Consider the following 60,948-nt stretch of genomic DNA (forward strand, 5'->3'; position numbering starts at 1 on the left):
TTTTTTTCTCCCACAGAGAAGCATGACGGTTTAATTATTTACATGCGTGCAGATTGTGTTAAAAGTACCTCAGCTCTGTTCACAGTAAACGCTGCTCCACACATACTCAGTCTCTGCATGTGCTGTTTGTTTAAGTTTCCAATAATGTGCATTTGGGAACGCAAAACCCCGGACGCGTGTTTCATAGTAACTGTCATCATCATTTATGCGTGGAGCGTCTCGGGTTTCTCAAACTCCATCTTTGCCTGCTGTGAGTTTGTGTGGCTTTAACGTTCATCTGCACGCAGTCTGCGCCGTTTCACAAGATTCGTAACGCAGCTCATTTATAAATCTTCGCCAACACAGGAGAATACATGTATGTTTCTGAATATATTCAGAAATATATTCGCAATCGCATATATTCTCATGTGCGAATTGTTGTTCATTGCGATTACAAAATAAAAGTTTAACCCGTCCCTTGCACTGCTTGCATGTTTTGACGTGCACATGTTCTTTTCAAGAAATGACGGCAGCTGTTGCATTTCTATCGTACAGAAGTGACCAAATATGAAAGATTAAGTTGACATTTGAATTAAATGTTATGTTTATTAGTTATCATATATTTTACATGGTGTATTTTAACAGCGTTGTTCAATAAAACCCATATGATTACTTTTTTCATACTTTATTTGAACCAATAATTATTGCTGGTTATTATTTGGGTAACACTACAATAAGGCTCATTAGTTAACATTAATGTATTAATCAACATGAACTAACAATGAACAATAGCTACATTTGTAACTAACATTTGTTCATACAAATACAGCTGTTCATTGTTTGTTCATGTTAGTTCACTACATTAATGTTAACAAATACAACCTTTAATTTTAATAATGTATTAGTAAATGTTGAAATTAACATGAACTAAGATTAATAAATGCTGTAGAAATAAATATTGTTCATTCTTAGTAACTAATGAACCATATTGTAAAGTGTTACCTATTTGTCTTTAAGTAATTTTAAAGGCTGTTGTTCACTTGGATCTATTTTTATTACCACAATTCTTTATCCGATTACTCGATTAATCGATGGAATAATCAGTAGAATACTCGATTACTAAAATAATCGATAGCTACAGCCCTAATATAGTTATCATATTTAGCAAAATACTACTCTCTACAGCAATTATTTTAAAGTCCAACTAACGTGCTATGGTCATTAATGGGCTTTCCAGAGGTAAAAGTAACTTTACGTGACGTATTGTCCTCTAGCTGTTATTATAGACCTCTTTCCGCAGTTGAAAAACACAGATCGATCGATTTTATTTCATTTCGGTAAGTTGAACTGTATCTTTTAAATTACCTATTGATCATTCGTGTTTATTTAGCCTCCTATTAACTAGTAGGCTAGTAAAGAGTAACAGATGATCGGTTCACGTGCCGCTTGAACTCTGTCAGCGATCTGTCAAGCGCCAAAACGGTATTTATTGTTTGAATTTCGTAATTAAATCGACAGAATCTGAGAGCTGAGAATTTGTTTCATAGCAATAGTAACCTTCTCTGTCTTGTCTGTCGGTGTCAGTGTCCTCTTTGCTTCGCGACTTTTCTCTGCGTGAGAAAATGGATGTGTGGCGTGAGAGCGTTTAAAAAGTGACGATTGCGTGAGTCTCACGGTGAATTCGTTAGAGTTGGCAGCACTGCGGATTCAGTTTGTAAGACTGTAGGTTGTTTTTTTGGCGGGTGTGTTTGTGCTGTCGCGGTCTTGCCGTGTTGTTTGTGTATCTCTATGCCAAACGCGCGGGGGAAGAGCTGAGCCCGTTCGGAGCTACGGGAGCCCAGAGGGGAGCGTCTGCGAATGTTAAAGAGAAAACCGATTTTCATTCAAAAAAATCGACGTAAACTGCACATTCGAATTAATCGATAAAATCGATTTATCGCCCAGCCCTACATTGTAGGCGTTGACGAGGACAATTGGGGACGTGTTTAGGGGGTCAATGGATTTTGCAATGGTGGTTGTCAATATGGAGGAGAAAGATGTGGTCTCGATGAATTTGAGGTTCCTGAATGTTATTGTGCGTTTTTGCTTGGTGGGTGGAGATGGGATGTCGATGTCAATGGTAATAGCCAGGTGGTCGGAAATGGTGAGGTTCGTTTGGGTTACACTGTTGATGGTGGTACCAGATGAACAAACCAGGTCAAGTGTGTGTCCTTTTTTTGTGGGTGGGGAAATCAATATGTTGGCTGATATTGAAAAAGTGTAGGATGTCCAGGAAATCGGTGGTTGTTTTGGAGTCTGTGGAGTCAATGTGGATGTTGAAGTCACCTAACAGAAGAATGGATGGTGATATGGCACAGAGTTGGGATAGAAATTCGGATAGATCAGAGAGGAATGCAGGGTTTGTTTTGGGGGGGCGGTAGATAGTTGCAATGACCAGGGGTTTGACGTGTAATAGGCACCAGATTAGTTGGGTTTGCTGTACGGCTATTGAAGGCCTTAGACTTTCTATCACATAATAACCCATAATAGACTGGGTTCCCGCTTGTTTTGTAAACATTTGAGAAAGTTACTGTTATCATAACGGGGACCTGACACATATCACTGAGAGCTGGTATCAGTTGCTTTTGGTTCAACTCGAGCAGATGGGGGAGGGTGTGGGCCCTGGCGTTGTGGCAGAGGCCGAATAGCTCTCACAGGAGGAGGGCGAGGGCTAGGGCGAGGGCGAGCTGGGCCCGCAGGCTTTGGTGTTTGCGGGGCTGATGTTTTTTGGTTGATATCTGAGGGCTCGCAGCAAAAGAGTGGGATAGTTTGGTTCCAAGGGCTCGCAGCAAAAGAGTGGGATAGTTTGGTTCCAGCATACACCAGTTCTTCCGTTTTCTCTGAGAAGCACAGAAGTGGAGATGCTGGAGAGAGGGATAATGTGTCTGGTGTTATCGGAGGCTGTGATATGTTGTCCTGGTTTTCCTGGCTGTTTTCCAGGAAGTCGTCCATGGGTGCTGAATAGCAAACAGACAAGCCAACAATTCTTTCACAGGAACTTCTGGGAGGAATTCTGACATGACATGCAGCTCTGACATTCCTCTTCATGTCTTATTCTGTGACCTGAAACAAACAAACAAAAAAGGTTACAGTCATAGATTACAATTAGAAGAAAACATTGAACAAATGAAAAGTGAATATAATCTTCAAAATCATTTGTAGCTGATCTTAGGCTCATTACCTTAAACCATTCATGTCGAAGGATTTTCCTCAAATAAATCCGTTGTCTTGGGCTTTCCTTCAGGAGGGATCGAATCAGGAGGCAGCATTCTGTGCAGAACGATAGAAGTGAGTCAGATCATTACCTTAAACTTTACAAACCTACTGTCTTTGTATTAAGCTGTAAGATTCGACTATCCCATAAAGTACGGTCAGAAAAAAATGCTTGTATTATCCAATACAGTATCTATCTTTTATACAGCCACTTGGCTCAGGTGTTACTTTTTCGTAATTTCTTTGTTTTGTATGATTTAAATTACAGTTGGTCTTCTTTGTTGTGATGAATGCCATCTTACCGTTTGACAAGCCAGGATCAGACCAGGTGTCTTCATCAATCATTTGCCTGTCTCTTGGTTCTGGAAAGCGTCCACACACCAACAGGAATAAGAGCACTCCCAGAGACCACACAGTAGCTGGTCTCCCGTGGTACTTGCCCTCTGTGAAGTACTCAGGTGGGCAGTAGAGTCGAGTGCCTGCAGAAAAAAGATTTGTCTGATGGGTAAGTACCATAGCATGAAATACCATAACGTGGTAAAAACACCTGGTGTTTTTAATTTAAAAAAATGCTCCCTCAAATGTGAGATATGGTTTAATATGATACCAATTCAACTAGTCACTAGAACTTAAGTCCCAAACTACACGTTTGATTCATAATTCATACCACTGAATCTTTCATAGCCAGATTCCTGCAGGAGATCCCCGCACCCGAAGTCAATCAGTTTGACCTCAAGCGTTTCTGTGTTGATCAGCAGGTTCTCCAGCTTAACATCACGGTGAAACACTCCACGGCGACAGCACATGTGAGCAGCCATCGTTGCCTGCTCCATAATAAAGCGCGCTGTGTCCTCATTTAGGATGCCTCTGTGACGTTTCCAAAAATGCCGCAGATCTTCGCAGGGTGAGGGACGCTCCAAGACCATGATATATTGGTCAGGCTGGTCCTGCCAGTCCAGCAACTCAACGATCTCTAGAATTTTGGGGGCCCTATTAGCAAGGATTAATAGGCCGACCTCTAATGGCAATCGTCCGGGATGACCAGGCTGGAAGAAAGATCATTGTTATATGAAGGGGTTGTCATTATGTTTACATATTTTAATTTGAAAACAACATAGTGAGTGTAGCCTACTTACAATGTAGATGTACTTCATGTTCTGCGGCTTTCTGGCAATTTTCACTGCCACCTGATCAACCAAAAAAAAACGTTGTTACATTTCTAACACGTCAAATGCAGTAAATAGTGGGAAAAATACACACTCAAAAAAACTCGAAATGGATATAGTGAGACAACATAATTTGTTGGCTAAATATTGTAAGAAAATGACGATACCTCAAGGCCATCCTCCAAGCGTTTCCCTTCATAAACAGAGCCGAATGATCCCCGACCGAGCATTCTGCCCATTTCATACCGGCTCAAAATGTTGTCTGCAAAAAGATGATTCATTTTAGTTGCATGGAAAGCAGTGAGTTTAATGCTTGAGGTCATGGCCGTAAACTCACCCTCAGTTGTCTCGTCCACTCTGTTGTTGTGACCTGGTGCTGGACTGACTGGACTGAGATGGACTGGAGCTGGAGGGGTTTGAACCTGATGATCTTCAAGACCACCGGATAGAGCTTCCTGAAGACCATGATCCTCTGCAGCACGGGCACTGGACTGTAGACAATTTTGATCTAAAAGCAAGGAATATCAAACAAAATCATGTTTAAAAGCAATCCAAAAATAATTAGTCAAGTCACCTTAATTTATATAGCGCTTTTAACAATGTAGATTGTTTGAAAGCAGCTTTACAGTGATAATAGGAAATTAAAGTAGCAGAGATTGTTTTGGCTTTATAGCAGCTCTAGAATAAATCTATTGTCCAGCTAAAGTTAGTTTTGATTGATTCACTTCCGTCGCAACGATCATTAGTTATTAACTTAGGGGCCGCTAACACGACACCATTTTAACACAAAACTCTTAAGCTCTCTCTGCGCAAACTTTAAAAACGCGAACCTGTGAGAACGCTGATGGCGTGCACATGCGAGTATTACGAGTTTAGTCTGTAGGTATGCGCGTTTGAATATATATGTGCGCAGGCGTGCAGTCCTTCTTTACAAACCAACCCTCAACAAACTACTTGTCTGGCCTTAAAATGTATGATACAAAATAAATGAATAAAGTTAATTAAATAAATAAATGATTAAATTCAATAAATTAATAAATTATTCATTACATTAAATTGTATTAAATTAAATTCATAAATTAAACACTGCATAGCCATATTATGGCGATTCTTCAGATACCACATGAATTCTTAAAAGAAAAAAGTTCTGTTTAAATATTTAAGACATAACTTTCTTAAAAATCATAACTTTGATCGAACTTTGGGATTTTGATATAGGTGTGAATTTGTAACGTATGGTAATTAACGGCACTTCATCCAAGGGAACAGAAAAATTCCCTTAATTAATTAAGTTCCCGTGAATGACACGTTTCCATTAATGTATACTCATATCTAGCTGAAAATGATGTAGACTTTATGATGTACAGAGCACTAATAAACAGAGCATTTACACATTGTCAACTGGCCATTGGATTTACCCTCAGCGTGTCTCTCACTATTGGTTGTGGTGGTCTGATCCTCCTCTTTCTGACCCTGACCTGAGCCACTGCTGTGAAGAGAGAGATGCTCTCCAGAACTCCAGTGAAGAGTGAGCAGATCTACAGAACTACTCTCCTTCCTCTGACTCTCCTGACTATCACTTTCCTCACTAATAGGCTGATGATACACATAGAGCACATAGAAGAGATTTGAACCTGGTTTCTTCCCATATCACAATAAACAAAGAACATTTAAAACAAATGCACAAAGAGGTGTCAAAATCTTCCAAGTATTAATATATATTCAAAATCATTTGTAGCTTATTAGGGCCAGTACCTCAAACCAATTCCGGAAAAGTGCTGGACTGTGGTGGACTGGAGCTGGAGGGGTTTGCACCTGCTGGTCTGCAGGGGGAAGAACTTCAAAAATTATATTTTGATATAATATGGTGTGGTCAAATATGGTAATTATTGACACTCCAGTGATATTCTCCAATGGTCATTTGTTTTACCTTCAGACGTATCCATCCTCCTCCTCTTTCTCATTGGCATCTCATTTTCAGCGCTCTGATGGGAGTCGTACACCTGAGCGCTAGAACTAAGCTGTCTCTTCAGTGGACGTCCATCATCTGGGCTCTGCTCCCTGTGAGCCGGACCTGTGGGCAGAGAAACATGTGAGCCCGGCATCCTCCTTCAAACTGAAGGACAATAAAAAACAATGCAAATACAATACAATGCTCCTCAGAAGTAGGCTATGGCTACCCCTCCCCCCAAAATTAATTAATTAAATAAATAAAACTCCAAACTCCCTCTAAAACAAGTAAAAAAGATACAACGATGTAACGTTAGGGGATAACGTTATATTATCCGATCTCCTTGTAGAATAAAAGTCTCCTCAGTCTGAAATCCTGCGAACAGCTTCAAAATCTCAAGATCAGCAGAAGAAAATATCAGCAAAAGCCTCTGAATTCGCTTCGTCCAGTCTCAGCAAACAGATAGCGATCAAAGTGTTGATATTTTCAGTCAGAATTCATAACACGCGTCCCCGTCGCCATAACAAATAAAATTCGAATCACTCATATGCACGCACGCACGCGCACCCGAAGTCGCCGGCGTGAGCAGAGCGCGTGAGCGCACATCAAATCTGCAAACAAACCGAATCTGTTCATGCAGGACTTAATGTAATTATTAAATAACCATTTAACAAGTGATATTATGATGTATAATTACTGCTTAGCTACAAAATGAAAAATCATTAAAAAATGTAAAAAGTATCAGACATTTATGTCAATTCGATTCAGAGTTGAGTAGCCTACTAATGTTGTCCACCCGAGGGAGCCACAGAATAGCAAATCCTTTAAGATCAAAGTTAATAATAATTAAGTTATAAGGCTAACTTTGTTTTAAATGGTTGATATAAAAACTTTTAGATTGTTAGATTTATTCAGATATACAGAAAAAGAAATGTACATGAATATGTAATATAGTGTCTAATGTAATTGTCTAATGAGTTTATTGAATGACTTTTATGAGGTAAATGTAACATTGCTCTCAAGCTTTCTTAGTTTGAGTGATTACATGAGACATGATTAGTTTATTCATGATAGTTTATTTAGAAATTAGTAAAAAGGAAAAAAAGGTATTCAGTCAATAACCGCTTGAACTGAGGAGCTACAACACGCGACATTAAAAAACGTCAAAATGGTATTTGTTTAAATTTGATAATAATATGGACACAATTTGAAATCTGAAACTTTATAACAAAGCACAAAAGCAAATTGCGATTTATTGGATAGAAGGTGCACTAGGGGAGAGCAGGGCACAAAGTAACGCTTTTTGACTTTCTCATTTTGTGTAAATGTACTTAGGGTTCAGAGTATTTATTTTTCCCCCACATTAATTTCACACATGTCTAGTACAATTATGTTGCTTTATTTTTTTAATACAGTATAGCCTACACTTTTTTCTGGAAGTGACATGTGACAACATGCCCCATAGTAATGCATGTGTATACATTGTAACATGTGATGGGTTCATAGTAACATGACCATATGCCAGCTTAAAATGCTATTTGATCTAATCAAACAAACATACAAGACAAACTAAAATATTTTCTCAATAAAATACAATTATTAACTTTTTCATTTAAAATAATGCAATTTTTTTATTAATTAAATATAAACTCATTTTTGAGTTTTGACTACGAATACAGGAAAACACAGCTATACAACATACTTCAAAACAAATGAATAATTAGTCATTTCTGAGCATTGACTCTCAGTCTTTATTCACCTTTTTCTCATGTTTTCTCAAAAGAAAAGTATTAATGGTTAGAATAGTTCTATTCTAAAAGTATAGAATAGAATAGCATATTTCTAATAGGGGCACATTGAAACGCAGTGTGACAACATGCCCCACCTGCACAACTGGGATTTAAACCCTGCTAGTGTCTTCTGCTAGTTAGCGAAGCATTAAATAACTATATCAACCGTTAAATATCATATTGGAGATTAAAATAATATAAGATTTGTCTCATTTTAAATAAACACTAAAAATAGAGATTAAAAATTAACTTAAGAAAGAAATTTACTTTTGCTATGGTTTAATAAATGTCTATGGATAACTATGACGCAATTTTTTCTCTATAAAGTGTTGATATGGCAACTAGTGTAGATCATTCTGGTGAATGATCGTGTTTGCGTACTGTATGGACACTACAAGACACCGTACCTGAGGAAGTGCGCATGCGCATTAGTTAATTGCCGTCCTGTCTGTGTGCACATCTCCTGCCAAGTTGTGAGTGTAAGTTCATTATACTCAGAGGTTTATTTAATAAACTCGTTTGGCTTGGATTAAAATCACGGACTCCTCACTCATTTCTACAACTAGTAAATACACCAAGTTTCGTCATGCTAGCATGTGTGGAAGTATTTTAAACCAGTGTGTTACAACTAGCCTCGTGTTACGTTGTGCCCCGCTCTCCACTACAATGTTCTGCTCGTTCATCAACTAAAAATGACTGACTTTAAGAATTGATATTCCTTCATAAAAATAAGAAGCGAATTGAAACCTCTGCTATAGTGAAAATACTTTATTAGAAGTTAATAACTCAATTATAGAACTTAAAAACAATAAATCACCCGGAACTGACGGGCTTATCGCAGAGTTCTACTAACAGTTTTCTAAAGAATGATCACCTTTTTTTACTTAAAGTCTCACTGAAGGTTTAATTACTTTAATCCCGCAACCCAAGAAAGATTTACTTTTAATTGACAACTGGCATTTGTAATTTTATTATCATTGCTCAACAATGATTATAAAATTGTAGTGCTTATATTTGCTAAAAGACTAAAGTCGGCAGTGACTTCTGTAATAGATGAGACACAATCTGGTTTTATGAATAAAATCCATTTTGTTAATAATATAAGATTGGTTCTTGATTTATTAGATTATTAGAATACTAGATTTATTTTTTTCTATAAGGTGTTTGATTCTTTAGAACATCAATTTATTATTAAGTCATTGCATAGATTTGGTTTTGGAGATATGTTTTGCAAAGTAATTAAAACCCTTTACAATAATGGAAGCTTTTGGATTAAATTAAAGAATGGCACTTCCCCAAGGTTTAGTTTATCTAGAGGAGTCAGACAAGGGTGTCCCATTCCTCCCTATTTATTTCTGCTTTGTGTGCAGCTACTCTCAACGTTTATCTGTGAAAGCGGTATTTAGGGTATCCGTATATAGCAGATAATCTGAGTTTGATGTGAACTGGAGCTGGAGGGGTTTGAAGACAATTTTGATCTAAAGCAGAGAATATCAAACAAAAGCATGTTTCAAACAAATAATCAAATCAAATCAAAATTTATTTATATAGCACAATTCATACATCAAAGCAATTCAATGTGCTTTCCAAAGAAAAATAATAAGAAACAAATAAAAACATCATAATAGTACAAGATACACAGACACAAGAAAGAATAAAAAATGTAAAAGATGGAATAAAAACTTGAGAAAAAAATAATTATAATTATTAAACATTGGATACTCATATTATGGCTATTCTTCTGTTAAAATGTTTTATTTTTTAAACAATCCTTGTTTAAATATTCACGACATGTCTTGGAATAAAAAAAATGTATCTGATTATTGGCTTGATCAAACTTCAGTTGTATTTTGATATAATATGGTGTGGTCATATCTGGTAATTAATGACACTCCAGTGATATTCTCCAATGGTCATTTGACTTACTCTCAGCTCTTCTCTCATTTATCGGTGCAGTATTCTGGTCTGAGATGATGTCGCTCCAACGAAGCTTCACAAAACTATCCATCCTCCTCCTCTTTCTCATTGGCATCTCATTTTCGGTGCTGGATATTCTGGACACAGAAACAAACTCACAAGACAGAGGTGTTAAATGTCCAGGAATAAGCTCGGGGTGTGTCCGGGTCGGGCCTTGCATCCTCCTTCAAACTGCAATAAAAACAATACAAATACAATACAAAATACAATACAATACAATACAATGCTCCTCAGAAATACCCCTCCCCCCAAAAAACGAAATAACTAAAATAAAACTCCAACTAAAATTCGAATCACTCATATGCACGCACGCACGCGCACCCGAAGTCGCCGGCGTGAGCAGAGCGCGTGAGCGCACATCGAATCTGCCAACAAACCGAATCTGTTCATGCAGGACTTAATGGCCCTCATTTATCAAAAGTGCGTACACCAAATTTCCAGCGTACACCTGGCGTACACCCAAAACCACGGTGACTTTGAGATTTATCAATATGGACGTTGGCGTACGGCACGCTCAAATCCTACGCCAGCTCAGGAGGTGGTGTACGCACGTTTTGAGTGCGGGAATGCGCAGAAAAACAATTCCTAACACCACAAAACGCACTGACAAACTAAAAGATATGATATATTATGACCCACTGTAAAAAAAAAACAACATAGCCTAATTATAAACTTAAGTGTTTATTTTTGTGCAACATGGACTTCAATGTTTAATTTGTGTGATTTTACCAAAGCATTTGATTTGTAGGCATATGTATTCCTTAAGTTGCGAGCCTGTGCGCTTTACCTGACGTTTCAAGCCTTGTTTATACTTTCGCCTGGCTCCGCAGCGCGAGTCTCCGCAGACTGCGCGCGCACCTCCCCAAACGGACGAGGCGTTTATACTCGACGCGCTCGCCGTTGTACTATTGAAACGATGGTTAGGCCAGGGTTAGGCCCGGCAGGTGTGCACGGACTGGGTTTAGTAATGAAAGGCTTTCAATGACCAAAAAAATAATTCAGACTGACAAAATAATAAAAATGACACTCTTCTTCTTTTAAATAATAATAATAATAACAATAATACAAATAATAATAATAACGACATTCTTCTCCTAAATAACAATAAGCGTCATTAATAATAAAAATCTAGAAATCAATTTTGTTTCTTTCCACTTCCCTGGTTTCGCTTTCTCTTTCTCAAAGAAGTTTCTCTTCTTTGCCGTCTTCCGTGTGTCCATGGCGTAAAATGAGGGCGTGGGGGGAGCGGAGACTTGAATATATAGGGGCGTGTTATTCTAATGACGATCGTTTTCAACCGCGGCATTTATCAAGGGCAGGTATTGCGTACACCTGGATTTCAAAGGTACGCACAGCTTCATAAATCAGGCGATGAGAGGAGTGTAAGCATAATCTTACGCCAACATATACGCCCGTTTCTACGCAATAATGATAAATGAGGGCCAATGTAATTATTAAATAACCATTTAACAGGTTATATCATAATGTATCATTACTGCTTAAGTTTAAAATTCAACTGTTAAAGCATGAAATAAGGTAGCCTATGAATCATTGAATTTGAGTTTGATGAGACTATACTATCAGTAGCCTAATAAAATAATCATTAAAAAATGTAATCGTTAAAAAAAAGTATCAGACATTTATGTCAATTCGATTCAGAGATGAATACTAATGTTGTCCACCAGAGGGAGCCACAGGATAGCAAATACTTTAAGATCAAAGTTAATAATAATTAAGTTATAAGGCTAACTTTGTTTTTAATGGTTGATATAAAATGGTTGATTTTTGTTTTTCAAGAAACCCATTCCACGCAGGATGATGCTGAATTTTGGAGGTCCCAGTGGGGCAAAGATATCTGGATGTCTCACGGTACAGAGCGATCGGTGTCGCCATTTTAAAAAATAAGTTTGCTGGTGAAATAGGCTACTACACCTTGTCGTGACCCCAAGGGTCGTTTCTTTTGTTAGTGGTTTTACTTGGCCTGACTACCACAGTTCTTTTAAATGTGTATGGGTATAATTCTTCTAAGGAAAATACCACCTTAATTGATATGATTAGCGATAATATGGGCCATTCCACCGAATGGTTGACATTTGCTTGTTGTAACTCTTCAAAATTAAACTTTTTTTTTTTTTTTTTTTTTTTAACACTGAATCTAATACTCAAATATTTAACTATTCAAAATGTGTAGGCTATTGGTCAATCTCAGGCAACTCTATTTAATTTTTTACAAGGTTTCTAAGCAGAAGATGGACCATGTTTTCTCAGTCCTGTTACTGAAACTCATGTGACATTTAAAAAGCATGTTTAAAAGCATGTCAATTAATTCCTTTGTTTTCCCCACAAGAAAGTGTTTATTTTAAAGATATTGTTGGTTATATGTTCAAATAACTGATATTTGTGACAAAAAAAATCACTATATATTAAGGCAAAGTGTATTTTAATAAAAAACACAAAGCCATTTTTTCATTTTAAAGAAGACCGAAGCCTCAAGTTTATATTTTTTTTTATAATTTAATTTATTAAACAATTGTATAAATGATGGACCAAACAAAACTGATAAAAACAGTGGTTTAACTTTATTTTTTTAGAAAATAAATAAATAAATAGTAACAGGAATGAACACTTGGTAACAGGAATGAACTATTTCATAACAGGAATGAGGAACAGGAAACAGGAATGAGTGTCCATATGTGTGTGCATGAGAGAGAATGTACATGACTGTGTGTGCATAAGATTTCTATGTTGAAGTGATGTACTATATGCTAGTAGTACTTCACAGCAAAGGAGGTGGAAAAAGAAAGAAGGAGAGAGAGAGAAGAAGAGAGAGGGAGGGAGTAAGAGGGAAGGTAAGACAAAAAAGGGAGAAAAGAGAGGGTTGCGGGTGTGTTTTGCTCCTTCCATTGCAATATGCCATAGGTGGGTGTTTCTGGCACCTGCATAGTATGGGTTTTCTCCGTCTTCTACAAAATATAAGGAAGACAAAGACAAAACGTTCGAGTCACTTTGTGGTGGACTGGCTTCCTGGAAGTACAGTGTTCACATTGTAAAACTAATGCTAATGTCTACAATATAAGTAATTGCAACCTTAAAAAACTCATAATTCAGGTGAATAGTATTATATCAACTAATATTTACAGTATTAAATCAACAAAACAGAGGACTCTATTCACTCCTGTTACTTTAACTCACTCCTGTTATTTATCATATAAGTAACAGGACTGAAAGTAACAGGATTGAGTTTTTAAGCAAAAAGTTATCAAATACATGACATATGGCCACATAGCATACATGCTGATAGCATGAGGACACTAAGCAAATTCTAGTAACTTAACAAAAGTTAATATCTTTAAAATAAACAAATACATTCTAAGAAATGATTTAGGTATGTTGAGATTGACCTTCTCAGTCATAGTTACAATTTCATCAAATATACAGAAATTAAAATGAGAGGACTTACTTATGGTCTTCCCATTGCCTTTAGAAGATCAAGATGATGCAACTTCCCATTGAAACTGTGTCTTGTGGAATATTCCAAGTTTTTCAGAGGGGGGAATGTGTTAGGGTAACAGGACTGAGTGAAAACCCGGACACATGACTAAAATGTGTATTTTATCTAAAATATTAGATAAAATATTTTTTTCTCATAAAAACAAACAAACATTTTAAATAGATTGGATATAAAGTCACACAACAATCCCCAAAACTTAAGATTTCTGAAGGATTTTAATCATTATATTTCATGGCAAAGTTTAGAGACAGAGAGTGGGGACATGCAGAAAATGCTATTTTTTGTGTTCTATGTAGTTTTTATTAATATTTTTAATTATAAATTTTATAATTTGTAGTTAGCTTAATATGCAGGACATTTTGCTTAATAATAAAATGTATTTTAGAGTTAATTTTCATGCAATTTTATTCGTTTGATGTTCTGGGGATATAAATGTCACCCATTCGGGGGAATGGCTCACATACAGTACTGGATAAATAAATACCCCAATGCTGGTATTATTTTGGGAGGGGATTTTAATATGGTATTAAATAGTGATAGTAGTAGACATTTTAAACTATATTATAGGGCACTCATTGAAATATTTGGAAATTCAAAATTTTAACCTCAGAAAGCTAATGGGGGATGTTAAAGGACATTTAAACAAAAAAAATGTTCTCAATTTTTTTCATCTTTGCATTGCAAATCAAGGTCAATGAAGTTACCATATATGAGCACTTGCCTGTCTAGAGTAAAATAAATTACCAAGAGTGAATAAAAAAAAAAAAATGACACAAACACACACAAACTACAAGGAACATTTATTTATTATAGGCACAAACTGCAAGGAACATTTATTTAGAGACATCTCTGTCTTGAGGTACTGATACTGGCATCTTGTGGAGGGTGCTCTGGGAGTACGGGGTCCGGGGCCCTTTCCTAAGGGCTATCCGGTCCCTGTAGGAGCAGGAGCTTGGTTCGCATTGCCGGCAGTAAGTCAGACTTGTTCCCGGTGCATGTTGGACTCCGGCAGGGCTGCCCTTTGTCGCCGGTTCTGTTCATAATTTTTATGGACAGAATTTCTAGGCGCAGCCAGGGGCCGGAGGGTTTCAGGTTTGGGGACCACACGATTTCATCTCTGCTCTTTGCGGATGATGTTGTCGTGCTGGCCCCATCAGACCAGGACCTTCAGCATGCACTGGGACGGTTTGCAGCTGAGTGTGAAGCGGCTGGGATGGGAATCAGCACCTCCAAATCCGAGGCCATGGTTCTCAGTCGGAAAAGGGTGGTTTGCCCGCTTCAGGTTGGTGGAGAGTTCCTGCCTCAAGTGGAGGAGTTCAAGTATCTTGGGGTCTTGTTCACGAGTGAGGGAAGGCTAGAACGGGAGATTGAAGATGGATTGGTGCAGCTTCTGCAGTAATGCGGTTGATGTATCGGTCTGTCGTGGTGAAGAAGGAGCTGCCAGGCGAAGCTCTCGATTTTCCGGTCGATTTTCCGTTCCTACTCTCACCTATGGTCATGAGCTTATATTTGTTCATAATTGTGTTTTATCACAAACCAATATTCAGTAATTAAAATCAATTCACACAGTACTAGGCCTCACACGAACAATAAGCACCTGTGTATGCCATTTAACTATAATTTAAAAAGAACATACATTCATAAGGCATATGTCTAAAAATGGACACTTGCTAGTCTTAGGTAAACGGGGCATATGATCAAATATGCTGCATTTAGTTTTCAGCCAATCATTAAGCAAATTTTTACAAATGCTATGCAAATAACAACAATCTTAATCTTTAACACAACTATTCAACCAAATAATTTGTGAGTTAAATCAACTTACCATGTTTAGTTATGATGTTATTACTATAGCTGTGGGAGAAGCCAGGTTCAAAAAAGCAATATTTTTGGCTGTGTTTGAGGTGCTCCAGGCCACTGCTGGTCAGATGCCTTGATGTCAATATCTGTCAGATAGCTTGATCTCCCCTGATTGGCTGAGAGCAAACCACATGACTCTAGCACTCCAAATGGAGGCAGGGGGAGGGCATTTTGAATGAGTGCGGAAGTGACTAAATATGGTTACTTGCCCTAACCATGTTTCTAACATCTAACCTTAATCTAACATTTGAACAGGATGTACTGTCCAAAACGTGTGCGTGTGTATAAATAACATAGTTTGGGAAATGAAACTAGACAGTCTGTTAGAATCTTGTGATTAGCAAATGAAGTCATCATTAAAACAAAGTTTGCTTTACCTAGTAACAGAGAGGTTTGCATATGAAGAACCAATCAAATAGTGGGGAAAGTATGTAATGCAGCCTGACATTTATGCCATACCTCTATACTTTAAAAACTGTTGTATTCTTGTGCACTGTGGGAGTCTCAATGGAATTTGTCTGAGATCCTCCGGCCTTGCTTCTTGGGAGAGATTCCCTGAGAACTGCTCGGGAAGATCTCCTGGCCGTGATTAAAGCATTTAAAGGACATTTGCAGGTCTGTTTGTCGATTTATTCCTGCGCACAGTGCGCAGAATGCTAGTTTAGGAAGTGAGCTAGTTTAGGGAAGCAAGTTAGAGTAAGAAACTCGGCCAGTTGTCGACTGAAGACGCAAGAGCTAGAGTATAAAGGTTATTAAAGCAACACAAAGGAACTTTTCCTCTTCGGTCGCCCTACAGGTTGGAAGCGGAATTGTCCATTACCGCTGTCGTAAATAATTTCGTCGCCCGCAGCCTACTGTCGCACGCTGTTTATCTAGCACCGGCTTTGGAATGAACGATGTCCACTGTGTTGCATGATTTCATGAAAGTATGATGCATTGCGACATCAGAAACGAAGGAAAACTAAATAATGACTATTGTAACGCTTGACGTAAAGCAATTCAAATTTGTAGTTTTCTTATGTCTCATTCGAACTACATCCTGTCACTTAAACTGCCCTGTCAATCATCTTGTCACAGTTAAAATCCTCTATTAAATCTAATTTAATTTCCTACCGTTTCGGAGAGAAATGTAGTTGCACGTGACGTTCATCTGCCAGTAGGTCTTTCATGGAGACTGTCCTCATGTGTTTTCAATTTGAATATAATAATGCATTTAACGTTTAACATTTAATTGTGTAACGTTAGTTGTATTGTGTTTAACATTTCACAGTCTATGGGGTCTATTTTGATGCTTTCAAATGTAGCTTACGCTATGCATTACGATGTGTTTACGTGGTTGCCAATCCAAAATAATAAAGTAGTTGTGAGTTGTTACATGAACATACATGATCAGTTTCCTCCATCTACCTTCTGCCAATACGAGTATGCCTGATAATTGCATGAGTGCCAAAGTATGATGTCGCTATGGATATACGCGTCCTATCATATAACTGCCGTGGCCTGCGCTTGGGTCAAAGTGCTGAGGAAAGCTCGCCGTTTTATTGTTGATCAGTTGCTGGAGCACAGTGATATTCTGTGCCTACAGGAAACATTTCTTGCAATGCAGGAGTTAACGGGTTTGAACTCAATCAGTGACAGCTTTCATGGTGCTGGCGAGTCTACCACTGACCTCAGTCTGGGAATACAAAGAGGCAGAATTCCAGGAGGTGTGGCAATTCTGTGGAATAAAAAGCTGGACTCAGCGATTAATGTAGTTAGGCTTGGTGTGGACTGGTGTATTGCTATACGTCTGACACAGTGTGATAAGGAATTTATTATTTTAAATATTTACACTCCATATGAATGCCAGCAAAATGAAGAAGATTATGTAAATAACGTTGCTTTTATTAGTTCCTATTTACAAAATGAGTGTTTCTCAAATATCTTTATCGTTGGGGATATGAATGCAGACATTTCAGACAACAGGTCAGTGTTTGCTAAACATTTAAATAACTTAGGTGCCGATAATAATTTAATACTGTCCAGCAGAGAGCTCCTGCCTGTTGATAGCTACACACATATAAGCGAGGCCTGGCACACCACGTCCTGGCTGGACCGTTGCCTCACTACAGCCGATGCTCACGCATCTTTGGCACATATGGAAATTTTATACGATGTGTCCACTTCTGATCACATTCCTGTAAAAATGGTGATCAGGTCTGAGTACATACCGTCAACTATAAAGTGTGAAAATAACTCAAATCATGTTTTTTTGGACTGGTCCTCTCTTACATGTGAAGAAATGTCTTTGTACTATGAACATACTGAACAATTATTGAATAATATATATCTCCCTAGAGAGGCACTTATGTGCAAAAATGGTAATTGCACAAACAGAGAACATATCATAGATATCTCTGCTATGTATACTGCAATGGTCTCTGCTTTACTTGAAGCTAGTAAGTCTCTTCTTAAGCATAAAAAGGGAGGAAAAACTCGGCCTGGCTGGAATGCATATGTGGCTGAATTCTATGCTGAGGCTCGTGAAGCTACTAGATCCTGGGCAATGGCTGGTAAACCAAGGCAGGGACCTATTTTTGAATATAAGAGCACAAATGCAAAATGTAAATATGCAATACGTTTCATTAGTAAAAATGAGCAGCATCTGAGGGCAGAAGCTATGGCCAAGAAACTTTTAGATAACACAAATAATGATTTCTGGAAAGAGGTGAAACGTACAAATAACTGCAAACCCTCACTACCATGTTCAGTTGATGGAGTCCCTGGTGCAAATGCTATTGCTGAGCTCTGGCGAATGCATTATAGAAAATTGTTTAATTGTGTACAGAATAAATGTTTTAAAGTAGATAATGTTGACAATGTAGATGCAATCAAATGTCATGAGGTCTCTAAAGCTATTAGGAACTTAGCAGCTAATAAATCAACTGGCCTGGATTCTATCTCGGCTGAACATCTAAAAAATGCAAGCATAAGGCTGTATACACTTCTTGCACTAGGCTTTACTGCCTTCATGATCCATGGCTTTCTTCCAGACTCAATGATGTCTGTGATGCTGACTCCTGTGATTAAGGATAAAGCAGGAAAAGTGGGTTCCTCAGACAACTATAGACCCATCGCCCTAGCTAACATATTATCAAAAGTTGTGGAATTAATTCTCCTTGAGAGGATCAATGAATTAATTATCTCTGCAGATAATCAATTTGGTTTTAAACCAAAGCATGGTACGGATATGTGCATATATGTCCTGAAGGAACTACTAAGCAACTATAAGAGAAAAAACTCAACTGTTTTTATATGTTTTTTAGATGCATCTAAGGCATTCGACCGGGTGAATCATTGGAAATTATTTAAAAAATTGGATGCAGCAGGATTCCCTAAATACATTGTCAGAATCCTATCATATTGGTATGCCCAACAGACCATGCAAGTGAAATGGGACAGCTGTATTTCGGCTCCTTTTCATATCAGTAATGGAGTAAGACAAGGGAGCATCTTATCCCCCATTTTATTCAATTTTTACATGAATGATTTATCATATAATCTAAACCGAGGTAAAACTGGCTGTATGGTCGGCAGTACAGTGATGAACCATCTTATGTATGCAGATGATTGTGTGATTTTTAGCCCGAGCTCAGCTGGACTGCAGCATCTTCCATGTTCTGCGTTTGGGGAAGAACATGATGTAAAGTACAATGACTCCAAAAGTGTTATCATGATTTGCAGAACCGCAGAAGACAGACATTTAACCTTTTCCTGTTTTTAGGCTCGCAGGTAATGTTCTTAATATCTGCAGTAAAGTGAAATATCTTGGTCATCTGATTACAGATCAGCTTACGGATGACGATGACATTAATCGTCAGTGCCGTATGCTGTATGTGCGGGCAAATGTTCTGGTACGCAAATTTGGTTGCTGCACTAATAGAGTCAAGTTGACCCTATTTAAAGCATACTGTTCGCCTTTGTACACTGCACATCAAACTATAAAAAAGCTAGTCTTCAGAAATTGCAAGTAGCATTCAATGACGCTCTGAGGATGTTACTAAAAAAGCCCAGATCAACTTGTGCGAGTGAGTTGTTTGTGAGCACCAGAGTGGACACACTGCAGTCTGTCCTGCGAAAAGCGATGTTCAGGTTCATTTGTCGGCTGAATGATTCTGTAAATCAAGATGTTGTGGTGCTGGCGAATCACAGGCGTAACTATCGGTAAGCAGGGTAAGCGGTTGCTTACGGGCCCGGACCAATCAGGGGCCCGCCCGCGTTACTGGAAGATTTTAGGCTTGTTCGACTTGAACCGGCGCTGCACAGACCGATCGGTGAATGACATTAAAGTACCGCGAGAGCGAATAGAAAGTAGACGGCTCCTATATGCTTTTGAATTGCTCTCGCGGTACTTTGATGACGTCATAAACCGATCGGTCTGTGCAGCGCCGGTTCAAGTCGAACAAGCCTATTGATTGACAGCCGGGTCCCCCTATCGCATTTTACTACTTTTAGTCTGATCGCATTTAAAAAAAAATTGCGAATTGATTTGAATAAATAATGACAACAACATATTCGACTGATCATTAAATAAATGTTTGAAACGAACAATGATGAATTTGGTGTAATTTGTTTCGAATTGGGACTGGGGAATCCCCGGGTGAACATGCGCATTGCATGCAAAACAGTAAAAAACGTTGAACTTAAGACATATTATGGAGTCGTCAAATTTTAAACACAAAAGTGGCTTTCAAAAGCGCAAACGAAAAGAGGAATTTGATAAATGAATTAATAAATTACCAAAAATAGGAAGCTTAAAAAGATGACACAGGGGGAGATCGAGATTGAGATGGAGCAAGAGAGTGAAGCGAGTAAAGCACTTGAAGCGATTGAGAATGCCCGTGCGCGAGAGTGAAGCGTTTCGTTCGTTGGAAAGAAACTAGGAGATGTTCGGTCCATTAAAATAACAAGGAGTGGGATGGTTATTATTGACTGCGTGTCAAGACATCAGAGAGAACAAGCTCTAAAGATTAAGTTGTATACAGAGTACAGAGCTGTGAAATGCTTCCCACTCGGGACAGAATACAAAAAGAAAGGAGTAGTAAGTGGCGTACCGCTGTCAGTGGAAGACGAGGAGTTTCGGGCCGTTGAAGGAGTTTGTGAGGCCAGAAGACTGACAAGATTCCGTCAAGGAGAAAGGGAAGAAAGTACTTCTGTGTGTCTGACTTTTGTGGGAGATTTGCCAGAGAGGATATATTTAGACTATATATGCTACAGGGTGAGGTCTTATGAAAGAGCTCCGTTAAGGTGTTTTTGCTGTCAGGAGTATGGACATGTGGCTGCAGTGTGTAGAGGAGTCAGGAGATGTGGGAGATGTGGAAAAAAATACTTGTGTAAGAGGGGAGTGTGAAGAGAAACAAGTAAAATGCATTCACTGTTTGGGAAATCACCATGCGGGGTCAATGCAATGTCCTGAAAAAATCAAACAGGTAAAAGTGAGTAAAATCAGAGCAGAAGAAGGGCTAACATATGCAGAAGCTACTAAGAGAATGGAACGAGCAGTAGTGCAAACAGAACAGGAGACGGGAAAGAAGGGAGATGATCAGAATAACGTTATTGGCATGGACAAGAAGCGATTTCTAGTATTCATTGCTATGGTGGTCAATTGTGCTGTGGAAATTAAAGGGAAATCCGAGAGGATCAAGATGGTGTTGGATGCGGCGAGAAGATTTTTGGACATTGTGGACATATCAGGAGAAGAACTAGATAATACGCTGAGGAAAGAATTTATACTATCTCAGACAATTGAGTATGACATACAGAACGGGCAGTGAACTTTGGGGTGGTCACTGCAAATATACTGCACTGGGAAAACTATTTAATTCAGTAGGTGGCGGTAATGCAACAATTTGGATGCCAACTGCCATAAAACCTAAAAAGAAGAAGAAGAAGAAGAAGACGATCTGCATGCGTGAAACGGATCGTGCAGGTGGAACGGATCGTGTACCGACAGGCTCTTTGCCAGACTACTTGCAGAGCAAATCTAAATTTGCCAGAAGTTTTTCTGGGTTTTCCCAGGCTATATGAGAATTTTGGGGTATAATATGTCAGTTTACTGTGATGAACGCTGGGGATTTGTCTTTTTGGTTTGGTTCGGCCCATCTGAAACTTTCTGTAGCACATTTCATTGATGGCCTGAAGGAAGAGATAATTGATCTCACCTGGAGTGAGGAGATTTAAGGAGAGTGAGAAAAGCGGAGAGAGAGGCAGCACGAGACTGGGTTGTCGCGCTCGGGAAAGAAATGGGGACGTTTTGTGTTGCTCGAGACCGTTAGGGTTTGTCCGGCAACGAAGATAGCTAGCTAGACCGACCAGTGTAGTTAGATAATAGTGGGGCTGGGGTGTAGGAGCGCTGGCCACATGTTCCAGGAACGGTTAAGAGCCGTGCTGCCCAAAGAGACCTCCTAAAGCCCAAAGACACTTTATAAGTTCTAAAGAGAGCTGTGACGGCCAAAGAGGACTAATTCCGGCCCGAACCAGTGATTAATTGCCGTGACTGTGGGGACGGAAACAACGCTCACGAGAGCGTGGGGAACAACGCTCAGGAGAGCGCGTGCTGTTGTGGACTGCCTGGCACGGCTGATAACTTTCCCTAGACCCCGGGTCGGGGTCTTGTGTCATGGAAACGGGGAAGTGTTCTATATTTTAATTACTATTGTGAGCATGTATGAGTGAGTGTATGTTGTATTTTAACAATTTGAGGTTTATGGCCATTATAATTTGTGTATGCTGGACTAGGGACGTGCTGATTTTCCACTTAAAAACCTGATTGCTGTGTGATCACGAATTATATTGTGCTGTGCTGGTCTGAGGTTAACCACTAGAGTGCAGTGGAGTGACGTGTTTGGAGTTTCACTTGTGTATCGCCGTTTGTCCTAGTGAGCGTAGTTGATGTTTGATGAACTAAATGCTGTTTCACATAATGACTACTTTTCTAAACTGAACATTGTCAATAAAGTAATAATTTTCATTAAACCTTGCGGTGTGGTGTACCCTCTGTCCTCCATTAAAATCTTATTAAACCTCTTAAAAGAAACCCCAGCTAAGAGGTTTATTACACTGGTGGTTAATTTAGCGTCTGAATTATAGCTTATTCGTAATTTAGAACATACACAATGTTCAGATTCTAAAGTTCATGGTCTGAGTGTTCAGAATTCATCTGATAATAAGGTTGAAGTTTTATTGGGCATTGTGGAGGAGTTGCGTCAGGAGGTTAAGGCTTTACAAGTTACTGTAAAGGAAATACAGGTCAAGTCTGCACGTACCACTCCTCTGAAAAATTCAGCCGAGCCACAGGACCGTTTTCGGGCCGAGGCATGTCGGGAATGTGGTTGTACTAGACACCTACGTAGAAATTGCCCTTATTTGCAGGGAAACTAGAGGGGGTGGGCACAATAGGCCAAATGCCTGCCCCCACAGTTGTGCCTGATAAATTGGCCTCAATTTCTGCAACCGGTGCTGGAGTTTTTCTGACTGGTAAAATAGGTGGGTGTGAAACGCGTTTATTGATTGATACGGGAGCACAGGTTTCTATTGTACCCAAGCAGTTTTGGCTAAATGTAACCAATGGGGGGTCCTGTTTAGATGGATATCAGGGTAGAGTAGCCGTGGCGAATGGTGGGGAAATGACAATTTTGGGTCGTTGGCAGACTGTATGTCAGTTTGATTCCTTGGCTGTTATCGCTGAGTTTTTGGTGGCTGATGTTACTCCCCAAGAATTACTGTTGGGTACAGACTTTCTCGTTAAATTTGGGGCAGTTATTGATCTGGGTGAAAAATGTTGTCGGTTAATGGGTAAGAAGCTCCCCTTGTTTAGATTGTAGTGGACATCCTAAGGTAGTTAGGGTGCAGGCAGATATTATGATCCCTCCTCATACTGAGGTTATTTTTCCTGGTAAAGTAGAAGGACTCCTTCCACAACATTATGAGGGTATGTTGGAGCCTTTCTCCATGATGCTTCCAACATGTGACGTTATGGTAGCTCGAGTGGTTTGTAAGGTTGATGAAGGGGTTGTGCCAGTGAGAGTTATTAATGTGTCAGAAGATAATTGTGTTTTAAAGCAGAATATGAAGATTGGTACTTTTATTTTCTGATATAGAGGTAGGGGATAGTGCATTTGCTACCAAAGATACTGAGCCAAATTCCTCCCCTCCTTTGAGTGTGGACTATTTAGTGTCACAATTATGGGTTGAAGGATCGGGGGTTTAATTCTAGTCAGATTCGGGAAATTGAGGAGTTACTACATCGTAATGCGTCTGTATTCAGTAAGGGGGATAATGATTTGGGGAGAACTCATCTTGATAGATACTGATAAAATAGATACTGGCTCTGCACAGCCTGTTAAACTACCTCCTGGGCGAGTACCTTTGCACCTCCAGCAGGAGGTTGTTGAGCAGATTAAACAGATGCAAGATAATGACATTATTCGTCCATCATGTAGTCCGTGGGCAGCACCTGTTGTTTTGGTAAAAAAAAAAGATGGCAGTCTTCGTTTTTGCGTAGACTATCGTAAACTAAATGATGTAACAAGGAAGGATGCATATCCTCTACCTAGAATTGACGATGCTCTCGATAGTTTAACAAATGCCTGTTGGTTTTCTACTTTAGACTTGGCGAGTGGCTACTGGCAGGTGGAGGTTGACCCTCAGGACAGACCTAAGACTGCATTTATTTCTCGTCAGGGTTTATTTGAATTTAACGTTTTAAGTTTTGGGTTATGTAACTCTCCGAGTACCTTTCAACGCCTAATGGATGTTGTTTTGACTGACCTGCAGTGGACCACTTGTTTAGTGTACCTAGATGACATTATTGTGTTTGGGCGAACTTTTCAGGAGCATCTTCAGAGATTAAATGAGGTTCTTTTGAAACTTCGTCAGGCTAATCTTAAGGTTAAACCTTCCAAGTGTAACCTTTTTTCTTCCCAAGTGCAATACTTGGGTCATGTTATATCTTCTGAGGGAGTAATGGCTGATCCATCAAAGGTAGAAGCAGTACGGGCTTGGCCTACGCCAAAAACCCAGACGGAGGTGAGAAGTTTTGTAGGATTAGCCTCCTATTATAGAAGATTTATTAAAGGTTTTGCTGAGATTGCTCGCCCTTTACATCAGCTCACCGAAAAGGGAAAAAGATTTGTTTGGGGGGAGGAGTGTCAAGAGTCCTTTCAGCGATTAAAAGTAAGTCTTATTAGTGCGCCCGTTTTGGCTGTGTGATGTGGGAATCGGGGCTGTATTGTCCCAAGAGGATGGGGGTTTGGAGCGGGTGGTGGCATATGCTAGTAGGGCCTTGACTAAACCAGAACGGAAGTATGCCACAACAAAGAAGGAGCTACTTAGTGTGGTGATGTTTACAAAGCATTTTAAACATTACTTGCTTGGGAGGGAGTTTTTGTTGAGAACTGATCATAGTTCATTGCGGTGGTTGCATAACTTCAGTGGGTTGGAGGGACAGTTGGCCCGCTGGTTAGAGCAACTGGCTAACTTCCAATATAAGATCATTCATAGACCAGGGAAGCAGCATGCAAATGTGGATGCTCTCTCAAGGCTTCCTGGATCTGGGAGTGGAGGCAACAGGGAGGGGGATGGAAATTGTCAGTCTGAGGTACAAGTTCGAGTAGTGAGTGAGGCTGATGGAATGGGAGGTATCATACAAGAGAGGCAAGAAATAGAAGATGATTTGGTTAAGGCTCAGCAAGAAGATCCAAATATTCATCTGCTTATTTTGTTGAAAAATAGGTCAGGAAATGATTATAGGGAAGCGGAGCTAAACCCTGCCCTTGTTAAATATTTGCCAGTGTGGGACCAATTGCAGATCCAGAATCAGCGGTTGGTGAGAATACCTCCAGTAAATTCTGACGCTGCTTCTGCAGTGCAGGTGGTTTTACCAAGAAGTCTGGTTCCAGGAGTCTTGTCCATGCTGCATAATACATCCACTGGGGGGCATTTGGGGATACACAAGTTACAAGCTAAGGTGAAGGATCGTTTTTATTGGCCTGGTTGGTTTGGGGATGTTAAAAAATGGTGTAGAGAGTGTTATGATTGTGCATCTAGAAAGGCTCATGGAAAGGCCCCTTGTGCCCCGCTTCAGATGTCTGTGGTATCCCGCCCATATGAACGTGTGGCTGTAGATATACTGGGTCCATTACCAGAGACTTTAAATAAGAATAAGTACATTTTAATCATTGGTGACTATTTTTCTAAATGGACCGAAGCATTCCCCCTTCATAATCAAGAGGCCCAGTCCATTGCTAGAGTGTTGGTAGAGGAGTGGGTGTGTCGGTATGGAGTGCCTCGGAGTTTACATTCTGACCAAGGGAGAAACTTTGAGTCTGGCCTGTTTAAGGAGTTATGTAGATTGCTGCAAATAAACAAGTCTTGTACGTATCCGTATCGCCCTCAGTCTGACGGGCTAATAGAAAGGTTCAATCACACTTTATTATCAATGCTGTCATTGTTCGTGGATGAAAACCAGATGAACTGGGATAGATTGCTGCCATATGTGATGATGGCTTATCGTAGTAGTGTGCAGGCAAGCACTGGGTTTACACCGTATAAGGTGTTATTCGGTCAGGAGATGGTCCTTCCAGTGGATATTATGTTGGGAGTGGATAATATGCAGAAATTTCAGTCAGTAAATTAGTATGTGACTGGAATAGCAGAAAGTTTATCTACCGTAGTAGCAGCAGTGAAAAGGCATCAGAGTCAAGCTTCTCAGCGACAGAAGACATGTGCTGATTTTCGAGCAAATTTCCACTACTATGTAGTTGGTGAATTAGTTTGGATTCAAAACAAAGCTTGTAAACGGGGTGTGTGCCCCAAGTTGCAGAGACGATTTAAGGGGCCATTTAAAATCTTGGAAAGGGTGTCTGATGTGCTTTATAGAGTACAGCTATCAGAGGGGGGTTCTGAGAGTGTTGTGCATTTCAACCGGCTGAAACCTTATGTTGCCTGTTCTGTTTCAGAATCTATGGGGCAGGATAACCAAAGTACTCCTGTGGACCGGACTGTGGAACGACACCCGGAGGTCGAAAGCCATGCAGGAGAACATGATTTTGTATGGGGGTATCATCAACCTGCTGCTCCAGAGGCTGTCCAGACAAGGGAGAAGACCGCGGTATCTAGCATTGAAGGAAATCCCCTATTAAAGTCTTCAGTGGAAGATGGTCTTTACAGTGGAAATTTACATCCTGCTCCCGTGGACACTGGTCTAGGTGAGATGCAGCAGGAGAGTGGTTGCCAGAGGAGAGAAGGTGGAGGTTCCCTTCCAGAGCTATGTCTACAAAGGATTCAGCCAGTGCGTTCTCGGAGACCACCAGCTTGGTCAAAGGATTATAATTTGATGTGACTCGAGGACGAGTCCTGCCTACCCGAGGGGAGGGGATAGTGTGATGAACGCTGGGGATTTGTCTTTTTGGTTTGGTTCGGCCCATCTGAAACTTTCTGTAGCACATTTCATTGATGGCCTGAAGGAAGAGATAATTGATCTCACCTGGAGTGAGGAGATTTAAGGAGAGTGAGAAAAGCGGAGAGAGAGGCAGCACGAGACTGGCTTGTCGCGCTCGGGAAAGAAATGGGGACGTTTTGTGTTGCTCGAGACCGTTAGGGTTTGTCCGGCAACGAAGATAGCTAGCTAGACCGACCTGTGTAGTTAGATAATAGTGGGGCTGGGGTGTAGGAACGCTGGCCACATGTTCCAGGAACGGTTAAGAGCCGTGCTGCCCAAAGAGACCTCGTAAAGCCCAAAGACACTTTATAAGTTCTAAAGAGAGCTGTGACGGCCAAAGAGGACTAATTCCGGCCAGAACCAGTGATTAATTGCCGTGACTGTGGGGACGGGAACAACGCTCAGGAGAGCGCGTGCTGTTGTGGACTGCCTGGCACGGCTGATTCCTTTCCCTAGACCCCGGGTCGGGGTCTTGTGTCATGGAAACGGGGAAGTGTTCTATATTTTAATTACTATTGTGAGCATGTACGAGTGAGTGTGTATGAGTGAGTGTATGTTGTATTTTAACAATTTGAGGTTTACGGCCATTATAATTCGTGTATGCTGGACTAGGGACGTGCTGATTTTCCACTTAAAAACCTGATTGCTGTGTGATCGCGAATTATATTGTGCTGTGCTGGTCTGAGGTTAACCACTCAGAAACCCCAGTTAAGAGGTTTATTACATTACTTTATTTTGCTATCCTCACATATACATAAATTAACTATAGTGTCCAGGGGCCTCATTTATAAACGTTGCGTACGCACAAAAGAAGGCGTACGCCGCTCTCTACGCAATAATAGGTATTTATGAAAAGCAAACTTGACGGGAAAATGTGCGTTCCTTCACGCAAACTCTGACCCAGGCGTACGCACAAAAACGGGTGAAATGAGAAATGGCGACACCGTCGGCAGATGGAAGAAACACGTGAAAGTGTGTGGAACTGTAGACCATTGTGTAAAAGAAATGGCAATACTGCCTCTCATAAATAACATGAAGACTTCACAAAGCAAGATTTACAATTAACAGCCTACAGTACACGAACACCCGTTTGATCGATCTAAACAAACAAAATCAAACGAAGATTACAACAGAAATGCAAATTAACACATATTTGCAAAAAGAAAAGTGAAATAGGCTATGTTCTGCAATAATATTGGCATGTTATGCAATTCATCCTCACAACACATCTGCAGCTTGTCAGATGCAATCAAATGGATGGTAATAAAATGCCATGATGCCATCACAATGCGTAATGACGCACAATGGCTGATCTTGCGCTCTTAGTTGAGTGAAGTTACAGTAGCAGTTTTAACATGATTTCGCAATCGATGAATATTAACTTGTGGGCGTTTCACGGACTATTTATGGGCAACTATGGGCGTGACATGAAGCCGCAAAAGCTGCGCTACATTTAGAATTGATTGTGATTTATTAAGGGGAAACTGCGTAGGATGTGCGTGCGCGGTTTTATAAATCCGTACGCCACTTCTGACGCAAATCCTACGCAAAGTTTTATAAATTAGGCCCCTGCACCCAGTATTTTTTGGATTGACTGTATGTGGCGACAACCATCAGTGAGAACCTGATATTCTGCTTTTCTGGCGCTGGAATAATAACAACTGCTTTAACCCTCTGGGGTCCTTCGTTTAACAGTCACACTTGGGACCTTCGGGTCCAAATGGACCCGGAGGGCGGGATTAATATATATAAAAAAATCTAAATTTTTTTTTTTTTACTTGTTTTTTATAATATTTTTTCTTTTCTTTTTTGGTGTTTTGAGATAATTTTATGATTTATAATTAATATTTATGCAATAATTATGACCCATTTTTTCCCATTGAATATAATAGAAATTTTTTATATATATATATAATTTTTATTTTATTTTTATTAAATCTGTATTTCATTTTAGAGTCAAGCCTAGGCCTCATGAAAGCAATTTTTGAAATGAGATGGGCGCCAACTGGTGGACACACTGAGCATTTTTATCACGCAATAGCACATTTTTACCACTAGTGGATTTACAGCTCTCTGTAGAAAGGCTTGCAAATTCTAGTGATTTTTGCCTGAACAGATTTAGTCTGTTTTGCACTCTTGATGTTTTAGAGATTCACCCCTTCACTGTTGAGTCCTTTTTTCTGCATCCTGGCTGATTTGTAGATTGTATGCACAAAAAAACTCTGTGTTTTCATATTTTTAACAATTTCCCATTCATTTCCTATGGGAGTCATTTTTGACCAAAGAGCAGAAGTGTGATGACCACTTAGCATGCTTGGATCATGACCTCAATATTTTTTGTGTGTTCACATACCTAATACCATAAAAGTCACCTAGTTTCGTAACATTCCGATGAAGCTGTGATTTTTAAAAATTCAAAACAGATTTTTGTAATCTGAATTTATTAGTGTGTATGTGTATAAAAGTGTGTTTGTGTGTGTGTGTGTGTGTGTGTGTGTGTGTGTGTGTGTGTGTGTGGATGTGTCTGTTTTGCACTCTTTATGTTTTATAGATTCACCCCTTCACTGTTGTGTGCTTTTTTTTCTGGATCGTGGCTGATTTGTAGATTGTACGCACAAAAAAACTCTGTATTGTCACATTTTTGCCAATTTCCCATTCATTTCCTATGGCGGGTCCATTTGGACCCGAAGGTCCTGAGTGTGACTATTTTTTTTACAACCACTTAGACTATTCAAATCCTGTCCCCAATTTTTTTGGGTGTTCATATACCAAGTACCAACAAAGTCACCAAATTTCGGATCATTCCGATGAAGCTATGATTTTTTACATTTTTTTATTTAAACGCTTCGGGTCCATTTGGACCCGAAGGACCCCAGAGGCTTAAAGCATGGGACTCTCTTATCGACCAGTTGAAATTTGTTCAAGTGTAAAAATGTTTTACTATTACTATTTCTGCAATGCCTTAAGCATATAATGCTAGTATGCTATTCTGAATTCAGCCATTCAAAAGATAAATCTGAACTTTGGCATGTCACACATTACTTCTTCAGGCAGCATTTTTTTGAACGCATACGCATGAGTGGGAATTTTAGTTTAAGCTTACACAGTCAAACTGAAAATCTTACGCCAAAATATGTCATATGATAAAATGATCTTCCCTTGGTTTCTGGCACAAATTTCCATGTCCTTTGCGTCAGTCTATTGATGGCAAAGGTTTCTCTTTGAAAGTAATATGTCACAGTATGGGGCATTTGTATAAGGCATATTTGTATATATGCACTTTGGGCATTTGTATAAGGATGCACATTTTTCTTATTGGACATGTGACAATATCAGATGCCTTGAAGTTGCGAGTGAGAAGAGCTTGGATAAAACACAAATCTCCTTTTGACCAGCAAGAAAAGAAAACTAATAAAGTGATATTATTCTTTAAAAATATTTGTATAACTGTTAAACAGTCGCGTTACCTGTGTTACATTCCTTTGTGGTTTCATCGTTTAATGGTCATTTTCACAACAACCTAAATTACATCCACCAAGCAAATGCTAGTTTTTTTTAATGCTTTATTATCAGCAAATAGCATGAGTAACTTCCATATTACATAAGAAGAACATACAAAATTACAAAAAAAAGAGAAAAGGAAAGAAAAGGAAAAGAAAAGAAAGAAAGCAAGAAAGCAAGAAAACAACTTAATTGATATTAAGATAAAGACCTGAGGCTTTGGAAAAGGGCTTAAGAGTTTCTAATGCAATATCTACTCGAGAGACATCCTTCAGAAACAAGGCAGTGTCATCGGCTAACTGACTTATCACTTTGGTATTGATTCCTTTTAATTCCCTTTAAAGGGCTTTCCTAAAGACTCGAAATCTTTATAATAGTCCAAAACAATCATTAGAGATCTATGTAAAATATCCAAAACCAAACGTATATTATTGAAGATGCGCCTTTTTCTTTTTTAAACAAATCAGATTGTTTAAAACATTTCAGTCTTTTCGATAAAACCAAAGCAATTATTTTATAATCATTATTTAGCAACATATTTGGCTGCCAACTATCAATTAAAATGGGGTCTTTATTTGGTTTTGAGGGTGATAAGTCCTTGACACATCAGGGTTGGAGGAAGCAAAGCTCTTTCAAGGCTCTCCATAAAAACTTTGAACAAAAAAGGAGCAACGGTCTTTCTAAATGCTTTATAAAATTCAGCAGTTATACCATCCATTCCTGGAGACTTATTTTTCAAATAATTTATGGCATCAATAATTTCTTCTAATCTGAGAGGGGCTTCGCATATAGAATCCTCTAAACTGCTTTATGTTGGACAAGGACTCGGAAAACTCAGTAGTAGATTGTTTGAGGTGTAAAGATAACTATAAAACTCAACAAAAATGTGCAATGATTTTGGGGTCCTCAGCAATATCACCATTAATATTCAATTGCTCAATATAATTATTTTTGGCTTGCATGCCTCTTAAGTCTAAAAAATAGGCAGAGCTCTTCTCGCCCTCTTCAAGCCATTTTGTTTGAGATCTTATAAAGATCTTCAGCCATTCTTTTGTAAATTTCCTTTAATTTAAGTTTCTGCTCAGTCAGTTCTGTTTTGTCCATTTCAGAAATTTCTTCTACTTTTTTACAAGATGGAAATTTTACCTAAAATTTTATCCTCACCAATTTTCCTAATTTTTGCCAGTTCACTACAATACTTTAAACAACAAAAAAAATCCAATTTCAAATTAAATTTTTATAATTTTTTATCACAGAAAAGTTCTGAGATCTGTGCGGGGATGACCGTTGTGTGTCTGTCTACAGTGCTATGTTGTTTGGGGATGGAGACTTGCATGGAGTTTCAGGGAGAGATGGAAATTCTTCCTCCACCAGTATAAATTCATCCAGATCAGTGTTTTGTCAAAGATAATCATGCAAGTTGTCAGTAATCAGATCACTGAAGGGATCTTCATAAAAGTTTCGGCCACTGCGTGCTGCTGCTAGTTTTGCTAGCAGTGTTAGCATTTACGCTTTGGTTGGACTTTCCAGTCTTCTTTCTAGCACTTTTCCTTTTTTCAGATCCACCCATTGTTGTGTCCGAAGAATCACTGTGTTATTAGAGTTAGCTATCTTTCAAAGTCTTCTTTGCAACAGTGTTACAAGTCAATTTAAGTACTTGGGAATGCAGAGCTGATCAAAACACGTGCAATCAAGTAATCATCTTGGAAACTCCCCGAAATGCTCATTTTCCCATGTGTTGTCTTGACTTTTTAATTTAATGCATTACATAGACTCAATTTTCATCATATGAGGAGGCTGAAATCAATAAAACATTCATTTGGTTCAATTTCTAGACATTTTCCAAAATTAAACTTAAAATGAACATATTGCTGACTTCATTTAAAACACAGTATACTCACATGGAGTAGGGGAGTATTTATTCAGTGACGTCTCAGAGCCTTGTCCTGGATAAGATGAAATAAACAAGAATAAAAAGTCACAATCACAAAACTGTAAACGGTAAACATTGAAAGAGTCTCTTCTAAAGAAACATGATGTTTAAGTTTCATTTTCTAATTGAGCATCAAACGTAATGAACTGGACTGTAAAACATTTACCAGCAGCACGTCTCTTCCTCCATATGATGAGTGCAGTTACGATGAGAACAGCCACACACATTAACACCAGCACACTGATAACTACAGACAGACTGACGGATCCTCCTGGGTTATATTTATCTGTATCTGAAATTGTGGTAAAAAAATAAATAATAAATAAATACAAAAGCTAAAGAAATGTACTGAAATAGTTTTTATTATTTTTAAATCTATGTTGTTGATATCAAAAAGGGCATTGTGTTTGTTTGCTTGCTGGTTTGGGAATTTTTATTTACCAAATATAATGTTCAGTTTGTTGTCCAGATTGAGGTGCTTCATTGTACAGTTGTATTTATGTCCTTCACGTAGTTCTTCATCGCTGATCACTAAACTCTTCCTCATCTGGTAAGTTCTGTCTCCGTTGGGCAGAATCTGTCCTCCTGTGATCTGATCATCATCCACAGGCTGATCGTCTCTGAACAGGGTCAGGTTAATGTGACGGGGGTAAAAGCCAGTGGCCAGACAGCTGATCTGAAGCCCTTGAGCGTCTGGGAGTTTCTTCCTCCTGAGTCTGACTCTGGGTTTCACTACAGAGAATAATGAGAAGTGTTACTGTTGTTTAACTGTTGCATTAGCTATTTATTTATGGTTCTCATGTTTCATAACGCATTCAGAGGCACACATTTTCTGTCAGTACTGCTGTCTGGGTCATATTTGTTGATTATATAAAATATATAATCATATATAATATGATATATCATATAAAATATAAACTTTTTTTTCCTATCTTAATTATACTGAAGATAATCAGGTTGATTCTCTCACCTTTTCTCTTCACATTGTTCTTTTCCAAATACAGGTACCTTCGCAAAACTTTAATGCAAATAGGATGATAAATATTTCCAAATAAATCGTGTATATAACGCCAGTACTTGGTCCCATGGTATAATCCATGTCTTTTTCATATGGATAATATCGTTTTGTTCCAGGTCATAGGTGAACTCCTCCCAACTTTGCCCATCAAAAGCATCCCAGAAATGAAGTGGACCTGGTTTATCATCATTCAACAGTTCACATCCAACAACTCTCTGATGAACACGTACACCTTAAAATAAAAGAAAAATGTTTTTTTTTTTTAATTAGTCCTCACTCTGACACAATATAAAACATAGTAAACTGAAAATGAATATTTTGCACATTATGATTTCCCTTTTATGGTCTTACATCAAAAGTTTTAATAAAATAATTAAAACACATAGAAGCTACAGTCAGTCCAAGTTCAGAAAGTAAAAGTCCTCCTCTGTATTTTGTTCCAATCACCTGGATTTGCTAATTAGCAGTTTTTCAGCCATGGAGATAGAACTAATTAGTGAAATCAGTTCATGGGTGGAATAAACATATGGCAGGACTTTTACTTTCTGACCCCTGGACTTTACACCTCTGGCTACAGTACATCTGTTATTAAATTAAGTATGTGTTAATGCTGATAATGTAGGCTTTAGTTCTCACCATCTGTGAGATTGAGGTGTTTCTTAACATTAAAATCCGTATTTTTCATGTCATCATACATGTCTTGAAATACAACACCAGCATCCTTTTGCTCTTCATCATAGTATTTTGAATCACTGTGAGAGCGATAGATGGGTTTCCATGTGGTTGAGTCATAATATACTATTTGCAGATCATCCAACATCACCACAGCACTGAACTCAGGAAATGGTGTTTGTCCAACTATATATGTTGCCAAAGCCATCAGTGAGTGAGAACCTGTGGATCCACAAGGACGAGAAATATTAGTACAGATTAGTCAAATTAGACCATAACATATGAGTATAAGTCCAGACTTATCTTCCTCTGGGCTCTGGCATTATAAATTAATATTGTGGAACAAATTTTATCTTTAAGATGTGTGTGACCATCATATGAAAAGAAGAGTGTTGTAGGGCATCCTGTCACATTATGGTTGAAAATAACATCATTGGCTTAGACTAGAGAGACAAAATTCTGAGAGTTGAGGCTATAAAAGAGGAAGGATGCCCTCCCCTCACTGTCACTCGTGACTGTATGACTGCTGACCTTTTCTTGCAAGAAAATAAACCTTAAAGTAAATTAGTATTGTCTCTTATTCAGGATTGTTTGTTTATTTGTTACCCACAACAATATACTTGTGATAAATATTACATTATAAATTGCTAAGTTAATTAGAAAAGTTGTCATCCACAATAAAATAATCAAGAAGTAAGGTTCCTCTGTTAAGAATCACTGAACCATGTACTTGATGCAGAACAGTGAAACAGAGAAGCAAAAATAGACAGGATGAATCAAGAGATTGAGAGAAAAGATTTGGATGGTTATTGCAGCATTTTCAACCATGCTGATAACGGATGAAAGAATCATCAGCTAATAAAAGTCCAAGCCAAGACCAGAGTTGAGTTTATGCAAGACCATGATACGTCAACACTGTTAATAATATATATCACTCACACACACACACACACACACACACACACACAACACACACACACACACACACACACATACATACATACATACGTGCAGGGTGCGATTTGTGAAAAAAAACAGAGGGGGGGGATGTTTTGAAACATTTTTATTCATAAAAATAAATCATGAGAACATGAACTTCATTCACTGCATTTGCTGCTCTGGACCCTTTTCATTGTTTCCAGCTAGCTAGCTAGAGTTTTCGCGCTGAAAAATTACATAAATATTTGTACTTGGTGACATTCTGAAAAGCCGTAGGCCTACATGGATCAAAGTTAATGGACAGGATCAGATAAATCAGAGCTTAGATTCTCTGCCCGAGCCCAAACTTGACCCGACCCGGGCCGGCCCTTGATTGAGCACTTGTGTTACAAAATGCAACACGTCATGAACATGTCATGCTCAGCGTATCCTCCACTCTCACGCATCACGGATAATAAACTTTAAAAATATTTATTTTGTTTAAAAAATATTCTATATTCTAAAACCTTGTTGAATTAAATTAGAGTTGTGGCCTACTAGGCATACTCCTCCTAGGCCATCCAAAGTTCATTCTTGTTCATTTTCTGTGTTCGTCATTGTTCACTTTTTTTTTTTTTTTACGTTTCTTCATTTGGATCCATTTGCAATCCATTTCATTCTGAATAAACAAACAAGGCAGTTTACATGATTTGTCCTTGTTGCATTATTCATTAAGATAATACCCAGCAAGCAATTTTGCGTCTAATAGACGTCTAAACATAGCCTAGACGTCTAGGCTAAAATCAGGCTAAAATCAGGCTAATTTTGGGCTGTCAGTGAAAATCTAATAGACGTCTAACCATAGCCCAAGAATAGACGTCAAACCATAGCCCAAGAATAGACGTCTAACCATAGCCCAAGAATAGACGTCTAACCATAGCCCAAGAATAGACGTCTAACCATAGCCCAAGAACTAATCATTAATTAGACGGCTATTAAACGACTACATATATACGTCTAATAGACAGTCAATATGGGTCTAGGCTAAAACAAGGCTGAATTTGGGCTGTCAGTGAAAATCTAATAGACGTCTAACCATAGCCCAAGAATAGACGTCTAACCATAGCCCAAGAACTAGTCATTAATTATACGGCTATTAAACGACTACATATATACGTCTAATAGACAGGCAATATGGGTCTAGGCTAAACCAAGGCTGAATTTGGGCTGTCAGTGAAAATCTAATAGACGTCTAACCATAGCCCAAGAATAGACATCAATTACACTACATATCCCAGCAAGCAATTTTGCGTCTAATAGACGTCTAAACATAGCCTAGACGTCTAGGCTAAAATCAGGCTAATTTTGGGCTGTCAGTGAAAATCTAATAGACGTCTAACCACAGCCCAAGAATAGACGTCAAACCATAGCCCAAGAATAGACGTCTAACCATAGCCCAAGAAAAGACGTCTAACCATAGCCCAAGAAAAGACGTCTAACCATAGCCCAAGAATAGACGTCTAACCATAGCCCAAGAAAAGACGTCTAACCATAGCCCAAGAATAGACGTCTAACCATAGCCCAAGAACTAATCATTAATTAGACGGCTATTAAACGACTACATATATACGTCTAATAGACAGTCAATATGGGTCTAGGCTAAAACAAGGCTGAATTTGGGCTGTCAGTGAAAATCTAATAGACGTCTAACCATTGCCCAAGAATAGACGTCTAACCATAGCCCAAGAATAGACGTCTAACCATAGCCCAAGAACTAGTCATTAATTATACGGCTATTAAACGACTACATATATACGTCTAATAGACAGGCAATATGGGTCTAGGCTAAACCAAGGCTGAATTTGGGCTGTCAGTGAAAATCTAATAGACGTCTAACCATAGCCCAAGAATAGACATCAATTACACTACATATACATGTAATAGACAACAAAATGAGGCATAAGGATTTTCACTCAAATATAACAGGTTCTCATAAAGGAAAATCCATCCAAACTAATTGAATATAAAGGATTTATTAGAACAATTATATTAACAACTTAGACAACATTCAAACATAAAAATGAACATAAAATAGTGGAAAATTTGTAAAACGACTTAAGATACTAAAATTTTTAAAAATTAATTGTTAGCTTTATATTCATAACCACCATTCCTGCTCTCCCTGGTGCTTGTTTAAAATGACCAGAAATTAAATTTTTTATTTCCCATTCAGTCGCCGAAGGAAAGTTGGTCATCACTGCGTCTGTCAAATAAGAAAAAGTCTACTGTGATTACAAGTTGTTTGGTTTGCTTTATTTTACATGTTATATGTGTAGGCTATGCGTAGCCACGATTTAGCTCGTATTCAGACCCGGCTATGCGTAACCCACTTTTAGCCCAAATAACATTTAATCTGGATAAATGTATTTTTTTCCAAAATAACTTGTGAGATGTATGATATTCCATCATGTAAGCAAAGTCTACTGTGATTACAAGTTGTTTGGTTTGCTTTATTTTACATGTTATATGTGTAGGCTATGCGTAGCCACGATTTAGCTCATATTCAGACCCGGCTATTGTAGCCCACTTTTAGTCAAAACTGATTAATTGTAGTTTTTTGCCAGGCAGTGCATGAAATGGTTGATATTGCATCATGTTCGCATTGGTAATGATATCTACAAGGTTCAATGTGTCATTTCAAGACATGGTCGATCTGTAGTCACGATTTAGCTCTGAATTGGACGGGCTATATGCGGTCTGCTTTAGCCCACCTGGCGAAATCAAAGCAATCTGGTCTACGTACGGCTTGGCTATAGCCCAGATTCAGACCAGCGATATAGTATAAGAATATTAGTCTTAAAAATGTTTTCGCTCACACAGCTTAATGTTTGCTGTCACACATAAACATAACATTCATACATAATCTACGATATGGCTGTCTATCATTTCAAATTAAATCAAATGCAATGGCATTTCTCAACCGCTAGATGGCACAATCGAAACACTACTGAGACATGACTACTGGGACTACTGGCATTGCGCGACTAGATCACTTTAGCCAGATCTCGCGATACATATTTCCTCCATTTTCAATTTTATTTTACACGAGGCAGCTGTCGGAGAGCAACGGGCGAGCGACACTCTGAAAACCTTCAAATTTCTACTTCGATCTTGTAAGTATGCGTGTTATTTTTGTTATGTTTATTGTTTAAAGTAGTTAGTTTTTATAATGTGTAGACCGTGACATTTTAACATTACCAATGCAGAGTAAGCCTACTATTTTTCTCCAACAAGTTAACGTTACCTGCACGTGTTATTGCAACTGTGCCCTTAAAGTCCCTGTAAAGTCAAAATTAAGTATGTGTTCTGAGTTTGTCATACCACCGAAAAATGTGTTATTAGCCACCCAGCCCAATTTCAATGATTAAAAAAGCCGCCAAGTAAATAAAATAAGCTATCAAAATCTCGAAAAAATGAGCAGTAGTCTCAGCTCTCAAACGCTGGGGGCGTGTCCGCTGGCTGCGCTGAAACCACGCCCACTCGCGGGAAATATGACTCGCGCACAGCTCGTGCATGTCGGCGCGACGGGAGGATGAAGGCCGAAGCGGACAGCGGGAGATAGTCGGTTCGGCCCCATTCACCAGTAACAGCGGATTATCAGTGAATTCCAGTTGTCTCCAACGAAAGTAAACTATCCTGATCTCTACAGAGGCGGGTGTGGTGGTGGTGATCATCAGCTCTCCATCAAGGTAACGTTAGCTCTTCACAAGATAAATCCACCTCTTCTTGATATGATAATTTTTCGGAAATTTAAATAAGGACACCGATCTGTTTTCTAAGTGATTGCATCAAGGGAATACGCATTTACATGACGAAGGCATAGCCAGAGCCGTGGGCATAGTAGCTAGCAAACTGTAGGCTGTCTGATAGTAACTCGCGATTGAGCGATAGGCTTAGTGACTCCGTGCGTCATCAAGTAGGGGCCCAATCAAGCTTAGGGGGTCGCAGTGCGTCATCGAGCCCCCGTTTTAGCCCCGCCCAAAAAATCCGGCTCACAGCAAGGGTGAAAAACTGTTAAACGGTCTAACTCCACAATTCAGTACTTCACAGTTCTCAGTCTTTGTAACATGTTTTAGCAATACATTTCTAGCACTTATAATGTGTTTAGAATTTTTTTGTAGAATTGTCTTTACAGGGACTTTAATCTAAAATGTATCTAAATTCAAGGTGGTAAGCATGAAACTATGAAACTTATTTTATTTTTAAAATGAGAAGTTTCATGAAACTATATGAAACTTATCATTTTATTATTAAAGATACTAATATATTTTAGTTTTTATATTAGATTAGAGTAAGTAATAATAGTTTTTGATTTAATGCAAATTTTCAAAGTACTTTACATAAAACTTAACAGCAACATATGCAACATGAAAAGAAATTATAAAAAAAATATTTGTTCCTTTCCAATTAATAAAAGGTAGTGGCAAACAGTAAAGTCTTTAAACTTGATTTAAAAGAATTCAAATATGCAGCATACATTCAGTTTTCAGTGAATTTGTTTCAGATATATGGTGCATAAAAACTGAATGCTGCTTCTCCATGTTTTCTTTTGACTTTGGGGATATAAAAGTAGCTGGCTAGTGGCTACTGTCCCAGATGACCCGAGAGGTCTGCTCTGGATGGTTCATAATGCATCAGAAGATTAGAAATTTACTTTGGCCTTAAAATGTTAATTTAATAACTAACTGTTAGCCTGGGTGCCAGCCCGAACCCCGCCCACAATATTTTTTGGTCGGGAAGTTCGGTCTGGACTCGCTCCGTTGAGGAGCTATTATGCCCGAACAAAAATTGTTCGGACCAATCAAATTGTCAGGGCGGGCTTTATACGATGATGGACAGATGAGCAATGCAACGTAATCGTCCACGTCACCAAAGAGCGCTTGATTTGAATTAGTTTACAACAAAGACGACTGCTGCTGGAGAATTGAGATTTCACGAGTTCACATTTACAAATAAGTCAGATAGAATAAATGCGTTTATAAGATTTCACACAAATAAGTCGATAGAATAAATGCGTATATGACGTGCTGTCCGAGGAGAGGGCTGTGGGCTCGGTAGCCATGCTCCCCCGTATTCCTGGTTGTGAGAGAACAAGACAAGAGTGAGGATTCGGGGTGGTGGAGGGATGCTGAAAAACTGTCAGGGAGTGTTAGGTAAGTTTACAGAGTGAATATGCTTCCTCATGCTGATAGATAGGGTAACGTTAGACATGGTATTGTTTGATGACAAGTTTATATTGGATTGATTATTTGTACGTGCTCCTCCCGAACTTTGTTTATGAAACATCATGTGTAGATTACGCCATCGCGTCTGTTATATCGACAGCGCATTCATTTTAAAAGAGGAACAGAGAGCCGCGACATTTTGTTGGTTGAAAATATGAATGAAGAACATGCGTAATTTACTCCGTTGCTCTGATTGGTTGTAGGTCTATCCAATTGAGTGCAGAGTTTTTTTTTTTTCCTGGTTTGGTTGAGACACGCCCCATAATCAAATCTCTATGGAAAAGTATCAGACTCACATTCTGACTAGAATTGAGTATGACGACGTCAGGCTAACTAACTGTAGTATTTTGATATGAATTCTTTGACAGACAGATAGCCAGTGTAAAAACATCAGAACTGGAGTGATGTAATCCACTTTAAAGACACTATCGCAAATTATCCAGCAATCAGTCAACAAAGTACAGCAATTGAATATACAGAACACTTGTCACTGACTACCATTAAATGTCTTGTTACCAACATTATTCATAATATATATTTTTTGTGTGTGTTCAACAGAAGAAAGCCATACAGGTTTGGAACCAAGTGAAAGTGAGTAAATGATTACATGATTTTTTTTTTCTTTTTAAGTGAACTACCCCTATAAGTATCTTTTTATGATTATTAGAGTTATATGAGTAAGTGATAAAGAATGATTTATAGGGATAGTTTGCTTTGAAATTAAATTTTGGTATGTTTTAGCTTACCTTAAAGGGACACTTCACCCATTTGCATTAAGCTTTGTATTGTTAGAAACCCAGTCATATATTATAATAAACGTGGATTTTTCGTTCATTTTTCCCTGAGATGGGAGAAATAAGGATTTAAGTGTTTTACTTCCTGCTTATTATGACGTAAAAATCATCATTTTGCGTCATAATAAGCAGGAAGTCACATTTCATTGAAAAGTGTAGAGACTACAAACACTAGCTCCTCATTATTCCAGGGGGCGGGACCCGCTCACGCTACAGACCTATTACAGATCAGTGGGTGGGACTTCACTTTCTGAAACTGAAAGCAATATCCTCCATCTTGTTTGGAAGCTAAGCTAACAGGCACTGTGGAGCCAGCTGTGAAGATATGACAATAGCGGAGGGTAACGTTACTCAATATGATGTAGAAGAAGAGGATTTCGGAAGTCTGCTGCTCGAATCGGGTGTTTGTGGCTACCTTTACAAGCCACATTATAGCGAAGAGCAGCCGAGGCGGAAGACCTGCCTGTCGCGGACGAGAAGCCCAGACTGGCTCGAGTTAGGGCGGACTGGTGGCGCCGGTGATCTCACTATGCAACTACGAACCGCTACGAACACAGAGATAGAGTCCGTCTGCGGCAAAGAATTTCTCCTAGACGAAATCTCTGAATCAGACGAGGACACGGACGTTTGTGTTGTGAACCATCCTAGTTTCGCACGGTCGCACCGCATCTGACTGAACATCCCGGTAACGTTACCATGCAATAATTCACCATTTCGAAAGAAATACAAATGAGGAGTAATTCATTAATGAGTTCGCCAAATAACTAACGTTAGACATTTTGTGTGAAATGAATTTCAAGCTCCGGTTGTAGGTAGCTAGCCTTATGGACGGATGAGTGATTCATATGCTGTTCTGGATTAGTGGGAGTGGCTTGCGCAGCTGTGCAATGTGGTGCATTGTGGGAGTTGTTGTCTTTCATACAAATGCGTCCTGAAGTTACTTTCTTTCTTTCCTCGGTCAAGAAGGCACCAAATTCAAAATTTATTTTACATTTCGACTACATATATGACCCACTTTCAATGAAGATCAATGTTCCCATGGGTGAAGTGTCCCTTTAAGGGCATTCAAGATGGAGGTGTCTTTGTTTCCGCAGTAGTTTTAATTTTGATATTTTAGGGTCAAACCGTTCTTGTCAGTCAGTCATATAATGCAGGTCTATATGGTCACTACCTGAAAGAGCATGATTGTTGTCACGATTTGTTATGATTTCTCTTACATTAAGAGCAGGCTTTTTGACGTGCCTACATTTGTAATTAAAAAATTTTGGTTAGCAGGAAAAATTGTCTAATGAACAGTTCTGTTTAAAAATCCATACTGAAATCGAACCAAAAGCCTCGTACAGAATCGTTCAATACGTGTATCGTTACACCCCTAAAAAAAATATATATATATAATTTCAATTATTGATATTAATTTATTAATAATATTGATATAAATTATATAGTCTCAATCTATATTCCGTTAACTCTATATTGGCCAGCTCTAGTGTGCAACCTAGCAAAAGTGAATGACTGTAATTAGTTAAAAATTATTGTCAACAATGCTTTTCTTGAGCAATAATATTTTTCTTTTTCTTATTTGACAGACGCAGTGATGACCAACTTTCCTTCGGCGACTGAATGGGAAATAAAAAATTAAATTTCTGGTCATTTTAAACAAGCACCAGGGAGAGCAGGGAGTGGTGGTTATGAATATAAAGCTAACAATTAATTTTTTAAAATTTTAGTATCTTAAGTCGTTTTACAAATTTTCCACTATTTTATGTTCATTTTTATGTTTGAATGTTGTCTAAGTTGTTAATATAATTGTTCTAAATAAATCCTTTATATTCAATTAGTTTGGATGGATTTTCCTTTATGAGAACCTGTTATATTTGAGTGAAAATCCTTATGCCTCATTTTGTTGTCTATTACATGTATAGGCTATTTAGGCCTACCTTATTTTTAAGATCGGGCGCAGCGGCGATTTATGTGTGTGGTGGTGTCCACTTTCAGTTATTTTTAGCTGTACAACAGCTCGTTTTGCTGTTGCAAACTGGTACCTATTTCTTACCATGTAGCCTATTGTCGTAATTATAAACACACTTGTCTGTAGCACAAATAGTTTTACTCTTCTCACACATCAAACAGAAAACAGCTTACTTCCGCGTTGCAAAATAAGGTGGATAGGAAAGCATTAAATAAACGTACCTGCATTGACAACTGTCAAGCATGACAGCAGATACGCAAGCTTGAGCATTTTTTTAATTAATGAATCCAATTATTGTCCCTTCTTAACACGATCCCAAGTCGATGCAAATCGTTCAGACAAAGAGGTGTTGTGTATCGTCTATTTGAGCTGTTAGACAGTGAAATATTCTTCCTCACGACGTGTTCTCTTTCGTTTTCTTTTTGACTTTCACTTCTGTGTGGGTGTGGTCCAATTTTTTTACAGGTGTGGTCCGTGTCCGTGTACACTGACCATTCTTTCAGTAGTTTTTTTTTTTTTTTTTTTTTTTTTTTTTCAGTCGTTTTCCAAAAAACAACAAGAATTCAGCTTGATTTTTCGTTCTGTGGTAGAAAAATGATTAAACAGCTTGAAGATTTGATTTCTACATGTAGGCGGGAATGAAAGACGGCGCATTCTCTTTTGAGATGTTGCACTTGAATGGTTTAAAAGCATTTGCACGAAGAAGAAGAATGTGATCATATAACGTAGCGCTAACCACCAAAGGATGACAGAAAAAAACGGATGCTGCGTTAATTGGATTAAATATTTTTTTAGCATTAAACTGAAAAAAACATTAATCCCATGCGTTACCGTTGACAGCATGCGGACATGCCAGATGTGTGTTTACGTGAATACGTGGCTACACAGTAAAATTTTAAACACAGTGTAATTTTATTTTACACTGAAAGTGCAAAAGAACGGGCCGAAATGTAGCCTATTGACTCCGCTCATCGAATGACTGCTGCCTCGAAAGACGACAACGCCATTTTATCTTCATCATGCGACCGAGACAGTATGTTGAATTGCCTTTCTCTTTCTAAGATTAAATTGTAAATACATTTGTTAACATTGTTAGTAAAATATGGGGGTGAACACATTTGGAAAGATTAACTGCGCGTTTTTGTCAGGACTAGGAAGCTCGTCAAGGTCAAGAGATGCAGAGATGAACTGTTACAGAAGAATGTGAAAGTTTCTCATGCCGATTTGATTTCCTGGATGAAGGTGATTTTGCGTTAAAATAAATTTGTTGGAATGTGCTTACAATTTGTTATATTTTCTTTATTTTTATTTTTTTTATTAAGGATAACCCCTTGAGATGGAACATCTCGTTTTCGAGGGGGTCCTCAAAATAACATCAAACAATTACACACAATTACAAAGCTCTTCGACACAATCAACCAACCAGTCCCTCCTCTATCCAAAACATATTCATATAAACAATATGAAATAATTTCAGAATTTACAGGAGAAAACCTTATTTGGGAATATATATATATATATATATATATATTTAGCTTCTTTCATTTTGGTTTGTTGACAGTCTTCATGAAAGTATGCCTAGCATACCCTCCTCCAGTCGCGCCGAGGCCCGGTTTTACGACGAGCCTGGCACTGAAGTTGATGAGGAGGTCTGAAGCCAGCACCATTTGGGCTATTTTTCTGCGCAGATGAGAGAATTCTTCAAATGGTAATTTTATATTTGTTTTGTGTGTATAAAAGTGGCTGTGTTATAGGCCTACATGACATTAACAATTCCGTTTTTGTTTGCGCATTATTATTAACAGCGTGTTTAAGTGTCTTGTAGCGCGCAGTGTAAACAACAAATGCAGTCTTTTTTGTAGACTGAGGTGGGGAAGCGTTTAAAAACGTTTTATTCGCCCTTTGTGAATTACATCACGTTCTTAGCACTGAATATCATGTTGTCATATCTGCATAGAGTCAAGACAAACTTAATACCATCAAGTTTTTTTTATGACTGTTAAATTCAAACATTGTGAAAGTGAGTTAAAGCTAATCTGTAAATCCGTCTGTCTTCCAATTCAGTTTACAGGTATTTGCGTAAGCAGCACTGGCAGAGCAAACAGGTTTAGCTTGAAATCATTCTTTATCAATTTCATACTGCATGTTATTTTGGGATAAATGATCTGTCTGTATTTTATTAATATGAATATGTATTTTCTGTTCACATTATAAATAAATTAAACAATTCTAAACATGTCTTAAAATCTAATGTAGGACACCAAGTTCAATTTAAGATGCCTTATTACTCAATTTACTCATTTAAATTATATAAAATGTATTTAATAATCAGATTAAATGCATATTTAAACTGTTTCAGGCCTCCACGTTGTGTCTATTAACTTGAATATGGGAATATTCAAGTGTGGATGTGAATATATGAATATAAATAATTTTACAATTTGACACCCATGCTTTATAGAAAGCTCTCAGCATAATCAAAATTAAGGGTAATCACAATTATTTTACCATATTTACAGCCCTAATTCAAATTCTATTGCATTACTGAATTTTGGAAATATTAGCCTCAACTGACATATTTTTTCATACTTTTTCAATAGATTTGGCCTAGACTAGTCAAGTGAAGAAAGCTTCTCTCATGAGATTGCAACAGAAATGAAGAAGAAAGCAACAGAATGCTGAAGATGAATCTAGAATTGTGAGTGTCATTATATTTTATTCTTTGTCCAGTACAAATTGTATTACATGACGAATGAACATGAAAAATTTTAACCTAACTGGGCAACCACACAATGCCTTTGTTCAGACCTGGAATTTACATGTGTCTTGGGTGATTGATGTGTCTTGATTGTCATAATTCATGATCACTAAAACAAAAGGTTAAAGGGTTAGTTGACCTAAAAGTGTAAAATTGTTGTCATTTCTCACACTCATGTCATGAAAAGACTTTCGTTTATCTTCGAAACTCAAATGAATATATTTGAAATCTGAGCGATTTCTGTCCCTCCATTGACACTCCACGCAATTACCATTTTGACACTTCAAAAAGTTCATAAAGAGATCATAAAAATAACCCAAATGAATTGAGCGGTTTAGTCCAAATTTTCGGAAGAGACTCGATCGCTTTGTGATGAGATTGAATTTAGACTTTTATTCACATATAAACATTAATCAAATAACATAAACCGAAGCAAAAGAAAATGTGGACTAAACTGCTTGGTTCATATGGATTAATTTTAAGATGAACTTTTTGAAGCATCAAAGTGGTAGTTGCGTAGCTGTCAGTGGAGGGACAGAAAGCTCTCAGATTTCATCAAAAAGATCTTCATTTGTGTTTCAAAGACGAAAGAAAGTCTTGCGGGTTTGGAACGACATGAGGGTGTGAGTAAATTACAGAATAAATTTTGAGTGAAACTAACCATTTAATATAAGAACGTGGCCTAGACCTCATCAGAACAATCGAATCTCAATGTGTCTTGGGTGCTTTTACACCTGTACTTCGAGTTGTTCACTTGTGCCTCTCCCAAGATGAATGTTAATGCCAGGTGTGAATGGCACTACTCTGTGACTACACAATCATCTGAACAGAATGGTTCCTGAGAGAGGTATGGTTGTCATTATGCTATGTAACTGTTTGATGATGTTTTTGTTTTGTTTGTTTTGATTTTTTGGAGACCTCAGCTAAGTTCCTGAAAAGGCTTCTCCCAAGACCTTCCCTGATTGACTCTGCAGAATCTGCTGTGAAAGATGATGAAACTGATGATTCAGGTTAGACTATAGTTCAGAATAAGATTATCTATAGGCGTTCATGCATTTTTTGCTGAAGTTGTCACGTTATTGTGACGTGTCATAAATTCTGTGATTTAGAATGGGGCAGCGATCTTGCATCAATTAGTCTCCTCCTTGATTTGATTCCATCATCACCACAAGGCTGCAAGAGACCTGGAAAGATATCCTCATATCAAGCTGAACAACACCTTGTCGTCTTCAAAAAGGTAAATTTGGACCTATTGTCTGCCTAAAAATATTGCCATTTGGGTTGATTGTATTGTGGAAAACTAATATAAAGACGGCCAGTTGGAGAGCTGACTTTGAGTGTGATTTTTTATTTTTATTCATTGATTCATTTTATTGACTTTTTTTCCTTCTGTGTAACACTTCGTGAATGTGATCATTTGACCTTTACACAACTGGCATTATGTTTTAAAGGAGCCATTTTGCCCATTTGTTAATAAACTTTGGAGTTATACATCTGTCTGAATACTCTTGATATATAATAGTGTACATTTTTTTGCACTGAACAGAATACTTTATTAATAACACTCATAGTGTAATCCAGTGGAATTAAATCAACACCAGGGGTGTTAAAACCCCATAGTGTAAAACTTAAACAACAATTGTAAGTGTAACACTTTACACTCGGAGTGTAATTTTTCTACACTGAAAGGTGTTATATTAACACACTTTAAGTTCAACACTACAAACGGTGTACTTTTTACACTAGATACACTGGGACCATATGATATGGAGTAGTGTTAAAATTAACAGTGACACTGCGTTTTTTACTGTGTAGCAAGACGGACGTTGTGACCATATTTTCGTGTGATTTGACTATAAGCGCAACAATATGGGATGAAAATAGTATCTAAATGATTAACACGTGCAAGCACACTTATCAATGAACTTGATAAATGTTGCAGAAATGTTTTATCCATGCCTTTCAACTTGCGTGTGCAAAATGCAAAATTGAATGAATGTGTAGCAATTTGTACAAATAGAGACATTTTTGTGAATACAAATGTTTTCCTTTGTATTAGTGTATCATAATTTGCGCATGCAACAAAGAAGATGTGCATGTGTGGATCAGGTGACACGCGTGCATTCATTGACGTCTTTTCTGAGTCGATCTCATTTGATTCATTTGGATTTTGAGACTTTCTTTTCGCGGTTTTTAAGCATTTCACAACCCACACGCAAACAAAATGAATAGGCCTGGTGCTAATTTTTAATGTGTGCACAACTACCCATCTATTTGACAAATTCACAAATGTGTGTCACTACATTTAAACTAATACAATACAACTTGTGTGTGCAAAATCCAAAATCACATGCATGTGCAGCATTTGTACAAATAGAGACATAGTTGTTAATACAAAACCTCGATTTTGTATTAATGTAGGCCAGAATTTGTGCATGCAACGAGTAAGATGTGCATTTGTGGATGAGGTGACGTGTGCATTCATTGACTCGTTTCTGAGTCGATCCTATTTGATTCATTTGGATTTTGAGACTTTCATTTCGCTGGTTTCGCCCAACTTGCACGATCCACACACAGATGTCTGAGAAAACCTGCTACCACTAGATGGCAGTATTCTGCTAAAACAGACAACGGCAGCGTAATCAAGTGCATTTAAGGCGCTTATAATGTGAATGATATTGAAGCACCAAATTTAGTACACAATATAGCCTACCTTATTAATAAAGCATATACTTTATAGAGGCAAACAGATTACATCAGATTATGAACAACACCCATAGAAAACCATTAGTGCAATAGCGCGTTGCATGTTCAATAAGGTGTATTGGCTACTGAGTTTAAATATCACCGTCTTACTGCATTGACGTTAAGCTTTTTCTTTATAATATGCTCTATGGGAGGAAAACTATATAGCCTACAGACAAGAGCCTATATTTAGTCACTCTCTATACATGACCCTAGTTGAAGACACTTGTAAGGTCTCTCTCCAGTGTGAAGTCTCATGTGAGACTTAAGGTTTCCTCTATGTGTGAAACTCTTTCCACACTGAGGGCAGCTGAAAGGCTTCTCTCCAATGTGAATTCGCATGTGAACTTTAAGGTTGGCTTTGCCTGTACAAGTTCTTCCACAGTGATGGCACATGAAAAGCTTCTCTCCTCTGTGAATCTTTACATGCCTTGTAAGATGTTTCTTGTCTTTAAAAGTCTTTCCACACCGCTGACATTTTAAATCGTTCCCTCTTTTGTGAATTTTCATGTGACAATTAAGGTGTCCTTTATGTATGAAACTCTTTCCACACTGAGAACACGTGAAAGGCTTTTCTTCAGTGTGAATCCTCATGTGAGTCTTAAGGTTTCCTTTAAGAGTGTAAATCTTTCCACACTCAGGACAGGGGAAAGGCTGTGTGGTGTCATTATTTTTGTGTTATAAACATTATCACAGAAGTAGCCTATACTGGAAAATAAGTTATAGGATATAAACGCTGATGTCTACGGTAGTGATCAAAATAGAGTGAAGCACCTTCTGAAGGTAGTAACTTGACGCTTCAAATAAAAATGGTTTTAATTACATAATTTCAAGTGACAAATTAATGTTGCAAAAAAAAAAAAAAAAGATCGGTTAATGAATCAGAATGAAATTTAGCTCATGGAGCATTCCAATTTCGTTAATTAACCTGTGGCAAATTCAACTGAATGGGTAATTGGGTATGAATTGGAAAGGCACACACCTCTCAATAAAAGGTCTAACAGCTGAAAATGCCTATCAAAGCAAAAACCAAGTCATGAGGTCAAATGAACTGCCTGTAGAGCTAAGAGACAGGATTTAACCAAGACACAGATCTGGGGAGCACTACAAAAAAAAATTCATTTTTTTATGAATGGATGTCAATAGAGAAGAGGCTTCACTATACACTGAATAAACCGCTTTTGTAAGGACACACCCAGGGGCGGCTGGCCAATAGACGGCACATTACAATTCATTTTTTGTGTAATCTTAAACATAGCTTTATGCACCCTGCAGTGACTTACTTTACAGCTAATAGAGATATTCGCGCCTTTTTACGCAGTAAAGCACATTCCACAAACAATGTAGTCCTACAGTAGCCTACCTTTACTGGCAATATAAAATCCAAATATAGAACATTTATTCAGAAGACTAACGCGCTAATAGTCCACAAGAAACTGATTAATATAAGCTGTTACTGACTGTCATAAAACTTTGAACTGCGGATACTGACATCAATGCCATTAGGCCTACACATCCAAGTTAGCTGTTACGCTTTCTCCAACGGTAAGATATCACACAGACCCTCTCATTCTCCCTATAAAATAATACAATCTCTGGACAAACATCACTGCAACACTCCACCGATCTGGGCTTTATGGCAGAGTGGCCAGGCTCAAGCCTCTCCTCAGTGAAGACACATGAAAACCTATTTGGAATTGGTAAAAAAAAAGCAACTAAAAAACTCTCTCCAACTGTGAGAAACAATATTCTCTGGTCTGATGAACAAGCGTCAGTTCCAAGCGTCATGTCTGGAGGAAACCAGGCAGTGCTCATCACTAGCACAATACCATCCCAACGATGAAGCATCATGCTGTAGGGGAGTTTTTCAGCAGAAAGGACTGGAGGACTCGTCAAAAGTAGAAGGAAAGCTCACCGCAGCAAAATATAGAGATAGTCTTAATGAAAACCTAGTCTGGATTATTCAGAACCTCAGGCCCAGCAGGACAATGAGACAGCTAAGACAATGCAAGTGGCTTAAGTTTAACATAAGGCAGCAACATAACAAAATGTGATTTTTTATTTATTTAGGTTTTTAATACTTTTGCAAGGCAAAAAAGCATCACTTAAAAAGCATGGATTTAACCACGTAGCCTACTTCAGTGGCTATGGTGGTTTATTGTTCCACTTTATTTATTTTTTTAGCTAATCAGCTTTAATTATGGCACTTATATGACTGGATTCTTCATCTTCTACTTTTCAAAATTATAATTTATTTGTTTAAATTTCAACATTTTAATGAGAACAAAATTACTGAGTTCACATTTGAAATCAAACCTGTTTGTTCCTCAATATCTTCATGTTTCACGAATGGTTCTGAAATTCTCATGTCTCCAGTCATCTTTAATAAATGCCATCACGTGAATCTCAGTTGTTTCACCAGGAGCTTCTTGTTCCTGTATGTTTTGACATTTTGCCATGTTCAATATGAGGAAAGCAATTAAAAGAAAGCAAGAAAAATCCAAAACCTAATTTGTTAAATATGCACTTTAGTCACATACAGATATCATAAAAGACATTTAAGAGACAAACTATCAGTTTATGTAACGCTTTTCAGTTTTCCGACACAACAATATAATTAATTAATCATTTCTGAAGTCACGATTTAGAAATTGAATGAGAGAAAACGGCAACTAGGCTATCCATAACTGAAAACTGAACTGTAAAGCGTCACACGGCACCTCACATAATACCATTCATTTCACATTACTTGTAAAAACTATATAGTGTAAAAACTATATAGACTGAACTATTTGTATCGATTTAAACACCTCAAATACTTAAGCGTTCAAAAACTCAAACCTCTGTTGAGCCAGGGGAGGGCGGTGCAGCCTTTTGATGTCATAACACCAGACCAAAATAAAAGTCCCGTCCACAGAAAGTTAATTGGAAATGTAGGCGACATACATAAAAGACTACATACAAATAATAAAATGTGTATAAAATATATATTATAAAAGTACTAAAGAAAGAGGGAGCAGCACAACTAATTCAGTGACAATGAAAATTTATTGGAATATCAATAATGTAACGTTAGTACTTTAAAAGGTTAACAAAAACGTCTTTAAGGCATTTGCATCTGAAACCAAACTAATTTAAAATTATGCATTTGTCAGAAAGTGAGTACATTAATACACACACTATATATATATATATATATATATATATATAGGCTATATTCTTTTTTTGTTTCTGATAATTTTCAAAAGGGACAAAGTGGCAAACATTGTCTACAATAACGTACACAATGTGCCTAAATTAGAATCTTCAGTATTTTTTTATAAGTGGTTCAATTTATTTACCCGAGCTTGACCAAAATCATTATTCAAATGTTTTACATCGCCCTGGTACTTAAAAAATAATTTATACAAATAATAATAATAATAAAAAAAGAATGTTAAAGAAAATTCATAGTGAATAAAGAAAGAAAATTCAGTGATTAGTGAATACATTATAGGTTTTTTTTCTGTCCCTTTATTGAAAGTATTTTCACCCAAAACTCTGACGGTCTCGGATTCCATTAAAAATATTTTCATATGTGTTTCAAATATGAACGGAAATCTTATGGATTTGGAGCGACATGAGAGTGAGTAACTGATGAGAGAATTTTCATTTCCAAAAATTTAAATTCTGTTATCATTCTCTTGTTGTTCCAAACCTGTATGAGTTTCTTTCTTCCTTCTGTTAAACACAAGAATATATTTAGAAAAATAAAAAAGCTTCTCTCTTCTGTGAAAATTTATGTGCCTTTTAAGTTGTTGTTGTTTTTTGTCTGTAAAACTCTTTCCACAGTTGACATTTTAAATCGTTCTCTCTTTTTTTTATAAATTCTCATGTGACAATTAAGGTGTCCGTTATGCATGAACCACTTTCCACATGGTTAAAAAAGGTGAAAGGCTTCTCCCCCGTGTGAGATCTCATGTGATTCTTAAGGTGTCCTTTAAGATTGTATCTCCTTCCACACTGAGGACAGGGGAAAGGCTTCTCGTTGGAGTGAGTACTTCTATGCATTTTAAGGAGATTCTTGTCTGTAAAACTCTCCCCACATCGCCCGCATTTAAAATGTTTGCCTCTTGTGTGAACTCTCATGTGAACATTAAGCTGTCCTTTATGTATGAAACTCTTTCCACACTGATTGCAGCTGAAAGGCTTCTCTCCAGTGTGAATTTTCATGTGGTAAGCAAGGGACTCTTCATGCTTTAAACCCTTTCCACATTGATGGCACTTGAAAGGTCTCTCCTCAGTGTGACTTCTCATGTGTCTTATGAGGTCCTTATTTATAACGAACCCCTTTCCACATTGATGGCACTTGAAAGGCTTCTCTTCACTGTGACTTCTCATGTGTGCCTTAATGTTTTTACTTATTTTGAACCTCTTTCCACATTGGTGACATTTGAAGGGCTTCTCTTCGGTGTGAATTATCACATGCCTGTTAAGGTGTTCTATGTCTTTGAAACTCTTTCCACACTGATGGCATATAAAATGGTTCTCTCTTGAGTGAATTTTCATGTGTAAATTAAGGTTGTCTTTTCGTATGAAACACTTTCCACACTGATCACATGTGTAAGGCCTTTCTCCAGTGTGAATCCTCATGTGAACCATTAAGGTCTTGCTTCGCGTGTAACTCTTTCCACACTGATCACATTCGAAAGGTCTTTCTCCAGTGTGAACCATCATGTGATCCTTTAAGGTATTGCTTCGTGTGTAACTCTTTCCACACTGATCACACGTGTATGGCTTCTCCCCAGTATGACTTCTCATATGGATTTTAAGGTTTCCTGCTGTAGAGAAAAAGTTTCCACACTGTCTGCAGGCAAAAGATCTTTTAGATCCCGTCTCCTCACCTCTTTTTTGTGAGGAAGACTTTTCAGTCTGTGAGCGAAGTATATCTTCAGTTATGAAATCATGTTTCTCATACTGTACTTTGTCCTCCATTTCATACAGTTCTGGACTCTCCTCTTTAAGCGGCATCAGGTCTGAAAAGTGAAAAAAAAGTTAACCCCAGTTTTAATGGCACAAAGCAAAAGACATCAAACAGCTACAGTCATGTGAAAAAGAAAGGACACCCTACTGAATTCTGTTAATTATGTATCGGGACAATAATAAAAAATTATCTGATCCTTGGCAGATCTTAAAATTAGGTAAATACCTACAGATACCTCAGATGAACAAAAATACTGTCATTTATTTAACATAAACTAGGCCAAAATGGAAAAGCCATGGTTGAAACCCTAAGTACACCTTTACTGCTTTTAATAATTGAAGATTATTCAAAAGTGGAAAACATTCAAGAGTTACCAATCTTCCCAGGAGTGGACGTCCCAGTAAATTCACCCAAAGGTCAGACCGTACAATGCTCAGAGAAATGGCAAAACACCCAAGAGAACTACATCTCAGACTCTACAGGTCTCATATACAGTGAGGAAAAAAAGTATTTGAACACCCTGCTATTTTGCTAGTTCTCCCACTTGGAAATCATGGAGGGGTCTGAAATTGTCATCGTAGGTGCATGTCCACTGTGAGAGACATAATCTAAAAAAAATAAAAATCCAGAAATCACAATATATGATTTTTTAACTATTTATTTGTATGATACAGCTGCAAATAAGTATTTGAACACCTGTCTATCAGCTAGAATTCTGACCCTCAAAGACCTGTTAGTCTGCCTTTAAAATGTCCACATCCACTCCATTTATTATCCTAAATTAGATGCACCTGTTTGAGGTCGTTAGCTGCATAAAGACACCTGTCCACCCCATACAATCAGTAAGAATCCAACTACTAACATGGCCAAGACCAAAGAGCTGTCCAAAGACACTAGAGACAAAATTGTACACCTCCACAAGGCTGGAAAGGGCTACGGGGAAATTGCCAAGCAGCTTGGTGAAAAAAGGTCCACTGTTGGAGCAATCATTAGAAAATGGAAGAAGCTAAACATGACTGTCAATCTCCCTCGGACTGGGGCTCCATGCAAGATCTCACCTCGTGGGGTCTCAATGATCCTAAGAAAGGTGAGAAATCAGCCCAGAACTACACGGGAGGAGCTGGTCAATGACCTGAAAAGAGCTGGGACCACCGTTTCCAAGGTTACTGTTGGTAATACACTAAGACGTCATGGTTTGAAATCATGCATGACACGGAAGGTTCCCCTTCTTAAACCAGCACATGTCAAGGCCCGTCTTAAGTTTGCCAATGACCATTTGGATGATCCAGAGGAGTCATGGGAGAAAGTCATGTGGTCAGATGAGACCAAAATAGAACTTTTTGGTCATAATTCCACTAAACGTGTTTGGAGGAAGAAGAATGATGAGTACCATCCCAAGAACACCATCCCTACTGTGAAGCATGGGGGTGGTAGCATCATGCTTTGGGGGTGTTTTTCTGCACATGGGACAGGGCGACTGCACTGTATTAAGGAGAGGATGACTCCTTCCCTCAGTTAGAGCATTGAAGATGGGTCGAGGCTGGGTCTTCCAACATGACAATGACCCGAAGCACACAGCCAGGATAACCAAGGAGTGGCTCTGTAAGAAGCATATCAAGGTTCTGGCGTGGCCTAGCCAGTCTCCAGACCTAAACCCAAGGCTCGAAATTGCGACCATTTTGGTCGCATATGCTCCTGAAATTTAATCTGTGCGACCTAAAAATATATTTGGGAGCATTTGTGCGAGTGCAAATAATGGTTGTGGTGCGACCTGTTTTCATTTCTCTAAAAAACGTTTGTAAATTACTTCACAGTGTGTACCTTATGTGCGCTGATACGCGATGGCCGGACCGTCATTCTATCCAACGTTATATAACCAATCCCGGGGGTTTTCCTGCATTGATTTTTTTTGGCGGCCGCCAAAGCCTTTGATCGGTGCGTTAGACTGCTGCGCTTGACGAGAGAAAGCCCCGGCCGCGCGCGCGCGCACTCTCACGTCTTCAAACAACACGAGCGCTGTCTTGCTCTCTCTCCCTCGCGCATATTAATCAAAATCATTTGACACGATAGAAAAAGGGCGGAAGACCGAAGTTTCACGTGGAGCATTCGGAGATTTTTTTCTCCTAAATTACCGTGGAGTGTGAATTGTGCTAAAAAATAAACTACCGGGATAATCACACAACGCTTGCCGTATGCTACACATCCACTAATGACACTCCGATTCGCGAACTAATGACTCATTTGAACCGATTCACTTTAATGAATGGTTAAAACAACTGATCTGTCCAACACACTAACGAGACGTCTGAATCGGTGTATAACAAATCGGTACCACTTTACAATAATGTTCCACTTATTAAATTCTAGTTAACACAGTTGTACTATTAATAAACTGCACTTTGTTAATTTGTTAACCATTGTTAATGTTAATTTCAACATTTGGGCTACTAATAGCCTACATTATTGAATTTTTTTATTTTTATTTGTTAACATAGTTAATGCACTGTGAAGTAACATTAATGAACAATGAACAGCTGTATTTTTATTAACTAAGATTAACAAAGATTAATACAGCATATTAATAGCAATAGAGTGCCAAGTGCCAAGCAAAAAATGCAGGGACAGGTGTGTGGCAAACAAATCAGGTTCAATTATTAAGGCTTTTAATCGGCAGGATACGTCAAATATAACCATACTGTCTATGAATATAACACCGCATACACCATCGCCAAAGAAGAGCTTGCCTTCACTAAATTTATGTCAAATGACAAATCATGTGCCAATATCATCGGGGTGAGATGATATAGAGCCAGAAGACCAAATTTCAAATCTTGGCCACAGGATGAAATAAAATTTGTTAATATATAATTTGTAGTTGTGGTGCTCCTTAATTTTTGGTGGGTGCTCCTACATTTTTACTGGTGCTCCTAACTTTTTGAAGTTGGGAGCACCAGTGCTACCAAGTAAAAAAGTTAATTTCGAGCCCTGCCTAAACCCAATAGAGAATCTTTGGAGGGAGCTCAAACTCCGTGTTTCTCAGCAACAGCCCAGAAACCTGACTGATCTAGAGAAGATCTGTGTGGAGGAGTGGGCCAAAATCCCTCCTGCAGTGTGTGCAAACCTGGTGAAAAACTACAGGAAACGTTTGACCTCTGTAATTGCAAACAAAGGCTACTGTACCAAATATTAACATTGATTTTCTCAGGTGTTCAAATACTTATTTGCAGCTGTATCATACAAATAAATAGTTAAAAAAATCATACATTGTGATTTCTGGATTTTTTTTTTTTTGATTATGTCTCTCACAGTGGACATGCACCTACGATGACAATTTCAGACCCCTCCATGATTTCTAAGTGGGAGAACTTGCAAAATAGCAGGGTGACGTTCAAATACTTATTTTCCTCACTGTAACATTTTAAATGTTAAAGTTCATGGCAGTACAATTAGAAAAAGACGAGACAAGTTTGGAAGGGTTGCCAGGAGAAAGCTTCTTCTTTCTAAAAAGAACATGGCAGCACGGCTGAGGTTTGCAAAGTTACATCTGAACAAACCACAAGACTTCTGGAACAATGTCCTTTGGACCAATGAGACAAAAGTGGAGATGTTTGGCCATAATGCACAACGCCACGTTTGGCGAAAACCAAACACAGCATTTCAGCACAAACACCTCCAACTGTCAAGCACGCTAGTGGAGGGATGATGATTTGGGCTTGTTTTCCAGCCACAGTACCTGGGCACCTTGCAGTCATTGAGTCGACCATGAATTCCTCTGTATACCAAAGTATTCTAGAGTCAAATGTGAGGCCATCTGTCCGACAGCTAAAGCTTGGCCGATATTAGGTCATGCAACAGGACAATGATCCAAAGCACACCAGCAAATCTACAACAGAATGGCTGAAAAAGAAAATAATCAAGGTGTAGCAATGGCCCAGTCAAAGTCCAGACCTCAACCCGACTGAAATGTTGCCGTGGGACCTTAAGAGGTCAATAATCAAATGCCCACAAACCCCATTGAACTGAAGCAACATTATAAAGAGGAGTGGACCAAAATTGTGAGAGACTGATACTGTCATACAGAAAATGATTTCTTCAACTTATTGCTGCTAAAAGTGGCTCTAGTCTTCAAGCAGTTGAATCATAGGGTGTTACTAAGTTTGTCACCCATGGTTTTTCCATTTTGGCTTTATTTTTGTTAAAGTAAATTGTATCACTTAAACTCATTTTTGTTCACCAAAATGACTAATTTAAATGTTTTTTTCCTTGGAAAAAAAATCTTCATGCCTTAAAGGGATAGTTCACCCCAAAATGATAATTACCCCATGATTTATGCCGAGTTCACACTGAACAATTTAAAGCCCGATTTTCGCTCGCCGACAGGATCGCCGAAAAATGCAGGAGCACCTCACTGCAGTACACGAGATCCAGGGGGCGGAGTTGGATCCAGATGTAAGGGGTGGAGATTGGTAGGTTTAGGGGTGGGTTTAGGGATCAGGGGGTGGAGATGGGTAGGTTTAGGTATAGGCTTGTTCAACTTCATGCAGCTCTGCGCAGACCGATCGGCGGCTGACTTGAAGCAGTGCATGCCGGTAAGAAATTTTGTCCGACTTGATATAGCGCCGACGCCACGTGACTGTGACGTATGCCATCAAAGTATCGCGAGAGCGATTCGAGAGTAGCCGGAGAACTCAGCCAGCGCAGCTTCTCAAGAGCGGCTGCACTGGGCTGCACGAGGGCTGATGACGACACAGCTGTTCCACGATTGGCCGGATTCACCGCATGACAACGATCACGTGTGTTTCGTGTTTATTCAAACACCTTTAGTTCCTCTAAAGCTCACAAATCAGTTTTTTTATAACAGTAAACACTCTTTTCATGTAGTTGCGATGTTATATTGTGTCATGTTTATCAAATTAAAACTGATTCAAAAATGTAGACTCCACTTCATAGATAGTAGCTTATGTTGAACTTTATTCTTATTCAAACAGACACTGTATGAAGCTGTACATAAAGTATTGAATGAAAATGTCTCTGAAACATCTGTGTATTATTTGGCAAATATTGCATTTATTTCTGCTGTGGTAAAGTAGGCAAACACCACGTGAGCGGTCACTACGGGAACCAGAAAGTGTCCTACTTCACGTGTCCGTTTGCAGCTCCTCCCCGCCTGCACGCGGCTACTCTCGCCGATCGGTTACATCCAGCCGCAGCCGATGTCGAACACACCTTATATGTAAGGTGGGAGGAGTTGGATCTGGATCCAACTCCTCCCCCTAGTGAGGAATATCTCAAAAAATGCCCAGAATCATAGGCAAATCACAAAAAAAATTACAATGGGTTTTATTCTGCCTTTTTTTTTTCTTTTTTTTTTTTTTATAATCAGCTATAATCGTGGCACTGATATGACTGGATTATTCATAGCATGCCTAACATTTTTCAAAATGATCTTTCATTTGTTTAGATGTCAACAATTTAATAAGAAACAAATAACAGAGTTCACATTTGAGAACCAACCTGTTTGTTTCTCAACATCTTCATGTTTCACCGGTGGTTCTGAAATTCTCATGTCTTCAGTCTCCGCTTTAATAAACGCCATCTTGATTTGAGTTCTTCCTGCATTTTGTCATGTTAAGTATGAGAAAAACAATGTAGACTATATCAAAACCCAATGTTACTCAAGTATGAATGCACTTTACTTACAGACAAATAACACTCATCATTTATGAACCATTTATGAGCCATTTACGGGACAAACTAACAGGGTCAGTGGAACAATTTTTAGACCATACCAATACTAATGTAAAATATATTTTATGTTCCACAGAAAAAAAGAAAGCCATACATATTTGGAGAGACATGGGGGTGAGTATGACAGTATTTTCATTTTGGGGTCTAAATTTTATAATTGTAATTATTAACAAGAAAAAATCTAGCACTTCGTGTCAAGAATGTTCCCGTCCACTGTGTTTAACTACTCCTAAAAATCCATGCAGTAAATTTAGCCCGTGGCCTGGCTATCATTTCCCCAACCCACACTCTCGTGCTAATGGTACAGCCCACAGTTATTCAGATAATAATTTCACTAAGTAACTTACACGCCACGGGCCATCACTAAACATAAGTAATTGATTAATTTCATGTTACTTAAAATAAATCGATTTTAACACCTTAAATACATAATCGTTCAGAAACACAAACCTTTGTTGAGACCATAGACTGTAAAAAAGGTTGAGACAGATGAGAGCGGCGCAGCCTTTATGACGTCATTACACCAAAACCAAAATAAAAGTTCATATGTTGCTTCTTGAACGGAAGGCTGCATTTTTACAAATTTATTAATTGAATTCTTTAAGCAAAAAATATAAAGTGCTTATAAAGACGAGATATAAAAATGAAACAGACATTTAAATAGCCATTTACAGAGAATGATAATAGTTCAGTGTTTAAAAACATAAAACATTTATGATATTGGTAATTCTTATTCCACTCTGTTTTATTCAAACAGGTGGTCGATTTTCTGTTCTTGTGTGTCATTTTAATCACAAAATGTGTCCAGAAACAGGCAGGGAGAACTCGAGAAGAAACACTGACCTGGCAAAGCTGATCGTACCTTTACATTATTTTATTTGTGGAGGCAATACAATCATTACATTGACAGACTTTACAGATTAGGAACAACAGTAAACAGAATGGAAAGGAATAAAATAAAATAAAAAGAATAAAATATGCGACAAAGAATAAGTAAAACACCAGAAGTATGACAAAAAAAAAATGATCTGAGAAATGTATATTACTTACACATTGTGCAAAGGTAAAATAGATTTTACATTTAAAGAGATAGGTGCTATACTTGCATGACTGAAATTACAGTCGCCGAGGGAAATTACTTGTCTTAGTTCTCTCACACCCAACAACAGATGCAGGAAAAGACCAGCATCTAGCAAAACAGGTCAAAGTGTCTGAATAAATGTTACTGGTGGTCCAGTATATGAGAATTTTTGGGTATAATATGTCACAGTTTACTTTATTTTGACATTATTTTGCTATCCTCACATGGATATACATAAATTAACTATAGTGTCCTGCACCCAGTAAATGAATATTTTTTGGATTGACTGTATGTGCCGAAACCATCAGCGAGTGAAAACCTGATATTCTGCTTTTCTGGCACTGGAATAATAACAACTTCTTTAAAACAGTGTTCTTCAACCCTGCTCCTGAAGGACCCCCAACACTGCACGTTTTCTTTGTCTCCCTAATCAAACACACCTGATTCAATTCATCAGCTCATTATCACATGGGTAAATGAGCTGATGAGTTGAATCAGGTGTGTTTGATTAGATTAGATTCCATGTAATATGTCACATTATGGACACTTTGGGCATTTGTATAAGGATGCACATTTTTCTTATTGGACATGTGACAAT

General features: G+C 38.3%; 2 protein-coding genes, 1 long non-coding RNA gene and 1 pseudogene across 4 annotated transcripts; 1 reads left to right on the top strand and 3 right to left on the bottom strand.

Annotated features, from left to right (window-relative positions):
* Positions 1 to 3,007: 3,007 nt before the first annotated feature.
* LOC311279043 (serine/threonine-protein kinase pim-3-like) lies at positions 3,008 to 4,385 on the bottom strand (the record flags this gene model as incomplete). Its single annotated transcript, XM_084390274.1, has 4 exons — positions 3,008 to 3,081; positions 3,534 to 3,710; positions 3,899 to 4,277; positions 4,368 to 4,385. The coding sequence occupies 4 exons, from the start codon at positions 4,383 to 4,385 to the stop codon at positions 3,008 to 3,010; spliced, it is 648 nt and encodes a 215-aa protein (XP_084246400.1).
* A 27,088-nt stretch (positions 4,386 to 31,473) lies between these two features.
* On the bottom strand, positions 31,474 to 43,493 carry LOC311278333 (DLA class I histocompatibility antigen, A9/A9 alpha chain-like; annotated as a pseudogene). The gene is made up of 7 exons (XR_014630337.1): positions 43,277 to 43,493; positions 34,054 to 34,311; positions 33,370 to 33,649; positions 32,841 to 33,131; positions 32,566 to 32,691; positions 32,368 to 32,412; positions 31,474 to 32,263 (listed from the first exon to the last, which is right to left on the bottom strand). The product of XR_014630337.1 is annotated as a DLA class I histocompatibility antigen, A9/A9 alpha chain-like (transcript).
* LOC311278338 lies at positions 38,108 to 42,864 on the top strand. The gene is made up of 3 exons (XR_014625412.1): positions 38,108 to 38,180; positions 40,851 to 40,883; positions 42,673 to 42,864. It is a non-coding gene; the product is annotated as an uncharacterized lncRNA (long non-coding RNA).
* An 8,263-nt stretch (positions 43,494 to 51,756) lies between the features above and the next one.
* On the bottom strand, positions 51,757 to 59,821 carry LOC311278332 (uncharacterized protein). Its single transcript, XM_084389092.1, has 3 exons — positions 59,720 to 59,821; positions 59,036 to 59,134; positions 51,757 to 53,573 (listed from the first exon to the last, which is right to left on the bottom strand). The coding sequence occupies exons 2-3, from the start codon at positions 59,115 to 59,117 to the stop codon at positions 52,429 to 52,431; spliced, it is 1,227 nt and encodes a 408-aa protein (XP_084245218.1). The 5' UTR covers positions 59,118 to 59,134; positions 59,720 to 59,821; the 3' UTR covers positions 51,757 to 52,428.
* Positions 59,822 to 60,948: the final 1,127 nt, after the last annotated feature.

This window comes from Rutilus rutilus (genome assembly GCF_951802725.1).
Source record: "Rutilus rutilus genome assembly, chromosome: 19".
NCBI classification, from domain to species: Eukaryota; Metazoa; Chordata; class Actinopteri; order Cypriniformes; family Leuciscidae; genus Rutilus; species Rutilus rutilus.

Bases quoted from the DNA above. Each gene is read 5' to 3' on its own strand.
- LOC311278332 (XM_084389092.1), bottom strand. From the start codon at position 59,117: ATGGCGTTTATTAAAGCGGAGACTGAAGACATGAGAATTTCAGAACCA. The intron at 53,574-59,035 runs GTTGGTTCTCAA...TTCACTTTTCAG, and splicing joins AGATGTTGAGAAACAAACAG to ACCTGATGCCGCTTAAAGAG.